At 41.1% G+C, this 60948-nt stretch overlaps 1 protein-coding gene and 1 long non-coding RNA gene across 4 annotated transcripts; one reads left to right on the forward strand and one right to left on the reverse strand.

The window, feature by feature from the left end:
• Positions 1-24281: 24281 nt before the first annotated feature.
• On the reverse strand, positions 24282-32442 carry LOC140708144 (uncharacterized). Its single transcript, XR_012088302.2, has 2 exons — positions 32383-32442; positions 24282-24569 (listed from the first exon to the last, which is right to left on the reverse strand). It is a non-coding gene; the product is annotated as an uncharacterized LOC140708144 (long non-coding RNA).
• On the forward strand, positions 32151-59102 carry SP4 (Sp4 transcription factor). 3 transcript variants are annotated; one of them, XM_020781264.3, is made up of 6 exons: positions 32151-32290; positions 32905-32993; positions 33365-34904; positions 50197-50428; positions 50581-50780; positions 55308-59102. In XM_020781264.3, exons 1-6 carry the CDS (start codon positions 32284-32286, stop codon positions 55553-55555), a joined length of 2316 nt encoding a protein of 771 aa, XP_020636923.1. In that variant the 5' UTR covers positions 32151-32283; the 3' UTR covers positions 55556-59102. The 3 variants fall into 3 exon arrangements, with proteins under 3 accessions (XP_020636923.1, XP_072859388.1, XP_020636916.1); XM_020781257.3 differs by lacking the exon at positions 32151-32290 and having other exon boundaries at positions 32773-32993; XM_073003287.2 differs by lacking the exons at positions 32151-32290; positions 50197-50428 and having other exon boundaries at positions 32771-32993.
• The last annotated feature ends 1846 nt before the right edge of the window (positions 59103-60948 follow it).

Below are 60948 nucleotides of genomic sequence, written 5' to 3' on the forward strand. Positions count from 1 at the left end.
AAGCTGCACAATATATACAAGTGGAACACAGAACTTGAGAAGTGTGAATCAAACAAAAAAGCAAGAAATTGAGCATATAAACTTTGCAGTGCCTGGTATTAGTGAACTAAAGTAGACTGGATCAGAATATTTTCCGTCAGTCAACTATAAAGTGTTATAATCTGGAAATGACAAATCTAGAAGAAATAGGGTGGCACTAATTCTAAGGCAAGATGTAACACAGGCAGCTAGGGGCTATAATGCGAGATCTGAATAAATAATATCAATCAGAATTTGTGGAAAACCTATCAATATAGCCATCATTCTAGTTTATGCTCCAACTACCAATGTTGAAAAAGATGAAATTGAAAGCTGTTATGCAAGCACCCAAGAGGAAATTGACCACACACCGAAACTGATTTCTTTGAAATATAGTGCTAGAGGAGAGCTTTATGGATACCCTGAACTGCCAGAAAGACAGAAAAGTGGGTCCTAGATCAAATCAAGCCTGAACTATCTCTGAAGGCAAAAATGATGAAACTGAAGTTGTCCTTCTTTGGGCATATAATGAGAAGGTCATATTCTCTGGAAAAGACCGAGAAAGGTTGAAGACAGCAGCAAAAGAGGATGACCAAATATGAGATGGATTGACTCCCCTAAAGGCAGTCACATGCCTGAGTTTTGAAGAGTGGGGCTTTTGAGGACAGGGCATCCTGCAGATCTGTCACTCATAGGGCCACCATTAGCCTGAGGTGACTTTGTGGCATTTAACAACAGCAGCAACAAGAACAGCAAGGTTCGTTTCCAAAAAATGTTTTGTACAGCAGCATCATTTAGAAAGACTGATACTGGCAGGCATATAGGAAAATACAGAAAACGAGACTTCAGGGAGAGCAGAAAAGAATATTCAGAAATTAATCATGTTTTCCTGTGGCAAGGATTCAATGGTGTGCTTCCACTAGATCCTGCTTCTTTGGTTGGAAACGGTAACCCTCTCTCCTTCTCGTGCCCTATCCACACACACACACACCACCTGTGCACCTAGAATCCTGGTGGGGAACTCTCCCAGTGCCACTAGCTAGATTACCAAGCAGAAATAAATGTAGCCCAAAAACATTATTTTAAAAATTAAAGTATGAGATTATATTCACATGTAATCGTATCTGGAGTAGATCCGTTAAAGTCACCAAATGTTATTCATGGGTACTATAAGAATTATTACATCTGGATCCAGCTACCTTCTGTTAAAAAGTTAAAAAATAAAAGGGGGATTTATATAGCTAGGTGCTTCACCCAAAGAACGCTTTATTAAAACTTGGACATGGTTTTCAACAAAGGCTAGTTCTTGTGGCTCACCAACCCCAAGGATAGTTACTTTCAGTAGCCCTGGCTCAGTCTTGGTTTGCTCCACATCCCAAGATAACTGCACTGGGGGATGTGAAGCTCTAGACTAGCTTAATGGTAGGTACAATGCAGTGCAAAAGCTGGAGGCCTGGAGAATTGTCCAGTGAGGGCACAGACTGTGGAGTCCCTGAGGCCCTGACTGCGTTCAGGCTGCTTCTGCTGTTCCTGGAGTCAATGCTAGTGCTTCTTCTCCCACTTTCTTCCCCAGCATCATAGCTGTGTTGGAGTTGACTCCTCCAGACCTGACCCAGGCGGTTGCCATTGACTGTGCCTCTGGCAATGTTCCCCCCCAGTAGTGTGGGCATGGCGGTGACCTTGGTTATTTGGGGTTTTGTTTGTTTGTTTTGAATACTTTTATACTGCCAGATTTCATGACATGCACTACTTTGAGTACTTTACAATAAATATAAGAAAATCAACCCTCTCAAACTCACACACACACTCCACAATAAATTACCAGCAACAATAGAAATTAACCAATGACAAGAAACCCAAATTATGGTGGAATAGGTGACTCAAACCCGTAACTACTTTAAATCCTTAAACACTTTTAAAAATGTTGGTGCTTCTCTTCCTCTCCCTTAGGCACTTACAGTTGTCGCAAGATCCCTATCCAGGGGTCCTCTTCTATAACCTAGTCCAGTGATGGCGAACCTATGGCATGCGTGCCACATCTGGCACGCGAATGAGTGGCCTGCCCACCCACCCTCGTGGAAACAAACCTTTTGAAGTGGCTGCAGCTGGGATTCCCCCTTTCTCTTCCTGTTCTAGGTCCTTTAACTTCCTGTCCGTCCCCATGATTCCCCCTTTAACTTCCTGTCCATCCCCATGATTCCCCCTGAAACTGCCACTTCCTGTTCCGGTTCTGGTCTTCTGGGCGGCATGGCAGCCACTGGTTTTTTCCCCACCACCTCATTTTGGGCACTCAAGCTGAAAAAGGTTTGCCTCCACTGATCCTAGTTCCATTCACTCTCCAACTCATCCTCCTTCATATTATAGACTTCGCCTAAGTTCTCCTGGACATTTCCTCAGGCTCCCTCTTCCCTTTCCAAGAACATGTCCATACTCTTCTCTTTCTCTCCCTTTGGCTTCCATCTCCTTTATATAGGCCACCTCTCATTATTTTCCTTCAGGGGTCTCTCCCCACCACCTACATTTGCTGGTAATTTCTCCTTGGTCTTATCTGGTAACGCCTCTGTCTGAGCCTGGTTATCCCTGGCCTTTGCATGTCCAGCCTCCATATCCCTTTCTGTCACTACTTTCCCCAGGGCCTGGGCTGGGGCTAGATGGCCCATTGTGGGCGCCCTCACTGGCATAACCCCCCACAACTTTAAAACACATAAGTAGGACGTAATAAATAAAAGGACAATAAAAGTTTTGTTTGAGAAAAGATAGACCCATGATTTAATGAAAAGTAAAGTGTGGAAAACGTCATATTAAAGTATAAGGTGAAATAGCTCTCACATACAGAGAGCTATTTCCAAACACAAAATTAACTACTATTTGTAAAGCAATACATTTGTTCCCATTTTTCTACATTATTTTAGCAGCTAAAGCATCCCATGAGTACTGTATTTTTCGCACCATAAGACGCACTTTTTCACCCGAAAAAAGTGGGAGGAAAGTGTGTGTGTCTTATGGAGCGAATATTGTCCCCTCCACGCCACCATCGCTGGCTTCTGAGGCCTCAGGAGGCCTCAGAAGGTCCCGTGGGGGTCCTCCCCGCCACCATCACTGGCTTCTGAGGCCTCCGAAGGCCCCGTGGGGGTCTCCCCCACCACCATCGCTGGCTTCTGTGGTCCTCCGGAGGCCTCAGAAGGCCCCGTGGAGGCCCCCCAGGCCACCATCGCTGGCTTCTGAGGACCTCTGGAGGCCTCAGAAGCCCCCATGGGGGCCCACCCCATGCCACCATTGCTGGCTTCTGAGGACCTCCGGGAGGGTTTGGACCGGTAAGGTGCTGCTTTTTACTTTTTTAAAAAATGTTCTGGGTGGGTTTTGGAGGGTAGATTTGGGCTGGGGGTTATGTTTCTATGTTGTTTTGTTTTTTGGTGATTTTTTTTTTGCAGTCCCAGCGTGGGACTTGCTCTGTTTATTTATTTTTATTTTATTTTTTGGTATTTAAAAATTAGGTGCTGCTTTTTACTTTTTAAAAAATGTTCTGGGTGGGTTTTGGAGGATAGGTTTGGGCTGGGGCGTATGTTTCTATGTTGCTTTGTTTTTTGGTGATTTTTTTGCAGTCCCAGTGTGGGACTTGCTCTGTTTCTTTCTTTATTTTTAATTTTTAATTTTGGTATTTAAAAATTAGGTGCGTCTTATGGAGAGGTGCGTCTTATGGAGCGAAAAATACGGTAAGTGTGATCTTCCTGTCTAGTCAGCTCATGCAATCTTAGGTAGAAATTGCAGGGCCAATGGAATTCAAACAGAAAGTAAATAAAGGCAAAACATAGAGAAAATGTTTCAAAATAAAGTAATGATGTCTGGGTCTGTTCAGCAAATAATGGAATTAAAAGCTGGAGAAAGGAAATAAAATCTAGGAGCTCTATACATGGTCAAACCTGTTCACAAGCAAAAATATTTGGTCAGGAGAAGCGCTCTCTCTGTGTATTATTAAAAAGCAACAAAGGGCCTGTTCACACAGACCATTTGATTAATTTCCTTTCCCTCTTTTTTAATATCAATATATTTGTATGTATAGTTATGTGATATATATATACCACTGGGCCCGTTCACATGGCTGTCATTTAAAACGGTACATTTCTTGCTATTTTAACACTTCTGTAGGCTACAAGTGCCATTTCTTATAAATCGATTCATTTTATGTTCTGTTTCTGGGTCCCTGCTGCCCTACAATTTATAAAAATCTTAAGGACGATTACTGCTGTAAGAGGAATAAAAGCTCTGAAAAGTTATGGCAAAGATTAATCAGACATGTGCAAAGAATGTTCATACTGGTCTACTGTCTCCTAGCTTGGCCTAAGCCAGGTCACCACAGCAACCATTTATCTGCCTTTTCCCCACAGTCCAGACTCCAGAGTTCCAGATTGAGAAAAAAAATGGTGATAGGAGCAAACATTCATGCTGTTCATGAGCCAAATCTGCTTGTTCTACAGGTTTGTGTATCATTCTCAGAACCTAAATAACACTGTAGCTGTGTATTCACAATTCCACTAAATAGTTGCATGGTTTCAGTTCTGCTGTATGCCATAAAATCATGGAATTTAACACAAGCCAATATTAAAAAATTAAAAGCACTTGAAATGGCATTTACCACAGGCCGCAAAGAATTCGCTGTTTTGGTAAGGTGACTGACCAAGATGCAGGACAGCAAATGGATTAAGGCCAAGAAATCATAAAACACATGAAATATAGAAACTAGAATATTTCAGTCATGTAATCATGTAATCCTGTGGTCAAACAGGAGATGGCAAGAATAAACATTGACATCCTGGGTGCCAGTGAACTAAAATGGACAGGAATGGGCGAATTCAATTCAGATGATTATCATATCTACTATTGTGGGCAAGAATCCCATAGAAGAAATGGAGTAGCCCTCATAGTCAACAAAAGACTGGGGAAAGCTGTAATGGGATATACAGCAATCTCAAAAATGATAAAATGATTTCAATACAAATTCAAGGCAGACCTTTCAACATCACAATAATCCAAGTTTATGCACCAACCACCACTGCTGAGGAGACTGAAATTCTACGAAGACTTACAACACCTTCTAGAACTGACACCAAAGAAATATGTTCTTCTCATTCTAGGGGATTGGAATGCTAAAGTAGGGAGTCAAGAGATAAAAGGAACAACAGGAAAATTTGTCCTTGGAGTTCAAAACGAAGCAGGGCAAGGGCTAATAGAGTTTTGTCAAGAGAACAAGCTGGTCATCACAAACACTCTTTTCCAACAAGACAAGAGGCGACTCTACACATAGAAATCACCAGATGGGCAATACCGAAATCAGATTGATTATATTCTCTGCAGCCAAAGATGGAGAAGCTCTATACAGTCAGCAAAAACAAGACTTGGAACTGATTGTGGCTCTGATCATCAGCTTCTCATAGCAAAATTCAAGCTTAAACTGAAGAGAGTAGGAAAAACCACTGGGCTACTCAGGTATAATCTAAACCAAATCCCTTATGAATACACAGTGGAAGTGAAGAACAGATTTAAGGAACTGGATTTGGTGGACAGAGTGGCTGAAGAACTTAGAATAGAGGCTCGTAACATTGTGCAGGAGGCAGCAACAAAAACCATCCCAAAGAAAAGGAAAAGGCAAGAAAGCAAAGTGGCTGTCCAATGAGTCCAATAGCAGACAAGAGAAGGGAAACAAAATGCAAGGGAGATAGGGAAAGTTACAGAAAACTGAATGCAGACTTCCAGAGAACAGCAAGGAGAGACAAGAGGGCCTTCCTAAATAAACAATGCAAAGAAATAGAGGAAAATAAAGAAAAGGAAAAACTAGAGATCTGTTCAAGAAAATCAGAGATATTAAAGGAATATTTTGTGCAAAGATGAACATGATAAAGGGCAAAAATGGCAGGGACCTCACAGAAGCAGAAGACATCAAGAAGAGGTGGCAAGAATACACAGGGGAATTATACCAGAAAGATTTGGATATCCTGGACAACCCAGATAGTGTGGTTGCTGTCCTTGAGCCAGACATTCTGGAGAGTGAAGTCAAGTGGGCCTTAGAAAGCTTGTCTAACAACAAGGCCTGTGGAGGTGATGGCATTCCAGTAGAACTATTCAAAATCTTAAAAGATCTGTTAAAGATGCTACATTCAATATGCTAGCAAATTTGGAAAATTTAACAGTGGCCAGAGGACTGGAAAAGGTCAGTCTACATCTCAATCCCAAAGAAGGGCAGTGCCAAAGAATGCTCCAGCTACCATACAATTGCACTAATTTCCCATGCTAGCAAGGTTATGCTCAAAATCCTCCAAGGTAGGCTTCAGCAGTATGTGGACCGGAAACTCCCAGAAGTACAACCTGGATTTCGAAGGGGCAGAGGAACTCAAGACCAAATTGGTAACATGCGCTGGATTATGGAGAAAGCCAGAGAGTTCCAGAAAAACATTTACTTCTGCTTCATTGACTACGCAAAAGGCTTTCACTGTGTGGACCACAGGAAACTATGGCAAGTCCTTAAAGAAATGGGAGTGCCTACCCACCTTATCTATCTCCTGAGAAACCTATACGTGGGACAGGAAGCAACAGTTAGAACTGGATATGGAAGTACTGATTGGTTCAAAATTGGGAAAGGTGTATGTCAAGGCTGTATATTGTCCCCCTGCTTATTTAACTTATATGCAGAATACATCGTGCAAAAGGCCGGACTGGATGAATCTCAAGCCGGAATTAAGATTGCCGGAAGAAATATCAACAACCTCGATTATGTAGATGATACCACTCTGTCATTTTCCCAGGGGTTACAATAGCAGAGTCCGATAAGTCAGTCCTATGTCAGAAGTTCAGAGAATGCAGAGCCAATATCCAAAGCCAACTCACACAACGTAGTCCAGGGTCAGAGTCCAAAGCCAAATCGCACAACATAGTCCAGGGTCAGAGTTCAAAGCCAAGGGTCCAAAGAACAAGGTTCAAGGTAGTCAGGAGCATGGATGGAAGCCAGAGGTTTGACTTGTTGCTTCCACAAACTTCCAGCCATCAGGGAGCTGCTTATATAGTAAAAACAGTCATTGAACTGCTGGAAGCCTTTTCATCCCGTCAGAACTCAGGGCTAGTTGACCAGATGTTTCTGCGGGCAGCCTTCAGATGATCCTTTGCGTCATAAGTCTTTGCCAAAGCCTGGCCCTCACCCTGTCTATTGGGGGAGGAGAATCTGGGGCGATTCAGCTGTTTGTGTTTCTAATCGCTCAGCATTCTCCTCAGCTACAATTAACCCCTCAGGTTCCAGATCTTCGGCTGAACTCAAGACACTCTGATGGCAGAAAGCGAGGAGGAATTAAGGAACCATGTAATGAGAGTGAAAGAGGAGAGTGCAAAAAAAAAACTGTCTGAAGCTCAACATAAAAAAAAAACTAAGATCACGGCCACTGGTCCCATCACCTCCTGGCAAATAGAAGGGGGGGATATGGAGGTAGTGACAGATTTTACTTTCTTGGGCTCCATGATAACTGCAGATGGTGACAGTAGCCCCAAAATTAAAAGACACCTGCTTCTTGGGAGGAAAGTGATGATAAACCTCGACAGCATCTTAAAAAGCAGAGACATCATCTTGCCGACAAAAGCCCGAATAGTCAAAGCTATGTTTTTTCCTGTAGTGATGTACGGAAATGAGAGCTGGACCATAAAGAAAGCTGACCGCCGAAGAATTGATGCTTTTGAATTGTGGTGCTGGAGGATGCTCTTGAGAGTCCCCTGGACTGCAAGGAGAACAAACCAATCCATTCCAAAGGAAATCAAGCCTGAGTGCTTACTGGAAGGACAGATCCTGAAGCTGAGGCTCCAACACCAGTATAATAGACAAAATAATAGACTTGGAAGTGAAGTAGGAAGATCAAAGAATAATCAAGTAAAATGGGTCTACTTGGATACAGCACAATTTTTCTGTGACTATGGGGAAATTCAATCAATGTAGCAGTTATGTGCATGCAATTTATGTCCCATCATGTGTAGAAAATAATATCTAGCAAATGTCTGAGGTAACACTTTTGAAGCAGCCCACTTCTGGTCAAAAATAATCTTATCTTAATATTTTAACTTGTTTTTAAATTTACGTATATTTCATATACATTCAAAGCATGTACCTGTGCCGTTTACAGGAAATTACTAAAGGAAAGGTTTCACAGGAAGTCCCTAACCATCCACAAAAATGTGCCGAGGGGGGAAATCACACAAAGTTATACCTCAAAATCAAAGGAAAATACGAGTTATGAAGATTCTTCTTGATCATTTGCAGCAACAAACCTTTTGCTGGGCTATACTGGCTGCACAAATCAAGCCCTTTTTATTCTCAAGAAAATCTCTGAGGACCTGATCTAACTATAAAGGACTAGATTAAATGAGACTGAGAGCGGAAGCTGATCCTTAACAGGATTTCCTTTAAATAGAAAATGTTATTTAATATTATTGATGTGGGCGTTGCAGTTCTCCACAGCATGTCACCTAGCTGGAGAGCCCTGTAATTCCTTTAGTAAGAAAACTGTAAAGAACTCTGGCAGTTCTTTGATAACTGACCCAAAGGGTATTTTACTGAATTCAAAGAAATGGAAAAGATATGAATTTCCCCTCAATAAAAGTAAACTCCATATGGGAAAAAAAATACAATAAAGAATATTTTTTCTTTTTTTGGAAAAATGTTTGGGTGATTGATCCCATACCGTTTCTAAGAGGCTGTTTTAAAAGGGTGCAAAGATTATGGAATTAAACACTTAAAAAAGGAAATGCAGGAGCAAATTAATTCTATCTTAGCCCTTCCTAATATGTACAGACACTTAGTTTTAGGTATATTTAGCATTGCAGCATTAGAAATCAAGAAACTGAGTATGTTTACAGCAACCCTATATTCGGTTACCACTAGCTAAAAAGCTATAGGAGTGGAGGGAAATACATGGGGTGCATCCAAGTGGTTTTGAATTCCAATTTAAATTAATACACAGCATAATTGATAATCATATTAAGTCTCATGCGTAGTTCAGTCTTAATTGCTCTTTTATCCAACTGTATCCCTACCTGGTTTCATGCTTTCAGGGTATTTAATCTTATTTTTCGGTCTTATCATTTTTGGCAATAACCTCTTCAGACTTTTTTCTGCCCCTTATTATCTGCTTGCATTTCTTTTGCCAACATTTATGTTCCTGTTTCTTGGTGAAGATGTTCTCCTTGCAGTCCAGGGGACTCTCAAGAGCCTCCTCCAGCACCACAATTCAAAAGCATCAATTCTTCAGCGATCAGCTTTCTTTATGGTTCAGCTCTCACTTCCGTACATTATTATAGGAAAAACAATAGCTTTGACTATTCGGACTTTTGTCGGCAAGGTGATGTCTCTGCTTTTTAAGATGCTGTCTGGGTTTGTGATCGCTTTCCTTCCAAGAAGCAGCCGTCCTTTAATTTCATGGCTGCTGTCACCATCTGCAGTGATCAGGGAGCCCAAGAAAGTAAAATCTGTCACTGCCTCCATCTCTTCCCCTTCTATTTGCCAGGAGGTGATGGGACCAGTGGCCATGATCATAATTTTTTTGATGTTGAGCTTCAGACCGTTTTTTCCAATCTCCTCTTTCACCCTCCTTAATTCCTCCACACTTTCTGCCATCAGAGTGGTATCATCTACATATCAGAGGTTGTTGATATTTCTTCCGGCAATCTTAATTCCGGCTTGAGATTCATCCTGTCCGGCCTTTTGCATGATGTATTCTGCATATAAGTTAAATAAGCAGGGGGACAATATACAGCCTTGACACACACCTTTCCCAATTTTGAACCAATCAGTACTTCCATATCCAGTTCTAACTGTTGCTTCCTGTCCCACGTATAGGTTTCTCAGGAGATAGATAAGGTGGGTAGGCACTCCCATTTCTTTAAGGACTTGCCATAGTTTCCTGTGGTCCACACAGTGAAAGCCTTTTGCGTAGTCAATGAAGCAGAAGTAAATGTTTTTCTGGAACTCTCTGGCTTTCTCCATAATCCAGCGCATGTTACCAATTTGGTCTCGAGTTCTTCTGCCCCTTCGAAATCCAGCTTGTACTTCTGGGAGTTCTCGGTCCACCGATTGCTGAAGCTTACCTTGGAGGATTTTGAGCATTACCTTGCTGGTGTGGGAAATGAATGTGATTGTACGGTAGTTGGAGCATTCTGTGGCACTGCCTTTCTTTGGGATTGGGATATAGACTGATCTCTTCCAGTCCTCTGGCCGCTGTTGAGTTTTCCAAATTTGCTGGCATATTGAATGTAGCATCTTTAACAGCGTCATCTTTTAAGATTTTGAATAGTTCCACTAGAATGCCATCACCTCCACTGGCCTTGTTTTTAGACAAGCTTTCTAAGGCCCACTTGACTTCACTCTTCAAGATGTCTGGCTCAAGGTCAGCAACCACACTATCTGGGTTGTCCAGGATATTCAAATTTTTCTGGTATAATTCCTCTGTGTATTCTTGCCACCTCTTCTTGATGTCTTCTGCTTCTGTGAGGTCTCTCCCATTTTTGTCCTTTATCATGTCCATCTTTGCACAAAATTTTCCTCTAATATCTCCAATTTTCCTGAACAGATCTCTGGTTTTTCCTTTTCTATTATTTTCCTCTATTTCTTTGCATTGTTCATTTAAGAAGGCCCCTTGTCCCTCCTTGCTATTCTTTGGAAGTCTGCATTCATTTTTCTGTAACTTTCCCTATATCCCTTGCATTTTGTTTCATTTCTCTTCTCTGCTATTATAAGCTATAGGTTTCCTGTAACTTTCTTGTAAACTGAAAAACTATTTCACAAGAATACACACTCCAGCCAATTGTTAATTAATAAAATACAAGACTTTGACTTAGATTGTATAGAAAGCAGGACTCTGGTTATCTTTTTTCTGTTCTTCAGGTGAATTTTAAGGGACAGAGAAAGGATTGTAGTAACAAGTACTTTATGCTACTGGCTTGAATTTAAGCCTTGGTGCTTTAGTCAAAGAGAGCCATAACGGGTATACTATGGAAAGTATCAAGGAACAAAAAATACAGCAGGATTTTCACTCCCATTTTAGTACAGTATAAGCAGAGGAAGGGAGACTACCAACAAGAAAAGTCAAGTGGTTGACCTCACAAATTGTGAGTACCATTTTCTTATGTCCCACTGAAAACCATTCATGTGTGTGCTATTTGTGCATGCTGTCAATAGTGAATTCATACTGGAGGATTAAGTGCTCTTCCTCATTCATTTCTCATAACCAACATTTTTCATTTGTAAATAAACATACATCTACAGTGCTCTCCACTCCAAAGAACACAAGACCCTGTAAAGGCTGCCTGGAACTTTCTGCCACTCAGTGAAAAGGAATGCAAAATAAGAACACTCTATCAGAGAGCAGTATATCAGAGACAGGTAAATCTTCACATAGCCTTCAATTTTTATTTTTACTTGTAAGAGAAACATCGCCTCTGACTGCTTCCTCTTGCACTTTTGAAGAACAACCAGTGGGAGCTGCTAAGCAATGTATTTGTCGTGTTTTTGTCAGGCACTAACAATGTGTCTAGTAATGCACAGGGAAAAGCAAACACAATTTTTCAAAACATGGGGGCAATTGAAAAACCCCAGAGCTGAGCAGGATAATATTTTCCCTCTTACATCCCTCTTATTGTTTTGTCAAAAGACTCCCCTTCATCAGAATGCCAGCTGTATTTAGGTATCTTGTATTTCAAATAAAGAAAGCAGGGCTGGAAATGATTCCTCTATTACTGAAATAATTGAATGTGTAGGATGAGCATGTTTACGGCTACACGCAGAAATAAAAACTGTAGGTGCTGATTCTGTGGTTAAATATCTAGTCTACAGCAAGGAAATAAAATTGGTAAGAATCTTTGTATTCCAAGCTGTACAAATCCTGCCATATTATTTGATTTGTTATGCTACTAAAAGTCTCCATTTGAAGCTGGCATGGTTATCTGTATAATTTCCACTGGAGATGACATCAGTACAGCAGTTTTGTAACCTTGGAAAGGCCACTCCTAACTTTACCGAATCTCTTCATGAGCCATCTGTTAATTGCAACCTATAGGCAGCTCCTCCCTGTTTCTAACCCCCAATGCAGGAAATAGCACAAAGTAGGTAAAAACAAAAATAAAGACATGTGGTTACTTCTTGTCATGAAAGAACAGACCATTTCCTGCCAGTTGGAACTGAACATGTTTACCAGTGTTTGCTAGAAAAGATCAGTGTACTAAATCTATATGTTAATAGGCCCAAGTTAGATGAATTTATATTAGAAGATACTAAAAACAGTTTTATCTGGTGTTTGGAAAAAGGTTAACCTATGGCTTCCTGTGAGTAAAGCCAGCCTGTGCAGCCTTGAGCAAGCTGCAGAGTCTCAGGGCACCCCCAGAAGAAGGGAATAGTAAACCACTTCTTAAATGGAATAGTAGGGAATAGTAAACCACATATTATCTATGCATAAAACCCAGAAAAAAAGTCACCTTAAGTCTGAATTGACTTGACAGCACATTATTATTATTATTATTATTATTATTATTATTATTATTATTATTATTATTATTATTATTATTATTATTATTATTATTATTATCTCATTTGTAAATAAAAGAAAAACAAAATATTTTAAAGATACATATCTACCAACATTGCAGGATATAAGAACTTCTGGAGCAACATAAATGTATAATGTTTTAGATATAGAGAAGGGGAAAATAGGGTATCTGGGCTATTTTTTAAAAACCCTCAAATATACCTACAGCTTGAGAATGCTGGTAACTTGGGATCAATAATTTACATCTAGCTCCAACAAAAATCTGGAATTAGAGGGTTCACATAGACCTGTAGCATTATCGAACATAAATTGCAGAACATAATTTGGGCTGCTTGAAAACACCCCATAATCTAATAAAAACCAGTTAAGTTTGGTTTGGATTGACTATTGTTTTTGCAAGATGTTAAATGTGGTAATATCTGTCAGGACAACAAGAGAGCTACAATCCTTTTCAAATGGATTGTTTCCTCTTCAGGAATATAAAAATTTAATACGGGCAGATAATTTCTGAAATACTGTAGATGTGTACAACATATCAGCTGAAATCCTGCTGTTTAGCCTAGCAAGTCACAACTAGAGTAAGCTCGTTGAATTAGTCAGGATTTGCAAGTTCCACTGATTCAATGGGCCAAGTCAACTTGCAACTTGCTATGTTAATGTAAAAGACAGGAGGACAAGAGTGCGCTGTCTACTCCAGAAAACAAAGACTCTGAAGGGAGAAAGGAGGAGAAAGGGGTGGCAGTAAGAAAGAAAGAGCAGGAAAGGGTTAAGATAGAAGTGTGTCTAACGGAGGAGGGTAAGGAGAAAGGGGAGGAGCAAAGGTTGGATGTAAGGGAGGAGGACATAAAAGAGAGTACTGGACCGTGGGATTTTCGTATTGAGACTGGGAAAGGAGAGAAAGAGAGGAAAAGGCAGGAGAATATCAATGACCTGCTGAGAGACTTTCCCAGTCTGAAAGTCGGCGGTTTGCTGCCTAACCCGATACCAGGACAAGAAGGAATTACCAGTGGTGATGTATTAAAATTGTAAACCGCCCGGAGAGTGCTTGTAGCGCTATGGGGCGGTATATAAGTCCAATAAATAAATAAATAAATAAATACCCGAGGGGACGCGGTCCCTGGAAGAAGGTGGTGTGACCGGACTCCACCTACAACAAGCCACCCCTGGAGGGGGATTGGGCCCGTCACCCGTGCTGTGGCACTATATGTGCGGTCAGGAGCACCCCATTGAGAAGACCCAGAGACAGAGAGAGGTTTGGGCTGGCACCCCAATATTGAACCGAGACTTTGTTTATGGCAATAGTGACAGAGTTGATAGACAGTTGATTAGTGGGAATCTGTTTGTCCCTACTGAAGTTATTGTTGACACCCCGTTGGTGAATAAAATTTGTTATGGTTTAAACACGCCTGCTTCGTCTATTCCCGCGCCAAATTCGGGACCGCCTAAGACTCCTAACGAACCCTTTGACAGCTATGCTGCAGGATTCTGGTCTATGTCTTGAGTCCCAGCACCAGTGGTGGGATTCAGCAGGTTCGCACCAGTTCTACAGAACCGGTAGCTAATGTATTATTGGTTCTGCAGAACCGTTTGTTGGCCTGCTGAATCCCACCACTGATCCTAGCCAGTGGTGGGATTCAGCAGGTTCGCACCAGTTCTACAGAACCGGTAGCTAATTTATTATTGATTCTGCAGAACCGTTTGTTGGCCTGCTGAATCCCACCACTGCCCAGCACCAAATATTACTCTTTGATTTTAGCAGTAGATATCAAGTAAAATATACAATCAAAGCACACTTTATTACAATACAAATTGTAGTAACAGGCCTCAACACTGCTGTGGTTTAAGTGTGTACTGAAAACATATATTTTTATCTTGACTCTTCTCCATCTGTGAACTGTTTGAAAATCTCTCACATCTCAAATACTGTACTGTAATAGTTTTTGTTGGATAGATATCTTGTTTTATGGTGGTGTAAACTGCTTTAAGATTTGCATAGATGAAAAACTGTATAGAATTTTTTCTAACAAAAACATGAATAAATACAAGCTGCATTTAACTATCTTTAGACATTAAATCTTTTCCAGCAACTAAGATGCCAGTTCTTTCATTGCTTCATGTATTGTTTCAGTCTGTGTCAGTGACAAGTTGACATGTTAATTCATTTCTGATAGCCATGTCCAAAAGCAGAGTAGTGCTTGAAATACATTTACTGTAATCTCAAATGGATTGTGTATCAACAGGTGGTGTTCATTCAGTTCCCTTACTGTTTATGCAATACAAAATTCACAATAGAAAGAAATAGCAGTTCACGTAACTAAAAGAACCATAATATTATATACTTATTGAAACAAGGGAAAGTATCAGTCAAATGAATGGTTGAACAAACTATGGAATTATGTCATAAAAGAAACATATTTATGTGAATGAAGGAAAAGAAAAGCTGCATATCCTATAATGAAAGTGGGCATACATATGTTAAATGGTTGTCTACCAGTCAACTATAAGTGTTGTTATATCTTGATCCCAACCATCAACTAAATATTTAGGTAGGTAGGATTTTTTTTAAATAAAAAACTGAAGATAAAACTGATGTCTATTTTTAAAATGTTCTATACTTCTAATTAACAAATATTTCACAAAGAATTAGAAAAGAAAATTTCATTAGAAATCACATGAGGACCACATACTGTAGTATTATCTGATCTAGTATCATGTTATGCTACAGATTAGTACATGAGATCTAAGGTAATTCCCTATATGAACAGAGTGTTGACTTGCTGTGCGTAAAACTTTTTTAAAACTAATGTAATGAAAAACATTCAAAACAGAACAGTCAGAAATGCATGTTTCTGCAACACTGCCACACTATCCAAAATTCTTTTGTCAATCATAGCACCAAGTTGCTGTTAATTACTAAGATATCATTCGCATTCTTAGTCATGGGAGAAGTCTTGTGACTGGCATCTGATTGGGAATTGTTACAATTAAGCTAGTGTGAATCTATAAATCTACAACAAAGAAGTTTGTTCTGATTTGACTCAGACTTCTCTATAACACACCTTAGTGTTTAAATCGCTATCCCTGTTCATACATAGATGTTTAATTATTCTGAGAAGATGCCTTTCAAGTGTCCACACATCACACAACCTTGATTCTTTGTCATTATCTCTAAACTCTTATTCATTCCTTTTGCCAGCATTCTAATCCCTTCTTCTTTTTTAATGTTTAGCAAGTGAAATGGCACTGAACACAAGGTACGGTAGGCATTTACATTTCTTTAATGTTGTAGTGCTAAACAAAGACGAAAATTTTAAAATAAACTGCATACTCATGCCAAAAGACTGAATCTACTTGTGATCAGTGCTAATACCATGTACTTGATGCAACAAATGTCAAGAGGTTTCTCCCTGCTAAACTTCAGAAGGACTCTTGTGAGTAGGGGCGACAATGGCAACACATAAAAACTGTTGTTTTACCAGAAGACGAATATTTCTCCCAGAAAGCCGATATTGGTGCCTGCCTGGATAAATGGCTGTGTGGAAATATGCATCTTTCAGATTGATTGTGGCAAGCCAATCATCTTCCTTTAGAAGAACAAAAAGATCAGACACAGTCATAATCCAAAATCATTTATGGTGATGAATTTGCTGACAAACTGTAGAGCAGTTATCAAAGGTCTCCTTCTCTTAGACACTGTGCAGTACTGCGAAAAGTACTGAGAAGAGCATCCAATATGATGCTGATCTGGTGGCACACCATACAGCTGCTTTTGTTTAATTAGGTAGTAATTCCTTCCAGTACAGTGGCTGATAGAGGGGTTCGAAAAAACATTTCATCTGGGGCAAGTTGATTGATCTTTATATGATAATCCTACTGGATCTCTGAATAGACCTAGAGATTTGAAGTAATACATCATTGGGTTTCAAGATGTCACAAGACCCTGGCTGAAGCTGAAGAAAGGAGAATGACAGTTTGAGGGAGTGTTAATGAGGAGAGGCTAGTCAAAAGCAGTGTTTTTATATGGAAGACCTGCATCCATGAGAACAGTACTTTGAAGGTTGCAAAGTAGGAGCAGTTTTTTAATGTAATGTAAACTCCTGTCAAGCCTTATTGGTGGTAGAAAGTTAACAGAAACAATAGGATTGTGACTGGAGGTGTTGGGAAGAATGGTGTTGTGATGAACCCGAAATGATGCTAATTCAGTATATTGGAGAACTAATGGTCGCTATCCAGTTTTTCATTGGACATTTCTAAAAAAGGACCTATGAAAGGATATCTCTTCTACTTTTGTTTTGTAATCTTGGAAGAAGGCCACAGACCTAGGCCAAAAATGAGACAAGAAGGCATGGCACCTATGAGTAACTTTGTGCATGTTCAGAGGCATATTGTGCTGAGTTCATATTATGTGAGACACTCCATGCCATTTTTAAATCTGGCAAGCAATCCATTAAGCTTTCAACTTTGTCTCAGAGCAAAGTTGGTATCCACTGGCTCTTCAAAGAGCCAAGGAAGCAACAGAGGATGTCACTAGTCTCAATACATCCAGATGCTGTCCTTCATGCTCAGATGTGGGCAACAGGGGCTTCCCCTCCCCCCCCACGCACAGAAGATGCCTCAGTGACTAAATTGGCCAGTGGATGCTTTGACAGGAAATCACAAGAAGATTCCTAAACTCTATATACAGAGTTTCTCCATGCAGTGGGTTGTTGTTGGTGTCTATGAGGTTGAAGCCAGTACTGAACTGGAGATTTTTCATCAATGTTGATAACAGTCACTTGATAGTAAATGGAACTGATGTGAGGAGGCCATGAAAATTCCTGGAGATTTACCAATCTACTGCTCATTTACTACTATGTCATCTAAAGCAACAATGGCTTTCTTGAAAAAAAATGTGATTTTCATTGATTGCTAAAATTTCAACAAGTTTGGTTAGAAAAAGACTTGTGATTTTTATGCACAGAGATTTTGTTTTCTTCTCAAAAGCAGGAAGGACACTTGCAGTGTGAGTATGTGAAAAGATTTTTTTTCCTTACTGAAAACACAGTATTTAAAGGCAGCTTCTGGGATCCTAGGTCAAATGAAAATTCCTATTCGGTTTAAATTTTTTTAAAATACTTATCTGCCCAATATCTCCATCTTAGGTTCCAAACCATGGGTCTTAACAATCATGATAGCATCCCTGAATGTCTTTTTAAAGTTAAGACAGTTTTTAATGTTTACTTGCTTTTAATTATTGAATTTAATTTTAATTAGCATATAGTTTAATTTCTTTTTAATGTTTAATTTATTATGTTTTTAATTCTGTTCTTTTAAATATTGTGAGTCATCTTGGCTCCCCTTATCGTGAGAAAAGTGGCCTATAAATAAAACTAACTAACTAACTAACTAACTAACTAACTAACTAACTAACTAACTAACTAACTAACTAACTAACTAGATAGATAGATAGATAGACAGACAGACAGACAGACAGACAGATAGATAGATAGATAGATAGATAGATAGATAGATAGATAGATAGATAGATAGATAGATAGATAGATAGATAGATAGATAGATAGATAGATAGATAGATAGATAGATAGATAGTGTTTATATACAATAATACCTCCAAAAAACTCAGGTCTAATTAATCCAGAAACATTTTTAGTTGATTAAAATTTTTACAAATACATTAATCTCGTCAATTAGTTGATGAAATACAAACATCCTGCTGTCAGTGTATATGTCTGTCTCTTATATTCTTGCTGTCCACTTAATACACCTAATAACATATATTCTTGCTTACAGAATCTCAAGCTATAATAGATTTATCACTATTTATTGTGTCACATGACTGTTTCTAATTAGAAAAGAGAGTTCATTTGTGTCCAAAAGAGACACAAAGACAGGAACAGCCTACTATTTAACTGTGTCAGCATTAAAGTTATGGTTACATCAACAAGGAATTGTGTGGCATCTTAAATATTACGTTTTATGTAGCATTGGCTTTTATGGACTACAGTCTACAAAGATACAGTTTTGACAAGTAATAACAGGAGGAAAAGCCTGCCTAAAGAGCCAGGTCTTAAGTTTGCTCTTAAAAACACCCAGCGAGGGAGCCAGACAGATCTCTGGTGGCAGACTGTTCCAAAGCATAACTTTATATTACACGAAGATGAGCAAGATTTCAGCCAACTGATTGTTCAATAAACAGTTTAAGTTTTCCCACCCACCCCCACATTGCTAGGTGTATGGTAACATTCTCCCATCCACTTTCCTACAATTGCTTCCAGAGAGTCATAGACTAGAAACACTACAATGAATCTCCAAATTCCCACTGATTTTAACAAAATTGGAATCTAAACAATACAGTGCAAGCCTGTACATGTCTATTCAGACATAAGCCCCATTTAATTAAACTGTTCACAAGTAAGCATGTAAAGAATTGTAGCTTAATCTTTGTTTCATAAATACTCAGTGGAGCTTCATCATGTACATTTTGTATGTCCTTGTTTGTAAATACTGGAATATATCATTGCACAGAAAGTTAGTTGGATATTAATATTCCTACTTGTGGCTAATGTTCTTTTTGTTTAAGTGAAACTGGAACAATAACTTTTGTACGCTCTTTCTTCATTTGTCATCAGAAACATGCATTTCAGCAGAAAACCACATCAGTAGAATTAGGATTTCCTATTGAGCTTTCACAGCAGTCAAAAGCTATTGAAGTGTCTAGGTAGTTTACAGTTGTTATCTGCCATTACACGAGATACAACTTTGACATAAAAACACTTTAGTAGTTCTTCGTTGGTAGACTAAAGTGTCTGGGTTACATGGTGTCAAATTAGTTCTGTCCACCTTTGTGGATTGCTTGTAGCAATGTACAGCTTCTGGTGTTGGCAATGTACAATAAATTGCAGCCTACGAGAGCTGTCTTTGATGTCAGACAACTGTGCTTGTGCTCCAGGATAAAAAATATGTACACACAACCATAAATCAAGGTGTTCTTCCTAGGTAGATGGAGATCTGTTCATGGCCGTGCTCTTTTCCCACCTCCAAGTAAAAGAGGCTGAACTCTTTTATCCCTTAGCAACCACAGTTTCAAGCATCACATAATCCCAAGGAGTATCAGAAAGCAATTTTCATTTCTCTCGCACATAATAACTAAACCTTGAAGAAAAAGGAAGAATTTTGATCTGATTTATAATTTGGTTTTCTTAACACTGTGTTTTGCTCTAACAGAAAGAGCTTTTCTATGTGTTTGTCGTAATTCAATCAAAGGAAGAACAAGTATGATCACTACGAGAGAGCTAGGATGTTTTCTTCCCAGATTATGTTTTCAATTTTCCCTTGAAACAGAAAGGGGGAAAAACAGCAGGTGACTCACCACTGTCTTGTGGATTAATGACTATCTGTCTAAATGTTAGTAGACACAAGTTGCAATATGTTCAAGATGGAAATTTGGTTGATCTTGGTTAGTGAAAACTGAAACCACGCTTACTACACTGATTCTTAATAATTATTGGCAGAAAAACAGCTGAATCTGTAGCATTCACCCACTGAATCTAAGGTATATCATAATTATACCACTGCTTGCAACCCTTCAAATTTATCCATTCTTCAAATTCTGAAATAGCTATTAGATGAGGCAGGGAACCACCATCACAAGGAATGTGAAGATACTACAAGACCAGTACTATATAAAATTCAAAGACAAACTAAGGTAAAATATGTGAATTGGACTTGGCTTTAAAAGGCTGAACTGCAAATCAATGTGCATTTTAAATCACTTCCAAGAGCCAGGTAGCTGCCTCCGCCCACACATGTGCCAGTCAACGGATAGGCTGCTGCCTGCACAGAGGCAGGGGAAGGGATGTTGGCCCACTGTATCTATGCATATGCCAGTTTATCAGCTGGCCAGCACATGCATGAGTGGAGGCAGCATGGGTCCTGGAAAAGCTGGGCCTGCTGCCTTTGAAGGTGGCAGTGGCAGCAGGTAGGCCGATGGTGGGGTGGGAGTGGGCAGTGGGGATGGTCAGCAGGGATGGACGCATAGGGACTCCACAACACAACTTGGACAAATGGGTCCAAATTGCAAGCCGAGTCATGAGTTCTCCACCCCCCGAATTGAGTCTGAATGAAGTCGCCAGTGCAACTTAAGTCAGACACAACCTCAGCGCATGACTTATGAGTAGATATGGGCCCAAGCCTCAGTTTGGAGGTACGCACCAGTTTATACGCATAGCACCACAGGTGTTGCACATTTCCTTCCCCTGCCTTTCCATCTAGATCCCCCACTCATCAGCCAATGTTCCACTCACCAGCCACCACACTCCTCTGTCCTCCTCCTCTCTGGCTGTTCAACCAGTCTCCGGCAGGAGCAGGAGCTTCCCTGCCCCTGCCTCCTTGGCTGATCACCCACTCAGACAAGGAGTCAAGACGGACAAACCCATGCTCCTTCCGTGAACTGGTGGAACAGCCAAAGAGGAGGAAGAGAGGAGGGAATGCTGGCTGGTGAGTGAGACATTAGCCAGGGAGGCAGGGGAAGGGAACAGATGGCACCACATGTATACAGACTGGCACGAACCTCCAAACTAAGGTTCGTGCCCATCTCTACTTGTGAGTCCCCATCCCTGATTATAATAGGGGAGAGATTAACATACAATAACTCAACTTCCTTCTGCCTAGTCCCTTTCACTGGGGTTGTGTCATTATAAACAATCTGTGATTCCTCAGTTCTCTTCACCAAGGGATATAGAATATCTCTCCTGATCTCAATTCTATTCACTGAAGTTGGGGTAGGTATTGGAGCCAAAGTCCCTAGTCCAAATGGATCTGGTAATCATCCTGCCCTCAACAGTGAGTGGCAGTATGCTCACAGTGAGCCCAGTGAGATTGGGATGCTTTTCCGGGTAATCCCAAGTGGGTAGTTGTCTTTGCCTCCTCCTTCTCCCAGTACTGTCTCTTTCTCCACCAGTATTGGAGCTGAGTGATAGTAGGTACCCTAGGCTTCAGATTACACTGCTGCTCCTTCCAAACCTTCCTCTTCTGTCCCCCCAAATAGGGAGGTTTGCAGGGTAGCTGAGATTCTCATAATTCTGCCCTTTTCCCTTAGGGACTCTCCACTGGACATGGACCATTTATATTTATGTAGTCCTACTCTCTAGGTGGTTCAGGGCCTTCTCTGGATGAGTCTTCTGCCCAGTAAGCCCCTGAGAAACTCTCTGGAGCATCTCCCCAGATGTCTTCCTCCAGGGCTTCTCCTTCAGGGTTACAAATGAGTCCCCGGCTCCCCTATTTGGCAAGTCTGCTCCTTGCAGGTTCTCTGTAATGGTGAGGCCCCTTTTATATCCCCCATCTGCCAGGGAGACACCTGCCTGCTCCTGGGGTTTCTTGGGCCATAAACAGGGGCAGGAACTCAGTTTGAGCCTCGGCATCCTTGCCTCCTGCATTCACTGATGATTCAGGCTCCAGGGTCACCAAAACCTCTGTTGTATCTGGTGGGAGGGCGAGGGCCCAAAGATAGGAAGGCCTGTGCTACTGTCCTCTCCACACAGTGCTGTTATTCATGGATTGCTTGAAAAGAAGAATGCATGCTAAATGGTTGCTACAATAATTGGAACATATAGGTTGAAGCCTATAAAGGACTTTCTACAACCTAGTTCAGTTAATGGTTGAAATTCTGTTGGCCATCATAGTAAGTCAGAGGTGCTCCTCCTGGTCAGTCAAAAAGCAGATCAAGGAATTGGATTGCAGCTTGTGCTGGATGAAGGTACACTCCCTCTGAAAACACAAGTGTGCAGCTTGGGAGTGCTCCTGGATTCACCTCTGACCCTGGATGCCCAAGTTTTGGCGGTCCCCAGGAGTGCCTTTTGTGACGCGCCCCTCACATGTTCCCAGGTTGTTTCACTAGCCTGAGGCCCACGACACGTTCTCTCCTTTCTGCTGCCACCAGTTGACCTCTGTCAACACCCTTTAATTAGAAAGACTGGGGTCCACGCTGAGTATAAAGTTGAACAACACAGGTTTATTGATTACAGTTTGCTTAAACAGGTTATTCACAGACTTTAATGTATTCATTAGATTATTAATAACTTGTTTCACTCCTAAATCTTTTAGCTCTCTATACGTTCCACACTCTTAACTCCTAACTACCACAGACTAACTACTACTTCAGATTCTCATCTCTGACTCTCACTCACTGAACTAACTCACTAAACTTCTCTTATCTGACTCACCCCTCCCTTCTGGTTTCTCTGGCTCCACCTCCCAACAGCTCCCATTGGTGCAGGCTAATACCATTAAGTATATGGGAAGGCAGGGTGTCCGCTACACCTTTGCACAGTTAAAAGAAGTGCACCAGCTGCGCCCATTTCTTGACAGGGATGATATGGCCACAGTGACATATGCCCCAGTTACATGTCAACTGGATTACTGTAACACACTCTACATGGGGCTGCCGAAATTATTCGGAAACTCAAGGGAGCTCAAAATGCAACAGCTAGACTGCTGTTTGGGGCTGGGTACAGAGGTCATGCGATGCTGACGCTGGCTGCTGATCCACTTCCAAGCACAATTCAAAGTGCTAGTCTCCAACTACAAAACCTTAAATGGCTTGGCTTCAAGCTATCTAAAACAGTGGTCCCCAACCTTTATGGAATCACGGAACAGTTGGGGGGGGCAGGGGCACCCCCGCTCACGCAGATGGGCATGGCATGCATGTGGGTAGCCCAAGGCATGCTCGTGTGCATGTGCGGGTGAGTGGGGCATGGTCACACGTATGTGCGGATGGGCATGGCACGCTCGTGGGTGAATGGGGCATGCATGCGCACAAGTTTGCAATGCCCACCCACAAACGCACCTGCTCACCCGCGTATGCGTGCAAACGCACCATGCCCTCCATGTGCGCATGTGGGGAGCGGGATATCTATCTCCGCGGCCCGGTCCTGCAAAGCCCACAAGCTGGCACTGGGTCGCAGATCAGGGGTTGGGGACCCCTGACCTAAAAGACCACATCTCTCACTATGAGCCTAGGCTTTAAGATCATTGGGGAGGCCTTTCTCTGAGTCCCACCACCCATACATGACTGTTTGGTAGGGGACATGGGAGACAGCCTTCTCTGTTGCTGTTCTCAGACTCTGGAACTCCCTCCCACAAGAAGCTAGGCTGGCCCCATCACTGCTGTCCTTCCACAAGTAGGCAAAGACCTTTCTGTTCAGGTAGGCTCTTCCTTAATGACTGGTCATCTGAGAGGGGTTTTAAATAGTCTGTTGTGCTCTGTTGTTTTTAATGTGTTTCAGTACTGATTTTATTAGTTTTAAATGCAATACTTATTCTTTTATAATATAACAGAGTATTCTTTTTAAATATACCTACTGTTTTTAGCTTCTATATATTGTCATTTTAATTATGTCAGCTGTTTTGTGTTGTTTTTAAAGAGAAAGGAGGGATAAAAATATTTTACATAAATAAATATATAAATAACTCACACTAAAGCAGAATCACTGGATCAGTGGAGCATTGGTGAGTCAACTCCTCTGTAAGTTCCACTGATTTAAATAGATCTACCCTAGTGGTGATTTTCCTATGCTAAAGTAAACAAGAATAGGCCCATTCGAAAAAAATGAAATTACGGAGGAATTGACTCACCAAATCTCCAATGATTCAATTGGCCTATTCTAGTATGACTTTCCACACCAAGTAACAGGATATCAGCCATTAACTGGAATAAGTTTAGAAAGTCCTTTATAATTATGTTTTTTTTCTGTCCAGACTAAAATTACATAATTCTTCTGTAATCATATTTTTTGTCTTCTTAATGTTCAGCTGTAATCCTCCTTTGGCTCTTTCTTCCTTAACCTTCATCAAGAAGTAAATCCAGATGATTGCTATTTTTGCCAATATGTAGAGCCATCTGTATATCTTCAATTATTTATGTTTTCTGTTATTTCTTTTTCTCCAGTTTCACTCCTTCTTCATCTGAATCTTTTTGTGTCCTACATCCTGCATATAAATGGGAGACACAGTGATAGCATACACTTTTGTCTTCTTTGCATATTTAAAAATATTGTTTCTCCATATTCTGTCCTAACTGTAGCTGTTGCGCACCCCCAGTGACCCCTGTGTGTTTTGCCCCTCGCCCAGGTTCAACTTCGGGCCCGACTTGTTCTTTACCCTTTTATTCGCTGCCACCAGAGGATATTATCCTCCCTATATCAATTATGAATATCACACTCTTGCTCCAAATAAAACAAGGTTTATTTAAGAATAAATAAATGAATCACAGAAGGAAAATCATGGATGTTCTATTACCATTCATTCATTAAACATGGATTTGATTACTTGTACGATTTATTCGCGAAGGCTTTCACGGCCGGGATCTAATAGTTGTTGTGGTTTTTTTGGGCTCTTTGGCCATGTTCTGAAGGTTGCTCTTCCTAACATTTCGCCGGTCTCTGTGGCCGGCATCTTCAGAGGACAACACTCTGCTGTCCTCTGAAGATGCCGGCCACAGAGACCAGCGAAACGTTAGGAAGAGCAACCTTCAGCACATGGCCAAAGAGCCTGAAAAACCCACAACAACCACTTGTACGATTGCTTGTATTCATTTGTTTTACTCAAGATCTCAATATATTCTGCCAGTCTTCCTTTTAACTCTTTAGTATTCTCTAACACACCAACTGTCTAATATCTTAACACTTCAGTCTTCTCTCTAACTGTCTAAACGCTTCACCATCTTTTTCCTAACTCCCTCTCTGTCACACTCTAACTGCCTTTCTGGCACTCCCAGTTCCCTTGACTCTGCCCCTCCTGTCCTGTCATAGGCTCCTGTACTAGAGCTCTAAAATGACTGACAGGAGTGACATGTGGGCTGTCCACCACAGTAGCCTCTTGTCAGGAGTATTGTCTTATGAGGCACTCTGCACAGTGCTAATAACATTTTGTTAAACAACCACTGCCACTCTGTATAAAAGATCATTTCCCAGTGACATCTTTCATTACTGCTGCTGAATTCCAGATTTTTTTCTACATCATCACTACTTGAACTATCAATTCTCTTCTGCTGATGTGGCTGCTAATTTTAGAAGAAAATAGATGCATCTTAGGGTGCTATCAGATGGGCATTTGTCCCACGGTTTGGTCCGGGTTGGAGAAAGGATGGTCTGCTCCTTTTTATATGCTCACATGACATACAGTACATACCATCACAAACCAGCCTGCTCCTGATTTATGCCTATCTGCATCTTTTATGATCTTTGTCAGATGCTGCTGGGAATGGACCAAAGCAGCAGCCTGATTTTGGTTTCAAACCCCTCACCACGTTAAAGTCTAAATTGGTATAAATGTCCATTTTGTAAACCTGATTTTCTCTGTTGGATACCATACACTATTACCAAACTAAAAACAATTCAAGAATGGGAAAAACCTCTTGTGGATGGCTAACCATTTCAAAGGTCCTTATTAGCAACATACTGTAGTTATACTACATTGACAAAATGAGTCAGCAACTTGCAGAGCACAGAATATGCTATGAAACTGAGGCAGCAACTTATAGAACATTCTACCCATAAAAAGTTAAGTCTTTATGTTCTTACCTTTCATGTTTTAAAGTTTAAATGTACAGTACTTTCATTTTGGCCTGGAAGATGTCAGATTACAGTATTTGTAGTGGATTGATAGTTATGAGTGGTTAGAATTTGGCATGACATATTTATTGTGTGTTATTTATTACTGTCAAAAAGTTTGTATGCAGTCATAGGCGGTTTGCCAGCGTAAGCAGGAATTAAAGGAGTCGGTTTTTCCAAAACAGAACGGTGTTTATTTGATTCTAACATGGGTGTATCTACTATAACTTCTGTAGGCACAAAAGAGTCCCAATCTTGTAACGTCCTTTCAACGTGTCCTAACAAATCAACTACATAGTCCTTCTTCAAAACTGGGGAGCCGGCCCAAACTGTTCCCTGTCTGTAGGTTTCCACAGGGGGGGCGCTTCTCACTGCACATATGGTCCCACAGCAGGGATGATGGCCCAATCTCCCTTGGCCAGTGGCTTGTTGAATGTCGAGTCGGGGCGTACCACCCTCTTCCAGGGACCGTGCCCCCACGGGAATACCACCACTGTCCATTCCGACATTTCTTGGATGGTGATCCCACCTCGGTCAGGCACAGGGTCACAGAGTGTGACGTCCACCCTCGTGCCCCTTGCTTGACAGTCAAGCCTCAGAGCACACAAAGGCAAAACAACTCTCTTCTTTTACACTTGCTGCCACCAGGTGATCTCTAAAGCACCATTTACTTCAGAAAGATTCAGGTCCACACTTCAAGTTCTTTTAAATAAAACTTTGGTTTAGTGATTACATAGATTGATTCATGAATATCTTCGGTAGTCAATCATTCCTCAGAATTTCCCCAAACTACACACACTATTACTCTGTCTGACTTTTCTCTCCTGCCTGACTCTTACATTTCTCTCTAACTGACTCCCTCTGTTTGACTCAGGCTCCGCCTCTTATAGCATCTCTCTCGGCTCCGCCTCTAAGCAACATTAATATGCATGAACCATTCCATTACATAATACACATGAACCATAGATCTAATAAATGGAGAACGCTACACGGAGTAGCCCTCCGACCTTGAGATTGGAGAAGTCCTCCAGTAGATTCTTTATCTCTTGTGACTTAAGTTCTTCCTTTGCACTATTTCTAACGTCTACCTTCACTTGAAAATCCCGTGCTCTGGTGGCCTCCTTTATATCCTCCTCCCACATATCAATCCATTGCTCCTCCCCTTTATTCTTCCCCTTTGCCGACAGGCAGACCTCCATCTTAACCCCTTCCAGTTTACTTTCCATTCCCAATTCACCCCTTTTTTCTCCCTTCTCTTTAATGTCCTTTTCATCTGGAGGAGATGGCTCACTTGCTGCCTCCTGACCTTCACAATTAGCTAAATGAACTTTGTCGGTTATGTACAGTGGTGCCTCCACTTATGACCATAATCCGTTCCAGAAGATGGACATAACTCAAAATGGTCGTAAGTTGAAGCACCATTTCCCATAGGAATGCATTGAAATGCAATTAATCTGTTCCAGCTGAAGAAAAACAATCACAAAAAAGTGCAAGACTCATTGGAAATGTGATTAATCCCTTCCAGCCAAAGGGGAGGGGAAGAAAACCAACCAAGTGTGCAAGACAATTGGAAATACACAGAAAACAAATGGAGCAGATTGGAAATGCACAGAGAACAAAGGGGCCAGGTCCGAAATGCAAAGAAAACAAAGGAAAAAGCAAGGGAAGCATGCAGGACCCACTGGAAATGGGGAGGGAAAAACCTCTAAAAGCAACCAAAGCCCCCAAGACCCATCAGAAATTGGGGGAAAGCTAAAAATCCAACAAACTGCCCAAGACCCATCGGAAATGGGGAACCCCCCCAAAAAGCAACCAAACCCACCAAGACCCATCAGAAATGAGGGAGGAAACAAAAAAAAACCAAGACCCATCGGAAATGGAGAAAAACTCCAAAAAGCAACAAAAAAACCCAAGACGCATCGGAAATGGGAAAAAAAGCCAAAAATTAAATCCCCAAGACCCATCACAGGACAGAAACATAACCCCCCAGCTCAAAACCACGATGCAAAAACACCCAGAAGTTTTTTAAAAAGCAAAAAACAGCACCTTACCTTACAAGGCAGCCCAAAGCCTCCCTGCAAACACACATACACACTCTCAGAAGCAGAAGGAGGCACTTCCAAGCCTCCTCCTCTGATGCACACTCTTTAACTGCTGGGGCAAAAGAGCTACAATGAAGCAGCCTTGTCGCCACCTACAGTTAGCAATTTAAATTTCCCACCTTTTCCCCCTGCCTTTTTCTGTTCGTAAGTGGAAACTCCGGTCGCATGTACTGTAGAAGCAAAATTATGCGGCCGGAGCTGATTGTAACTCGAAATAGTCGTAAGTAGGGATGTTCGTAAGTGGAAGCACCACTGTAATACCTTTTTAAAAATAAGTCTATGTGATATCACCAACATCAAAAAAACCTAAGATAATGGCCACTGGTCCCATCACCTACTGGAAAATAGAAGGGGAAGATATGGAGGTAGTGACAGATTTTACTCTCTTGGGCTTCATGATCAATGTAGATGGTGACAGCAGCCATAAAATTAAAAAACACCTGCTTCTTGGGAGGAAAGTGATGACAAACCTAGACAGCATCTTAAAAAGCAGAGACATCACATTGCCAACAAAGGTCCGCATAGTCAAAGCTATGGTTTTTCCAGTAGTGATGCAATGAAGTGAGAGCTGGACCATAAAGAAGGCTGACCACCGAAGAATTGATGCTTTTGAATTGTGGTGCTGGAGGAGACTCTTGAGAGTCCCCTGGACTGCAAAGAGAACAAACCTATTCATTTTGAAGGAAATCAACCCTGATTGCTCACTGGAAGGACAGATCCTTAAGCTGAGGCTCCAATACTTTGGCCATCTCATGAGAAGACTCTCTGGAAAAGACCCTGATATTGGGAAAGTGTGACGGCAAGAGGAGAAGGGGACGACAGAGAATGAGATGGTTGGACAGTGTCATTGAAGCTACCAATATGAATCTGACCTAACTCCGTGAGGCAGTGGAAGACCGAAGGGCCTGGTGCGCTCTGGTCCATGGGGTCACGAAGAGTCAACAAATGTGATCTCAAGATGTGCTTCAGTGATGGTACTTCTGTTGATGTGATTGTTGGTAGAGGAAGATATGGAATGGAGAGAGAAGGGGTCACTGTGGGAGTTGGGGATACAGATGTTCATACCGTCTCTGGTTCTTTCCCCAATCTTCATATACCAAATGCTGTTCTCTTGTGCCCTACAGTTTGTTAATCCTGTTGCCCCAGGATTAACCAACTCACTATGTCTTAGAGGCATGGGGGAAGACTCACTGAAATGAAAATAACTTAAATTTACTTTTCTGGGTACTCATTGTTATATCAGAACACTGGGAAGGCTATGTTCAGGGTGCTGTATTGCACAGGAGCCTCATTTCTGTCCACAGAACCTCTTGGTGTTGGCTTGGACTGTCTTCTTCTGGTGTACGGCTAAAAGATCGAAGGGCTATTGATCCTGGTGGCCAGGCCTTCCCTAATCAAGCCATATGAAGTGATGCCTTCTTTTGTTTCCTGTGGAAAGCTCTAGCTTATCAGTGGAAAAACTGTGACTATATTGATAATTAAAAGAACTCAGAACGGTCCTGGGGGAATTTCAGTATTCATCTAAGGCCACCTCTAGTGGATTGGCTTAGGACTTCATGATGCCAATGGAGCTGTTTGAAGTTGTCATCTTCACAACTTATTTTCAGTTTCATTTCTTCCAAGATGATAAATGGTCTGAAAATTGGGGGAAGAGGATTTTATTTTCAGGTTTGAACTAAGGGCACTCGTCTCACTTTGCAGGTTTTGAGGGCCATTTTGTTGATCTGAATGAATAAATGAATACTTTATTACGGTCAAAGACCAGTAAAACCAAATCAATATAAAATAGATACATATAGTTATAGTTTGGTAAAGTCAGACAGGGTAATAAAATTCCATTAAAATATAATAAAACAATCCATTCTTTCCAGTTAATAACATCATGTATCCTTAATATAAGTAAAACCTCAGAGTTATATTAAAAACATATTCATCTAAAATCACCTACTAAAAACATTTGATTACGAATAACCATTGCTGCCGCACAGAATTTGGCCACTTGTCTCGTAATATAAGGGGTAATGTCAGAGTGTAGCAGCAGCTGGACATAATCTTCCTCTGATCTCCTGGGAGATTTACAGATAATAGGTCATTTTGTTGATCTGTGAAAAAGACCAGAGGAATCCGATGGATTTCCCAATGCTTGGAGTGGGGGCTTCAGCAGGTAACAATTTAAGGCCTTCTCACTGTCAACATGTAAAATCTATTCACACAATTGTTTTTGAGTATTCTCTCTGTCATGATGGTGTCCATTCAGTTCCAGACTGCCGCAAGCACTGAAACAAACCACCCAGCTGACAAATGGCTTGCAAATAGTGCACTTCATGTGCTCTCTCAAGACTTCTCCCTTGTGGCTAATTGAAACTAGCCTTAGGGTATGACCAAAGGGTTTCAGGATCGTGACTATTTCCTTACACGTTTGGGGCAAGTAGATTTATTCTGAGGCTAAGACAGTGCCCAAATTACCCGCATCTGACTTTCAAGTGCCAAATGTTGGATAGCTCACTGGCTTAAGTATCTGACTGTGAAGCTGAAATTGAGTTTGGTTGCCCATCATACCTCCCTGAGAGGCTGGTCCATAGCGTCCTTTCCATCTCTGTAGTTTTATGATTATTATTACTACTAGTTGTAGTACTATTATTATTGTTGACCCTTCTCCACCTGATCAGCCCTTCAGACATCCTGAGAGGTGTGGTGTCGAGATGTGTTGGACTACACTTTAGCTCAGGAAAATGTAAAATCGACTCCAATGAAAAACTAATCAGGTTATAACATGGGTTAAGTAGTAGTGATGATGATAATACTGTACATGGTTTGGAAAAGCGGCATCCTGTTCTTGCGGTTTACCAAAGCAAAACTGGTTTCCCCCCCCCCCGAGTCGCCTTGCGCACGCGCAGCTCCGTTCAGCACTGCAACTCCCGGCATGCACCGCACTCCATCCGAGCCAATCGCGCTCCAGATTTAAGAAACTGCTGTGAATTCGGAGATGCGTATCTTGTTGGCGGGAGCAGCTGTCCCGCCTTTGAACCTCTCAGCGGTGAAGGGGGGAGGGTCCAAGCAGACTTAGCAAAGAACAGCTTGATCCGGCCGACTAGATACCAAGACCTTCCTACCTATGGAGGCGGCGGCAGCGCGTCTGAAGCGGCCAGCGCACCAAAGCATCCTTCCCGCGCTGTCAGTTACAGGGCCGCAAGTTGGTTGGCGCCTCTTCGACCCTCCCATTTCATTGGCTGCCTGCTTCCCTGGCGCTTGTCAATCAGCGGACTCACGCCTTTCGTGCTATGCTCGTAGTTACAGAAGGTGGGCGAGAAGGCTAAAATTCCCCTGCTTCGCCCCGCCCTTCGATTCCGCCTCTTTTCCTTTTGCTGTCAGAGGCCGGGGGGGGGGGGGAGAGAAAGACAGCAAAGCGGCGACCAACCCCCAAAAAGCGGCGGTTAGTTCTGGTCCTTCCCTCACGCGCCTCTTTGGCCACGCCCGCCTTCGCCCCCCTGCCCCCCTCCTGATTTTGCGCCAGCGTAGGGCCGGCCGTGACAGGCCTTGGCTCCGCCCTCGCCCCGCCCCCTCCTCGCCCTTTCCTTTCCTCCTCCATAGCAGCTGCCGCTGCTGGCTTCGGCCCTCCTCTCCTCAGTGGGTGTCAGCCTGGGCCTCGCCGGGCCCCGCCCCTCCTTCCTCCCCCCCACCCCACCCACCCCGGGTTCTCTCTCTTTCTCCCTCCTCCTACGCCACCCTTCCCTTCGTCCGGCTCCTAGTTGTCAATCAGGCGCCAGGGCTGAGGCAGGACGAGGAGGAGGAGGAGGAGGAGGCGGCAGCGGGCGGAGAGACAGGCAGCTACGCCACAGCCCAGCGGCGGCCATTCGTGGAAAAATAGGCCGACCTGCTCCTCCCAGCTCCGGCAGCGACCGGCCTTCTCCCTGCCGCTTACCCCCAGCACCCCGCCCTCTGTCCCTCCCCTCCTCCTCCGAGCCGCGCCTCAGCGGGCGTTAATGCGGGATGAGCGGTACGTAACCCCCTCCTCCTTTCGTGTCCCTCCCGCCCCCGCCGCCCTCCGGGAGCCCCCGGAGCGCGCCTTCGCGGCTTCCCGCCCCTTACCACCTGGGAGCCTCCATTCCTTGTGGGTCCCCCTTTTCCCTTCGCCTGCTTACCCCTCCCTCCGTCCCTCCTCCTTTCCTCCCTCTTCCATTCCCCCTTTTCTTTTCCAGCCCTCCCTCCCGTGCACTTCCATCCCTCCTTCGTTTCTGTTTCCTCCCATTTTCCCCTCCCTCGCGCCTCCCTCCTCCTGCCCCTAAAGCATCCTGGGCCACTCAGTAGCTGTGGACGCTTTAGGGGCAGGAGGAGGAGGAGGGTTGTGGGTGGATCTCCCCCTCCTTTTCCAGTCCGAGACCAGAAAAACCAATCAAACCCACCCCTTTCTGGGTGTTTACTCGCCGGCCCCCGTAGGCCGGGTTTCAGACCACGTTTCTTAGGACTCCTTACCTCCTCCTCCCCCCAAACACACACTAATGACGGGGACTGGACAGTGGCTTTCGACCCGAACGAGGATAATGTCCTGATAGATTCCTTTTTGAGCTAGTAAATACAAGTGACCGTGCTTAATGGGGTTTATTTTTGCAGATCAAATGAAAGAGGAAGCTATGCCCTCAGAAGGAGAGAAATCTCCTGAAGCTGAGAACAACAAGAAAAGCAAAAGTGGAGCTTCTCAGGTAAAATTTGTAGGAGATATGGAAGTTGCCAATTACAGAAACTGGCCGAATTACTTTCATTTTAAGAGACGTCTCTATACCGCTTTGTCAGTGGGTGACCACAAATCTTAACTGTCAGAACATATTTGGGGAGGGGTTGGGGTTTCATGTGTTCAGCAAACTTTGCTATGGAGGCCTGTGGAAAGTGCAGTGGAAAATGAAAGGCTTGGCTGCAGTAAATGGCTTTATGCCTTATTCATTGGATAGCTAATAGCTTCATAGATAGTAGGTTATTCATATCATGTGTTGAGCTGTCTGCTTCCTTGCAATTCTAATATTCATACTATGGTTTACCAATCCTAATCTCCTAATATGCACTGCATTTTTATTAGGATTCTCAACCTTCTCCCCTGGCTCTGCTGGCAGCAACTTGCAGCAAAATAGGAACTCCTGGTGAGAATCAAGCGACCGGACAACAGATTATAATAGATCCAAGTCAAGGTTTGGTGCAGCTTCAGAATCAACCACAACAATTAGAATTGGTAACAACTCAGCTTGCTGGTAATGCCTGGCAGCTTGTCGCAGCTGCTGCTGCTCCTGCTTCAAAAGAGAACAATGTCCAACAAGCATCTTCTTCTGTTGCTTCAAGTGCAGCAAGTCCCTCCAACAGCAACAACGGAAATGCATCTCCTTCAAAAACGAAACCAAGCAATTCTTCTGGAGTAACTCCAGGACAGTTTCAAGTTATACAAGTACAGAATCCAGGTGGTAGTGTTCAGTATCAAGTAATTCCACAGATTCAGACGACGGAAGGTCAACAAATTCAGATAAATCCTGCTAATACCACAGCTCTGCAAGATTTACAGGGTCAGATTCAGCTCATCCCTGCAGGAAATAATCAGGCTATCCTTACAACTACAAATAGGACAGCTTCGGGGAATATTATTGCTCAAAACTTGGCAAATCAAACAGTGCCAGTCCAAATTAGGCCTGGTGTTTCTATTCCATTGCAGCTGCCAATTGCTGGTGCTCAGGCACAAGTTGTAACATCATTGCCTATAAACATTGGAGGAGTGACTCTAGCGTTACCTGTAATAAATGTTGCTGCAGGTAGTAGTTCTGGGCAGGTTACTCAACCCGCTGATAGTGGAGTTTCCAATGGAAATCAGCTTTTGTCAACACCTGTCACAACATCTTCTGTTAGTACCATGCCAGATTCTCCTTCTTCCACATGTACAACCACTGCCACCACTTCACTAACAAGCAGTGAAACATTAGTAAGCACTGCAGAAACAGGCCAGTATGCAAGCACAGCAAACAGTTCCGAGTCTAGTACTGAAGAACCTCAGACAACTGCATCAGAAACAGAGGCTCAGAACTCCAGTCAGCTTCAGTCTAATGGATTGCAAAATGTGCAGGATCAGTCAAATTCACTGCAGCAGGTGCAAATAGTAGGTCAACCTATTTTACAGCAGATTCAAATTCAACAGCCACAGCAGCAGATCATTCAGGCTATTTCCCCACAGTCTTTTCAGCTTCAGTCAGGACAAACTATTCAGACTATTCAGCAGCAGTCTTTGCAAAATGTTCAACTACAAGCAATGAGTCCAACCCAAGTACTCATAAGAGCACCAACTTTAACCCCATCAGGGCAAATCAGCTGGCAGACAGTGCAGGTCCAGAATCTTCAAAGCCTTTCAAATCTCCAAGTTCAAAATGCAGGGTTGCCCCAGCAACTGACCATTACTCCTGTGTCTTCAAGTGGTGGTACCATAGCTCAGATTGCACCAGTAGCTGTTGCAGGTACACCGATAACTCTAAATGCTGCTCAGATTGCTTCAGTGCCTAATCTTCAGACAGTAAGTGTAGCCAATTTGGGGGCTGCTGGTGTTCAAGTACAAGGAGTTCCAGTCACCATTACAAGTGTTGCAGGTAAGTTGCCTATCAAGGCTTTTATTTATTTATTTTTACTAATGTGTATATAGGTATATGTACCTTTAGGTATGTCAACAAAATAGTATTTTCCACACTATATGCACAAAATGTTAATGCTCCTTAGTAATCACTGGCTCTTCCTGCCTTGGAATGCACTGAATGTGGGCCCAGAGGGGTCCTTGCCAGCAGAAGTGACAGTAGGGTAGTGTGAAGAGCCATGCTGTGAATGGCAATGCCTGGAAAGTCCCAATAGGTGTATGGAATGTCACCTGTGACTGTGGTTCCATGTCTTTAATAAATTAGACTTCACAGTTTGCATTGCTACAATTGCTGCAAGTTACCTGATAGTATAATGTCTGTCAAAAGGCCCCATTATGCCTTTTGACAGACTTTATCACTGGTAACTCCTAACACTTAACATTGTAGATGTTATTTGTGAATGAATTAACAAATAACCATGCAACTTCAGCCACTACATTAGTATTTATTATAATTCCTGAGTTAGATTATAAATTAATCATGCAGTGGTCTAATAGACTGTTGTTTGAATTAATACATGCACAGCATATGTTTTCATCTAATGCGGTTCTGATTCTAGGAGCCTGGAATTCAGTATGCAAACTAACTGCTTATTTGATTCTCCGTGGCAAAATTGCAAACTCTTTTTCTAAAGCTTGCAGAACAGAAACATGACATATCTTGAAAGATATTAATGCACATGAAAGAAAAAGTATTGTCAGAATTGTTTAGACTTGTACATGGCATAGCTTGTACATGGAAATATACTTACTTTAATTCTGTATATTTTTATTTCATTATTACGTTAAAAAGAACTATCATAATTAAGAATAATTCCACTATTTAACAAAATATTAATAAAATCAAATGAACTTATTTTAAAATGGGACATTTAAGATATTGGTTGAAATTCTCTTGCATAATTTTGCGAGTGCAATGGGAATAACAATTAGTGAGAAATTATCACTGATCAAAGGCTTCTTCTTTTTTAGCAGTTTTAAGGTGAATGGCTCATACATGACCAAAGTTGCATATACTGCAAAATGCCAAAAGAAATCCTTTAACCAATAGTAGTCTGTAATTGCCCATGACAACATTCCTGTTGAGCAGGTGGATCCCACCCAACAGAGTTTTAAATAATTGTTGGCTTCCTTTTCCTCTGACCAAAAATCAATACTTCGGGGGAATAGGCATTTTTCTTATCACCTGGAATGTAGACAACAAAGAGATGTTGGTAGAAAAATTGTTTCTTTCCTTTGATGAAGGAATACATCTGGTTGAGGCGGAACTAACAAGTCTTCCAGTGTGGGGGAGGTGCAGTGAACGTCATGTTTCTGTTTCTCTCTTAAGAATATTCTGAGGCAGTGTTTCCTCATCATCTTCCTCTTCACATGTGGTAATAAAGACTTGTGATTTAATAGCACAGATAATTTGTTTTGTCTGCATCAAGCATTCATAGTTCACTATCAAATTCACATCATAAGACAGAACCGAAGCAAGGATGAAGTATGTTAGCTGAAGCTGTGCCATGGTTTACTGTTTCAGAGTGATTGCTTCCTCCTTGTGCATCTTTCATATAGATGACATATTTTATTGACCTCAGGCCCAACATTTAACCAGTTAACTTTCTGAGATGTATATGTTGCAGTTCTTTAGCCTGTCAAAAGATATGACAATGGGCAATATTGGAGGTACTGAGGGCCTGTTTTGATTTTTGCCCACAGCACAGGGCACCGCTCACCTACTAGGCTTCTGGTGGGAGAAAGCTGAAAAAGAGAGAGAGATACGGACATTGTGATCCAGACTTTTCAGTGTGACCTTTTAATATTCTAATTTAATTAGCATTATTAAAAAAATTCTGTCTTTATTTTGGTTTAAAATTGCTTTTCTGCCATGCTACATTCCTGAAGCAGAAGGGTGAGGGGCGGTTGCTAACTTCTGTGCGTTCTGCCTAAAATGCCTCCTTCCCAGTTCCCCCCTCACATGGCTGGGACTCCAAGAGACAAGAAAATGAGGACAGCAGTTTTGTGGGGGAAATGTATGTGAACTTGCAATTGGACTTTTCATCAACTTCTGCACTAAATGTCATTGGTTGTGTTTCAATGCCTTTCATTCTGCCTTGTCACATCTTGCTTGGCCCAAGAGTTAGGGTTGGAAAAAAAATCTTTAAAAATGACCTCTCTCACTTTGCCCCCTCAGTTAAATCAGTAGTTAGTTGTATTTATCTGGTACTTCGCTGAACATGACATGTGCAAGTTATAGCAAATGTGTCTTCATTCAGTTATTCCTCCTTTCTGGAGCCTTCTCTCTGCTGTAATTATGCAAACAATAAACAGATGATAATAACTTGGATGTAGTGGCAATCATAAGTTTTACACACACAAAGTTATCAAATTCTTTTTAACTGTAAATAGGTGCCTTCTCATTTCACTAAACTTAAATAAAACATAACAAACTTTCTTCTATGTAAAGCATATTTGTTGACATAAGCTACTGTATAAATATTGTTTATTTTATTTATAGTATTTATATTTAGCAAAAAAAGCCTTTAGAATGGTGTACAACAGCGGTCCCCAACCTTTTTCAGTCCACATACTGGCTCCCGTGCGCATTTGCCAACGGCAGTGCGGCACTCTCACAGGGGGCGGTCTCTTGTGCGCATGTGCAAATGGCACATGGCACTCGCACAGGCGTCCTGGAGCGGACGCGCAGACACAAATGGGCTGTGCAGGAGTGAGTGCGTGCAGGGGTGGGGGGGAGGTCTGTCTCGGCAGCCTGGTCCGGCTCAGGCCATGGACTGGCACCGGGCCGTGGACTTGGGGTTGGGGATCTCTGGTCTACAAGATAAGCAGCATGGTAATTACCTACAAGAAGCCACTGCAGGTTGCACTGTAACTATGTAACAAGATTTTTACTATAGAATGTAGTGTAGAATATTAGTCATGTTTAGGATACTGATATCAAAGGGACAATTTATTTTATTTATTTAATTTATTTATTTATTTATTTATTTGATTTATACCCCGCCCATCTGGCCTAAAAAGCCACTCTAGGCGGCTTCCAGTGAATAAACAATAAAATAATACAAAAAGTTACATAAATCATATTATAGCATACGCAATACAAAAATAGAGCAGAAAATAAATAAAAAGAGAACAAGAGAGGATCAGATGTTAGCTGGAGGGAAGGCCTGAATATATAGCCATTTTTAAGTGACTTTTAAAAGTGCCCAAAGTGGGGACTGCGCGGATCTCAGGAGGGAGATTATTCCAGAGGCGAGGAGCCACCACCGAGAAGGCCCGGTTTCGTGTCTTTTCCTTTCGGGCCTCTCTCAGCGTCAGGCTCCTCAGCCTCACCTCCTGGCTTACACGGGTGATCGGGGTAGATCTTGGTGGGACCAGGCGTTCCGCCAAATATCAAGGTCCTAAACCGTGTAGGGCCTTATAAGTGAGCATTAAAACTTTAAAGTCGATGCGGAAACGAATGGGCATCCAGTGCAGCATGGCCAGCGTGGGAAAAATATGCTGGTATTTTCTCACTCCACTGAGGAGTCTGGCCGCTGCATTCTGCACCACTTGAAGTTTCCGCATCAGCCTCAAAGGCAGCCCCACGTAGAGCGTGTTACAGTGGTCTAATCTTGAGATTACGAGCGCGCGGACCAAGGTAGTGAGTGCCCCCGTGTCAAGATAGGGCCGCAGCTGGGCGATCCGCCAAAGGTGGAAAAAGGCGGTGCGGACTACCGACACCACCTGTGTTTCCATGGTGAGCGTCAGGTCCAAATGTACCCACAGGCTGCGGACCCCACTCTTCGCGGCCAGGGTCACCCCTCCCAAATGTGAGTCACCCATGCCGCTGACCACGGGGCCACCCACCCTCAGAACTTCTGTCTTGTCCGGGTTCAGCCTCAGCCCATTTTCCCGCATCCATTGCAGTACGGCCTCCAGGCAGCACTGAAGGGGCAGGACGGGATCACCTGCAGTTGGTGAAAAGGGGATGTAGAGCTGGGTGTCATCAGCATATTGATGACACGATGCTCCACACCCCCTGATGACCCCACCCAGCGGCCTCATATAGATGTTAAACAGCATTGGGGAGATAATCGACCCCTGTGAAACCCCACAATTGAGACTCCACAGGGCCGAAACATTGTCCCCAAGCTGCACTCTCTGGGGCCGGTCCCCCAAGAAGAAACGGAGCCAGGCAAGTGCCAAGCCACCAATTCCTAACTCAAATAACCTCCCCAGGAGGATACCGTGACTGACGGTATTGAAGGCCGCCGAGATGTCAAGGAGGACCAACAGAGACATTTTGCCCCTATCAGCCTCCCTCAACAAGTCATCATACAGAGCGACCAATGCCGTCTCTTTGCCGTGGCGCGGCCTGAAGCCCGACTGAAACGGATCCAGGGCATCTGTTTCATCCAAGTGGGCCTGAAGCTGGTCGGCCACCACCCTCTCCACCACTTTGTTCATGAAAGAAACATTGGCGATGGGCCTATAATTGCCAATTTCGTCCGCCGCCAAATTAGGTTTCTTTCTTAGGGGCCTAATGAGTGTCTCCTTGAGGGCAGAGGGAAACCTGCCCTCAAGGAAAGACTCATTTATTATTGCAGTGGCCCATTTTGTTGTTATCGGCCTGGCTGCTTTGATTAGCCAGGCTGGGCAAAGGTCCAAGGAGGAGGTGGTGGCTCTACAGCGGTCAAGCACTCTGGCCACAGAATCAGGCGTGACAGGCTGAAAGGAGTCAAGGGTTACCGGGCAAGACGGAGCGCTGGACATCTCTGCTCGACTCACTGTGTTCAAAAAAGGAGAGAGGTCCCGTCGAATGGCCTCCACTTTAGATTTTAAAAAGGCTGCAAACTGGTCAGGTGAAAAACTAGGGGGAGGCCTAGTTTTTAATAATATAATAATAATATAAACTAATAATATAACAATAATATGCCGTCAAGTCAATCTGACTTACGGTGACCATTTTCAGAGTTTTCTAGGAAGACAGTACTCAGAAGTGGTTTAGCATTCCCTTCTGGGGAATCCTGAGATTGTGCAGCTTGTCTAAGGCCACACAGGCTGGCTCTTCTCCCTGGAGGCATAATGTGGAATTGGACTCTGGCCCCACAACCAGATACCTAACTCACCAAACTATCCAGCCAGTTGTTGATGGTAAAACCACTCCTTAAATATTTTACATACCTTGACAACTCTGTTAGGATCATTGTAAGTTGGCTTCAACCTGATGGCACAGCACAAATTCATAGGAAGCATCAATCTATAGCTTTTCTTCCATGATAGTGAATAATGGTTAAGTATATCTGCTGGGAAACGTATGTGGAATGCATGTAATTTTAGAAGATTTATGTCAGTTCTGCTGACACCTAATGGCTTACGTTTAACACTTTTAAAGATAACTAAATTGATATTTTGCATGTAAGAGAGCCCTAAGGAAGGAGGAAAACATATTTGGGTTGATGGTAGATCACAATGGAGCAGGGAGGAGGAGTATGATTCTTTTTCTGTAATGGCAAGATGGATTTTTGAACATTATGAAGAAGTGGTACTGTGAAGCACCCTTTTCATTTCCCTTGAATGTCTCCCTTCTTTTACTTGATTTTCTTTTTTAAAAGAGAACTTGCTTACATACTTCTAACATACAACTGCACATAATGTGCAGTTAACTCCCACGGTTTCTTTTGTCATTGGTTCTATTCGGGCATTGTAGTCTGCTTGTATATAGCTCTGTCATACACTATTATAACAGTATTAGATCACATCACATTGATTGTCTTTCCTCAAAGGTTATGCATGTGGAACTACTTGGATTAACATCTACATCATGTTCTCTACATATTAAAAATGTTCCTGGATATTTTTCTTTGCACTGTGTGCACACATCTACAATACTCTTAAGTCTCCAGTGCAGCCAACCATAGAATGACTCTTTATTTCCTTTCTTTCTCACTTGGCTATTAAGGCCAGATCCTCAAAAACATTGTTTAGAGACGTTCCTTTGCATTTTGCTGTCCTTCCTACACTAGGGATAGGTTTAGCCCATATCAAAGAAGGGATTCTGATGCCCAGACAAAGAGCCCTGCAGAACTTTATAGACCTCTGGTGAAAAATTAGAAGCCTATATTTGCCACATGTCATTGGCAAACATAGGCTTTGTTTATCCCCAAAATGGGTTAATTCCAGAAGGAAATCAGGCAATCGTTTCCAAAATTATCAATATTCATCTGGCAACATCAGTCTGTCTAATTCTACAAGCTTTATTTATTTACATTGCCTCTGTGCTCCAAAAGCATAAAAATACTTCAGAGTTTGAAAAGTAACGTTAAAATGCATTGAAAGCATTCTTACAGTTATGAGAAACTGGGCACGAATGCTTAAAAATAAATGATAATTAAACTGAAGTTACAGGCAAATACTTAAGTCAGTATTGAATCCAGAAATATATTTAAGAGCAAAAAAAGAAGAATGAGAATATTTCAATTACATTCTAAAAATACAAGTGCTTATAGCCTAAAACAGCACATTTAAAAACATTGAATACAAGTCTAAGCTACCACAATTCTTAAGAATAAAAATATACTCAAGTAAATGGCTTTCTTAGCCTTTAAGCATATTTTGAACACACATAGAAAAATATTCTGTAATGTTCTCACCTAGCCAAGACAATTTGAATCTATGGAGGAAATTCCATGAAAATTATATTGCTGGCTTCTGGAAATGAGACGTGCTGCTGTGCTGCTACATGATTGTTGTCGACATCCAGTGTGTGGTGTGGCATGGAGTTGTGGTTATGAGTTGGATGTTGAATGTATGTACAGTGTGCCTCGCTTAGCGATTGCTTTGTTTAACGATGTAATCGCTTAACGATTAGTTTCCCGGAGCGATCTTGTGCTCCGTTTAATGATGTTTCCTATGGGCGCTTTTCGCATAGCGATGTTTGGGACCTTGCTTCGCATAGCGATGACAGTTTGGGTCCCCCTGTTTCGCTTAACAATGGTTTTGACAGCCTCGTGTTGGCTGTCTTTTAAATGTTTAAAAAAGGTTTAGAATGCTTGAAATCATAAGTGCACTTAATAAACCCTCTGTTAAACTAATTTGACTTTGTTCTGACTTTTTCAATTTGTTGTAATTTTTCCCCCATTGAAATGCATTGAATAGGTTTCAATGCATTTCAATTGGGGAACCGCGTTTCACTTAGCGATGTTTCCTATGGCGATTTTCGCTTAAGGACGGCAATCCGTTCTCAATGGAACGGATTATCTGGTTTTCAATGCTTCTCTATGGGAAAACACGTTTCGCTTAGCGATGTTTTCCCATAGCGATTTTTTTTGCACCAATTAAAATCGTTAAGTGAGGCACCACTGTATATATGTGTTCTGTCTTCCTGTATTAATAGGTCTTCCAGTTGTTTTCCTTTGTCTTCCAACTATAGACAGTCCTTTTTTCTAGAGGTCTGGAGCACTAAGAAAAAAATTAATAGGAAATTCTATTGTAACTATAACTCCTAAGAGCTTGTAACTCAGAATCGGGCAGACTGCCATTATGGTGGTAACATAGTTTTGACTAAAAATTCTGAAGTTTGGAGGACTAAGTTTCTGGCACTCCAAAGTACTTCTTAGGCATCCTTCAGTCTCGAGAGACTATGGTAACATGCTCTGTATCGAGGACTTGGAACAGCATCTAGTGTGGCTGAAAAGGCCAATTCAAGAGTGACAATCCCTTCCACACTGAAGACAAATACAATCTGTACCCTGTCCAGCTCCCTGATTTTGCTGCTTCCGGGACTGCCTCTGCCTCGGCCTGCTGGACAAGGGTCTCTTCAAATTTGGAGAGGCCATGGTGCACCGCCTGCCTCCAGGCTGAACGACCAGATGTCAAGGTTTCCCATCTGTTCAGGTCCATTCCTAAGGCCTTCAGACCCCGCTTGCTGATATCCTTGTGTCGCAGCTGTGGTCTCCCTCCCTGCATTCATTCTCCATATAGGAGACCTTTTGGAATCCAACCATTATCACAACATGCCCAACCCAATGTAGATGTCGTTGTTTCAGTAATGTATATATGCTGAAAATTCCAGCTCGATCTAGGACTACTCTGTTTGGAACTTTGTCCTGCCAGGTGATACCAAAAATGCGTCGGAGACAACGCATATGGAACGTGTTCAGCTTCCTCTCCTACCATGCACAAAGGGTCCAGGACTCACTGCAGTACAGGAGTGTGCTCAGGACACAGGCTCTGTAGACCTGGATCTTGGTATATGCCGTCAACTTCTTATTCAGCTATACTGTCTTTGTGAGTCTTGAGAACATGGTAGCTGATTTCCCAATGCGTTTATCCAGCTCGACATCTAGGGAGAGATTGTCAGAGATTCTTGAGCCAAGGTACACAAAGTCATGAACAATCTCCAAGTCTTGTGTGGAGATGGTAATAGAGGGAGGTGAGTCCACGCCCTAGCCCATGACTTGTGTTTTCTTCAGGCTGATTGTTAATCCAAAATCTTGGCAGGCCTTGCTAAAACGTTTCATGAGTTGTTGGAGGTCTTCAGCAGAGTGGGCAACAATGGTTGCATCATCGGCGAAGAGGAAGTCCCGCATGTATTTCAGTTGGACTTTGGTCTTTGCTCTCAGTCTAGAGAGATTAAAGAGCTTTCCATCTGATCTAGTTCAGAGATAGAAACCTTTTGTTGCAGTTCCAAAGGTGTGCTTCAGCACGACAGCAAAAAAGATCCCAAACAGGGTTGGTGCGAGGACACAGCCCTGTTTCATTCCGCTTTGGGTGTCAAAGGGAGCTGATATTGAGCCATCAAAAACTATGTTGTCCTTCATTCCCTCATGAAAGGACCTGATGATGTTAAGGACTCGAGGTGGACATCCAACTGTAACACTGGAACTGACCACACAGCTCGCCTGGTGGACTTGCCCGCAAAACCTCCTCATCGGCAGACCTTTCTCTCCCCTGCGACCGACGATACAGGTCACAACTGACGCCAGCCCCACGGGCTGAGGTGCCCACTGCTGTTAGCACACTGTCCACGGACTATGGTCAAAACAAGAGCTACCACTTCACATAAACCATCTGGAACTGTTAGCAATCATCAGAGCATTTCACGCCTTTGTCCCTCTCATCAAGGGACAAGGTGGTGCAGCTGGCAACAGACAACACCACTGCAGTCCACTATGTCAACAAGCAAGGTGGCACCCACTCCCCATCTCTCCTCTATCTAGCTGTTGACCTATAGGAGTGGTGGTGTTCCAACCATATCTTCCCTATTGCTGTCCACATCTCTACCGATGACAACTTCCTAGCCGATCGCCTCAGCCGGCTACCAACAAGATCCCACGAATGGTCCCTGAGCGATGTTGTATTCTGGCGGCTATGCCTACGGTGGGGCACGCCTTCTATAGACCTTTTTTCGTCCGATGCCAACAAAAAATGTGACCGGTTCTGCTCCGGAGCCGGGATGGACAGCACCTCTCTGGGAGATGCATTCATGATGGACTGGTCCCACGGCCTCCTTTACCTGTTCCCTCCCTTACCTCTCATCCAGAGGGTAATTATCTGTCTTTGTCAAGACAGAGCAAATGAGATTCTAATAGCCCCATATTGGTCCCGCCAACCATATTTCACTTACCTGGTCTCAATGTTAACGGACATATCCCACCTTCCTCTCCATCCAGATCTCCTCTCGCTCAACCACGAGTTCATCTATCACCCCAATGTCACCTCCCTCAGCCTTGCAGCCTAGGGGATACTCCCAAAGTGATGCAGGTTCTCCTTCGAGCCCGTAAACCTTCCACTACTCCCCTCTATGAAAACAAGTGGAAATCATTCCTCAAATATGCTTGAGACAATAACTTACCTGCTATACCTGTTTCTTTGAAGACCCTTCTTACTTACCTCCTTCACCTCTTCAGTTTCGGTCTCTCTCTCTCTCTCCACGCTGAAGGTCTACTTATCAGCCATTATGGCTCATCAACCAGATGACTCCCCCTCTTCCAAGTTGTTTTCACATCCAACTGTCAAAAAATTCCTCAAGGAAATTAACAACATTTGTCCCCCACAGCAACATATCACCCCCCAATGGTCATTGCAGGTGGTTTTTAATGCCCTGATGCGCCCTCCATTTGAACCAATGTCATCTATCAACCTAAAGCTACTCACTCTCAAATCAGCTTTCCTAGTAGCCATTACCTTGGCTAAAAGGGCAAGCGAGCTTGCAGCTCTTCGAGCTGATCTTCCCTTTATCCAGTTTCACCCCGATAAAGTGACTCTTTCCTTCGAGTGGTCCTCTGTGAATTCACACAACCCACCCATCCTCCCCTCAATCCATCACGGGTGAATCACATATTTAATTCTTTCCTTTATAAAATTCTGGAACTGGGGAAGATGATGGGTGGGAGGAGCATATACCTCGTGGGGGATCACACCATAAAATTGTTACTTTTAGCTCTAGAACCTTCCGAGAGAGTCAGCGCAGGCGCAGACAATACCCATATGTGTGAATTCACAGAGGACCACTCGAAGAACTATGGTTACAGGTAAGTAACTGGTTTATTCATATGATGGGAGTGGAGGTGAGAGGAATTGCTCTTACAATCCAATCCAATACGGTACATATCTTCTCAGAAGTACCATCAAGTTCAGTGGGGCTTCTCCTGGGAAATGGGGGATGTAGCTGAATGATACAGTCCTAATCATGAAAAGCAAGTTATGCATGATTTTTGAACAGAGAATACTGTATATTCAAGCTGATGTCCAATTTCCTCATTAGCTTTGTCAGCTCTGTGTCTTGCTCATCACAGAAATTACAGTCCAGTTATGTGGCTTGTTTTGTAAAAATAAACAATTCACAGCTTCAGGTACCATTATTGCTCAGTTCCACTGAACTGGTAATTAATTCCAGCCAAGGACTAGATACACTATTGTCTAGAAAAGTTCTGTTATATGAAAGTCTGTATCATCCCATAAATGTTTTAGCTGCCAGTTTTCTATTCAGTCCAAATTGAAGCCATCTGATTCCAGCCTAGTTTGCAATTGTAAAACTTGTTCCAGCTTCCTAAATTGATCTCTACCAACAAACCATGTATCTTTCCTTTAATCCCATAGTAAGCTTTGTGCTCAAGACATATTTCTTTGAACATGCCATGGCTTAAAGGATCATAAATACTCACTTGAAAGTAAAGTAATCTCTAGGTGATCCATTTTAAACCAAGGACTGTTTCATATATTTTTGATGCCTTACCTCTCCTGTCTTGTCTTCAAGGGAAAATGCTTCTCAATCTTACTAAAATTGATTTTTTTAAAAACAAAGCAGAGTGACATCTCATCCCTTCTTCAAATAACAGTAGTAACAATGACAAAAACTGAGACATACTCTTTCAGAGAAAGAATAATTGAATCTCTCTTTTAATGGTAAAAGGTTAAGCAAGCCCTTATTATTAGATTTATGCCATGCATTTCTTTAAAGGGAGAGGGCTGCTATTCAGGATAGTTTCAGACAATGCTCTCCATTTTAGATATGTTGTGTTTTAATATCCTGAAAAATCGTTCTCTGCTGGATTGACTTTTAAATTGCTAAACTATAACAACTCAACTGTAGTGCTGATAAACGTCCTGTTTATGTTGCCAACTAGAGTCTACAAAAGCTAGAATGTTGATAAGCATCTGGGTTATGTTCGGTTTGGAAGGTTATACAGTGGAAGGCTCATATTCTCCCACCTTGTTCTTATGGATTTTTAAAAAAATTAAAAATCCTGTCAGAATACCAGATAGCAAGAACTGAATATCAGGAGAAATACGCAATAGAGAAATGAAGTTGTCATTAGCCTTTCTTATTGATTGGAAAAGGAAGAAAATTTGAAGAAACATGTATATTAAATTAGCCATAACTTGAGCAAAGATGTCTGTCCACTGTGCGTTGTTTTCTGACTGATGAGAACATATGGTGATGGAATTTAAATACCACCAAAGACTCATGTGCTTGAAAAAGTTAGAGGATCTAAAAAATCCACTGTGACCAAAATTAAGTGTTACAGCAGCAGAATGAAAGTTTCTTCTTAGTTAGTTGTGCTGGATTAAACAGTTATGTAGATGGAAAAAAATGATACTATAAGGATACAATATAACAGAAATGGCATGCATCCCCTGTGATAATTCTAGTTGTACAAATGTATATCTGCTGGGGCAGCCTGCAATGGCACAGTGATACTGTACTGTTGGGTATAGGCCTATAAAATTCTTGAAGCTCAGATAATTGCTGTTTTCTTTTAAAATGAATTTGTACTGTAGATGGTAACTTTGCCTATAAGGGTTAATGTAACTAAGAATCATCAAGAACATGTCTAACATACATGGAGGTACTGCACATCTAAGGGAAGGATAATTTGCAATTTGTTACACATCAACCTATGAACAAAGAATGTGATGACTCTTATCACAAATATGAAGATGCAAAGGCCAATAGAGGGGGAGGGTTTATTTTTCCTCTCCAAGATCTGTTGTCCTAAGTAATTTCATCTCTTCCAGTGATGTGCAGTACTTTTATAAGCAACTTTTAAATATTCTTTTATCCTTCAAAATCCTTGCCAGTAACCATAAGAATATCTATAGTATTAGGCTGTTGGAACTTCTCTATACTGTAGACACATACAGTTCCTTCATCTCACTGCAGGGGGGGAAAGTAAGGAAACTGGTTTACAGTATGTTTAAAAAAAACATACTCACCAAATTGAGAAATGGACAAATGAAAAAAGAGAAGCATGTTCTGGTCTTAAGTTATTTGAATGACACAGAGATGACATTCTCTTCATAGAGACAATTGATGTCACAAATTAGAGAAACTTGGAATTGTAGTTTCACTTCCTTGGAGATTTGAATAAGAAATTGTAACCATTTATTTAAGTTCTTATTCATTTTTAGTGCAGGCAAAAGTCTATTTTGCCTAATGTGTAGCCTGTATAATTAAAAAATTGTAAACCGCCCGGAGAGTGCTTGTAGCGCTATGGGGCGGTATATAAGTCCAATAAATAAATAAATAAATAAATAAATAAATAAATAAATAAATAATATTTATGCAACAGAGTTTTGTCCAGTCTTTAGCAGTTTCTCCACTTGATCTCCATACCCCAACACAAATCTCTCTTGAGGGTCAGCAAATGATGGGAAAGGACTAGGATGGGATGTAGGGAGCTAGGGAGGCACTTGAAAATTTGGAACCCAGCTTGCACAAATGAATATTAAATATCCAGGATGACTCACAAGATCAAAGATACAATAATGTAAAAATGCAGTACAATTAAAATAGCAATATCAGATACTCTAAAAAGGGGAGCTAAAATAGTAACAAGAAAGATAGAATATCTAGTCAGATCACTAGTTAATGGCAGAAATACATAACCTACAAAGCTACAGTGCTATCAGAGAAAGAGTATGCTAACTCTAAATAACTCTTTAGGTTTAGCCTGCATACAGACACTGAGGAACCCGAGCACCAGTTACTTGGATGGATTCCCCAAACAATAAACCTCTCCATACATTTGAATAACTGTGCCTTGCCATTGGGGTTTTAATTAATATACAGTGGGGTCTTGACTTAAGAACGGCTCGAGTTAAGAACATTTTGACTTAAGAACCACTCTCATAGGAAAATATTGACTTGACTTACATACTTAGATTTGAGTTAAGAACTGAAAAAAAAAGCCACGTGGGAGGCAGGGAAAGTGCAAAATTTGAACTTTCAGTTAACTGTTGGCCAGTGAAAAGGGTGCCTGTCTGCTTCCTCACTCCTCCCAGCGTTTAGAGATTGGATTGGGAGTCTTCAGACTGCCTGGTACTGCCTGGACTGTATTTTCCCTGCCTTCCCTGAACCTTTCTTGACCTAAGAAAAAAAGAAACAAAATATCCCTCTCCAGTGGTCGAAGGCGGAATAGCAGCTTCCCATTAGTTTCTATGGACGGAAAAGAGCAGATACGGATCAAATGGTTTTCAATGCATTCCTATGGGAAATGCAGATTTGACCTGCAAACTTTTTGACTTGAGAACCGCCTTCCAATACGGATTAAGTTCTCAAGTCAAGACCCCACTGTAATCAGCTATGCAACTGAATGGTTAGACTTTCATAAACTGGTCAAGGGATTTGCTCTGTAAAAATATTTATGCTTCCAGAAATTGTTGTGACGTGAATCTTACGTTCTACTTAGAAAAGCATTCCCTTTATTTTCTTATTATTCATTACTAAAGGCAAATATATGATACAAAAGAGACACTGAGAAGAACAGCAAATTTTCCATTCACTTGCCTGCAAAAGTGGCCTCTTCAAAGCTGGTTCATCTGTATAATCACACATCCTGCTTTCCTGTCCCTATTGCAGGAGATGCTGACTTGTTACCTAAATCGTCATGGTGGCATATGGAAAACTGAGTGGAAGTCATTTGTCCCTCCTTTCAGAGTGTGCTCAGAAGCATAAAATACCTTTCCTGAAGGGAGAGGATTGGAGCACTCCAAGAGATCTTGGATTTTCCAGAAAGTTCTGATGTCTGGCCTTGCAAATGAGTAATCCCATATTATTATTAAATCATTGTATTACTAAAAATGTGTATCATGCCTTATTTGCAATATTTAAAGTGACTTGCCACATTGTTAAAATTCATACAGGCCAGCTGAAGAACAGATGCCAGAAAATATGAGTTTTATGTCCATATTTTTATTTGTTTTTCCCTATCCAATCATGTTACTTTTGGCAGCAAGTTCTTCCCACAGTGGTTTTACTATATAATGTGGGAACAAGTGCAGCCAAGAGAATAAGCCACCTCAGATAAGACATTCACCAATGTTGTAAATGCACATTTTTCTCTGTTACTAATTGCAGTTAGTGCAGTATATTTTTTGATGGTTCAGTTCCTTTTTAATGTAAAAGGATTTTAGGCTTAATAAGGTTGTTGAAGGAAACGGCTCTTCCAAATATACTGTACATATGAAAGAAATCCCTTATTTAATGTAGTAAATAATATAAAATTATGGCCAAAGTGCTGTTATTTATGACTGCCAGCATAACAGCATCAGTGTAACTTTCTGGGGCATACTAATGCAGGTTAAGAAATCAGCACAGACATTGCTAGTCACATGCCTTGGTGAGCAGTCAGAAATGCCTACACTGACATCTTAACTTGCAGCAATGTTATGCCAGCCAAAATATACAGTAGGATTCCTGGCTTATATTTTGGTTTTATTATGATAACATATAGTAGTTAAGGTTTTTCTTTATTTTACAGGTCAGCAACAAGGACAGGAAGGAGGCGTGAAAGTACAACAAGCCACAATAGCACCTGTAACTGTAGCAGTAGGAGGTATTGCTAACACAGCAATTGGTGCTGTTAGTCCTGATCAGATAACTCAGGTGCATTTGCAGCAAGCCCAGCAAGCTTCTGATCCAGATGTTCAGCCTGGCAAAAGGTTAAGGAGAGTTGCTTGCTCATGCCCTAATTGCAGAGAAGGAGAAGGAAGGTAATTGTCATAATAGCTGTAAAATACAAGACATTTGGGGATAGAAAATAACCCTTTTGCTCTTGCATACCTTGTTGCTTAATGTAACTATTCTTAATACTGAGTTTGTGTCTTAAATATTGCTAAGTTTATCATTGGTTTGTACTTGATAGAAGCAGTAATGAACCTGGAAAGAAGAAACAACATATCTGCCATATTGAAGGTTGTGGAAAAGTCTATGGGAAAACATCTCATCTCCGGGCACATCTTCGCTGGCATACTGGGGAAAGGCCATTTGTATGCAACTGGATCTTCTGTGGGAAAAGATTTACAAGAAGTGATGAATTGCAAAGACATAGGCGAACCCACACAGGTCTGTAGAAAGGTTTTAAAATAAAACTTATTTGATTTTATAAGATAATTAATTGGCGCAAATACACACTGAATGTCAGAAATAAGGAAACTACTGAGACCTTTCCCTTGTGCTCAAGCCTCTAGATAATTGTCACTTCTCTCAGCCTGTCTTCACGCATGTCTTAAGTTAAATGGAACATTCGTAAGTAAAGGGTTACTTGCATCTGTTCAGCAGCACATATTCAAACTACTATGCAAGCTAGCTGATAAATGCAGATGCTTATTGTGAGGAAGTCATATGTAACACTGCTTAGGTGGATTTTGAATTGGTTATAGCACAGAGAAATAAAGAATCCTGCATCTCTCAGGAACATGCTACATCAGTTACTACAGACAATGGCTGAAATCCTGTTGTTTATTGTAGTAACACTAGAGCAGTGATGGCGAATCTATGGCACGCATGCCACAGCTGGCACACAAGAGCCCTCTGTGGGCACACGAGCCATAAGTTGCCATAGAGAAATACTTACCCATTCTCCGATCCCAGATTTCAGCAGTCCCCTCTGCTGGTGCAGTGGTCCGGCGGAAGGGTGCAATGGCGACCATTACCGGTCTAGCCCAATGGGGGATTGGAGGACCGGGACGTATTTATTTGTTAATACCGCCTATTGGGGAGGGGGAGAAACACAAGCAATTAACCCTTGCAGTGCAGGAGCAGTTTTTTTTCTAAGCTAAAATCTCAGCATTCGGGTTTTAATTGCAGTATTGGCACTTTGAAATAAGTTGATTTTGTGTTGCAGTTTGGGCACTCAGGCTCAAGAAGGTTCACCATCACTGCACTAGAGTAAGGTTAGGTAAAGGTTCCCCTTGACATTTAGTCCAGTCATGTCCGACTCTAGGGTGCAGTACTCATCCCCGTCTCCAAGCCATAGAGCCAGTGTTTGTCCATAGACAGTTTCCGTGGTCACGTGGCCAGCGTGACTAGACACGGAACACCATTACCTTCCTACTGTGGTAGTACCTATTTCTCTACTTGCATTTACATGCTTTCGAACCGTTAGTTTGGCAGGAGCTGGGACAAGCGACGTTGCATGGATTCAATCTTACGACTGCTGGTCTTCTGACCTTGCAGCACAGAGGCTTCTGCGGTTTAACCCACAGCACCACCACATCCCTAACACTAGAGTAGGCCCGTTCAATTAGTGGGAATTTGGTGAATCAACTCTTTAAGCTCTGTTGATTCAAATGGGCCTACTCTAGTTGCAGCTTTTTGCGGTAAAGTTGCAACTAGAGTAGACCCATTTGAATCAACTCACCACATCTCTGCTCATTCACTGGGCCTGTTGTTGTTATTATGTGCTGTCAAGTTGTCTCCAACTTGTGACAACCCTATGAATGAGCAATCTCCATGTCCTATCCTCAGCTGCCTTGCTCAGCTCCTTTAAACTCAAGCTTGCAGGTTTTCTTTAGGGCAGTGTTGGCGAACCTTTTTGAGCTCAAGTGCCCAAACAGCAACACAAAACCAAATTATTTATTTCAAAGTGCCAACACTGCAATTAAACCTGAATACTGAGGTTTTAGTTTAGAAAAAAACAACTCACGTCATTTAAACATTTTGTCTGTCTGGTTCTTTATTGATTCCTTCAACTGACATCTCTTTCAGAAAAAAGTCATGTGCAGAATGCTACATTGAATTAAATGCATCCTATTTATAAAGCTTATTAAGTACATTGAAATCCTGAACTTGTTTCCTCCAAAGTAAGCTACCCTCAAAAAGCAGCTATATATAGGAGTGCAATTTTTAAAGTGTATACCTACATTTTATACACTACATAAAGTGCATACACACATTTCACTTATTTGAAATGTAGTGTTGGAAAAGAGATTTATAGATATCATGACTTGTCAGAAGGCAAAGCAAATTTACTGTGGACTCTCACTAGAAGCTAAAATAACCAAGCGAAGGGTATTGTACTTCAGTGGCATCATGAGAAGACAATCACACTGGAAAAGGCAGCAATGCAGGAAAAAATGCAGTGCAGTAGGAAAAGAGGAAGACTGCACATGAGATGGATTGACTCAATAAAGAAACCCACAGTCTTTTGTTTGTAAGACCTTTTGTTTGGTGTTGCAGTCAAAGCAGGACCAGGAGCAGAGAGAAGGATTCAGATTTGGGGAATAAACTATGATACTTTTGCCTGCTTTGGGGATGAGAAACAGGCAAAGCTAGTCCCAATTGTGTTGGTTGTCTTTTACTAGGTGTTTGCTGTTAGTGAGACTCTACTAAATATTCCAGTTCTGCCCAGTTCAATTTATAGTCTAAACAGAATCTTGAAATACTGTACTTGCTGTTCTCAGCAAAAATTGCAGAACTAAATGCAGTGGAGACGATCTTTGGAAGATTCCTTTTTTTCATGGTTTCATTTATACTTATTTATATTTAATTTATATACCACCCATTAGTCCCAAGGCACTATTCTGGGCGGGTTACAGACAATTACAAACCAGGACAAACAAACTATGGACACTAAAATGTAACAGAAACAGCTATGACTAATCAAAACCATAAAAGCCAATGGCACCAACAAATTTTCACAATAAAGAGGACCAGATGGGAGGCGCTCCGACAGGGTTGGATTGAAAAGTCTCCCTGAAGAGTAGTGTTTTTTAAAGCTCAACCCCCGTCTCTGTTGTATACTACTTTTGTTTTCACTTCACCAGTTTATTTTGCAGAGTATCCCATGACTGGTCACATCTATCATGGCAGTGTTTCTCAGTGTTCCCAGTTTGGGGACCCTGGGAATCAAAAACAGAGTCTGGGGACTTGGCTGAAGCCTCAGATGATCGGGGTGTAACCAGTATCTTAATGAAGATCACCTAAGGAAACTAATAAATGGCATAACTGAATTCAATTAAAGATAGGTGGAGGCATTCTGAATGTTATACTTAACCAATGAATGGATTAAATACTCATGCTGTTACTTCGTCCTTTAAAAATCCAGAAAGATTAATGAATAATCATTCATCAAGCCTGTCTTCCTATAAACACCCTGGGAATAAGCACCATTGACTACAAGGTACTTACACTTGTATAAACATGGATAGCATTGCATTTTAGGAGTGTTACATCACAGGATTGCAGAGCTCCATTCCATAATATATGGTGAAGTTCTAATGATATATTTCTGATATATTTCTAAAGTACTATAATTTTTCAAAGCTTGACCTATTGCTGCCAAGTTAAAACTTTCTTTCTTTCTTTCTTTCACTCACTCACTCACTCACTCACTCACTCACTCACTCACTCACTCACTCATCTAGCCAGGCTATTTTGGGTGGTTGACAACATAGTCAAACAAAAACATAATTACAAGTATAAAATACATTCAACATATAAAACATCATAAAATATAATGACAATTAAATAATCACGTAATAAAATATTAGATATTTAAATATTTCAAATGGTGCAGAGGGCAGAAAAATCTTTTCATCAAAGGCTGTTTTAAGACAAACATGTTTAGGCTTTTGTTAATTTCCCTGCTTACCAGAAAAAGACATTGCAGGGCCATATTTTGGATTAAAAATAGAACTATGTGGAAAATGCTTTAAAATTACTTCCACCTCCCACTCTGTCAAACAGAAAGCAATTTGTAAGGTTGGCCAGAAAAAAAAATGAAGTGTGTACCATAATACAATCTTACCAAAATCCTTTACTGGGTACTTTTGAATGCAATGCAATTCACCAATCGTGATTAGCTTTTGATGTCTTTTTAATTCTGGTTTTATGAGTCAAGTCTCTCTGTGTCTCTCTTTCTCTCATACAGACATACACAAACACTTTGGAAGGTTCCTTTTTTCATGGTTTTATGAAAGAGTCAGTTTCTCACACAGACAGCCAACCTCCCTTCCTCCTTCCCTGAATTTTCAGCAATCATTTGCATCAACTCAGTATGTCCCTGTTTCTTCTCATTACAGTTAAAGAAGCTGATGAATCCACCCGTCCCTCTCTCGCACCTTCCTGCCTGCCTTAATTGGAGCCTTCTGTCCTGCTTGCATCAGTTCCTTTTTTCATAGTTTTGAGTCAGTCTCTCTCTCTCATACACACACATGCACACACCCTCCCTCCCTCCCTAAATTTTCTACAATCTTACATTTAAAAAATGTTTTACAGCAGTAAACAATAAAGCAGCTTTATCGCCAATCTCTAAAAGAACTGATTTACAAGTGTCGCAACCAAGGAAGGTAGCAGGGATAGGTAGCTTACAATCATGCAGTTTGAGGTTTGGCTGCAGGGGTGTAGCGCTCCACTTGCGTGCTCAGAGAGAGGTCTCTGCATGCCAGCTGTGGCACGTGTGCCATAGGTTCACCATCACTGCTTTAGGGAGTCAATCCATCTTATATTTGTTCTTCCTTTTTTCACTGGTCGTATCCTAGTGAAACTTACTATGCTAAGCAACAGGATTTCAGCCAGTTGTTTGGATTCAGAGTTATGCTAGTTACACTTTAAGTTTTGTTAAACTTTTTATTTCTGGTTTTCTTTTAGGTGAGAAAAGATTTGAATGTCCAGAGTGTTCTAAAAGATTCATGCGAAGTGACCATCTCTCCAAGCATGTTAAAACACATCAGAACAAAAAGGGTGGGGGAACAGCTCTCGCAATTGTAACTACAGGTGAATTGGACTCTTCAGTTACTGAGGTTCTTGGATCACCAAGGATTGTCACAGTTGCAGCCATTTCTCAAGATTCAAATCCAGCAACTCCTAATGTTTCAACAAACATGGAGGAATTCTGAAGAAAAATTATACAAATGCCTAGAGCTGCACTTAAGTTTACATACCTTTCAAGATACAGAAGTGGGCTGGTAAAAGTGTATTACAGAGCAGGAAATCATGTATTCAGTCTTGGTTTCTGTAAGTATTCCAAGTTGGAGGATCAACATGGGAAGTGTACATTGTACAAGACATTTGCTTGTACAAAAAAATTTCAAAACAGAACCAACTAATGTAGATAAATTATGGATAAAGCAGATGAGGAAAATATTGCCTTGGCATTGTACTAATTTATGTAGCCCTATATCTAGTAAAGGATTTTATTGAAGTTCTTCTTCTCATGGAAATGTTTGTTCTAGCAACAAACAGTACAAATATGCAACAGGATAGCTGTTGACTAAGGATTTTTCCCCCAAAAATTTTCATCAGAAGTTCCTTTTTCAAAAGGCAGAACAAAAATGCAAAACAGCCTAGTGAAGAAGATTTTTTTTTCTTTTTGGTTTGTTAAACACTTATATTAAATTTGGCCATCTTTGCTTGTTTTTAAAAAATAATTCAGATGGCAGCATGTTAAATGGGTCTGAGATGCATCTCAGATAATTTTGGCCACTACATTATAGTAGTGTGTATAATGACAATCAGTAAACACAAATTATTCTCTTTCTAGGAGAGGCAAGAGATCTATAGAGCCAGTGTATACTGTAGCAATTATTGAATCTTAGAAATATATTGACATAAGATTTTAATTAATTCTATGTAAAAATTAACAATGGAACATATGTGACTAGCCCTATACCTTAACTCATCCCATTTCAATACATAGGCGATTTATTGCTTAGTTAACCTCAGTCACAAAGTCTGTAATTTAAATTAAATTTTATTACAATACTTGGAAACTGCGGGAAGCAAAATCTTGTAGAGCTTAGGCACCACTGTCAACCTTCTGTCAACATCAAATATTGTTAATATACTGAATTCTTTAGACCTTCACATAACAGCCAAAGAAAGAAAAAATAACTGTAACCAAAAGTTTCTCAACTCTAAATTTTTCTTATCTTTATTTTCTTAAGAAAAATAATGGTCAGGATCCAAAGAGCTGCTTTTGGCTTGCCTGAAGTTTTCAGCTTTTTACTTGTTTAAAAAAACTCAAGCAGCCCTTCTGCCATATGAAAAAAATCTTCTGAACTTCCCCAGATAGCAAAAATAGCTAGCTATGCAGCACTGGAAATGTTTATTGGAGGAATGAAAACCAAAATTCCAGTGCAAAGGTTTCAGTTCTGGCAGTGTGTATGTGTGTATGTGTATGAGAGTGAGTGACTCTGACTTGCATGTGTATATGTACATTCACACCTAGCCAGCAAGAAAAAAATTCATATTTAAATAGATAGCAAGGAATACTTTTATTGTTTCTTTTTGGCAAGCATTTTTGGTTCTTGAAAAACAACACAAGAAAAATGCAATTGCTTTACCTTGGTAGAAGATAAGTGATTATGTTCTCAGTATGAAGTTGTTTAATACAGTACTCCTCAAAAAGTAACAGCTTAGATAATGTTGTTCATCCAGTTCTAGTCACCGACAACTAGATAGTTACTATGGCTGTCTCCTAGGCAGGGATGCATGTCCTTATTTCATGAAGAGAGACCGAATTCAGTCGAACAGTGGGCCCCAGATAAGGTTTGCAATTGCATGGATAGTAATGTGAATCCATATCAGCCACACTTTGGAGTTGTTTCTATGTTCAGTTTTACATTACTGGATTGAGAGACCGCTGTGTGCAAATTTTACTATATAGCAGAAAAATGACCAAATAATCTTTGGATTTTTTACAGTATTTTCTGTAGATATTAACTTAGCATTTTACAGATCTTCCCCAGTTGTAAAATATCTCATGACTGACTGATTTTTACATTTTACACCAAAACCTTTCAGTGATTTACTGTATCTTAAAAGTGCAGTGCAAGAAGTTGACACTTTTCCTTTAGAAACTATGGTTTCCATTGACAATTGTTTGAAACTCTGAACAAAAATATTTTTATACCCTTATACAAATCCCAGTTTTGTGGCATTGCATGTATTTTTAAAAATAACTTTAGGGGCGTCTGTAAAGCAACATACAAAACTGGAAGTCTTTTATATCCTCAGCTTACATGAATAGGAAAGAAGAGAATTTTACACTGTGGTTATCAATTTCAAATTTCTTAAGCCTTTTTTAGACAATAAACTTTTAGTTGGGTTTTTGTATATTACTCCATATATTTTTATTTAAAATATTCTCATCTGATATATGACTTTAAAACATCAGAATTGAATTGGCAATGCCTTCAATACAGATGACCATTTGATAACACAAATAAATTTTTAAGGCAAATAAAATGCAAAATTGAAGATGTATTCTGTCATTCCGCTTCACAATCAGTGCTATAAAAACTCAGTTAAGCAAGTAAAATTTCCTAATAGAATCATGTGAAATGATTTTTTGTAACCTGAAGGCATATATACACTGCACACCTGTTAAATATTTTTTGCATACTTATGTATGCAGATGTGAAATGGTCATTATTTTTAACTTGCAGATAATCCCTATTATAAATGTATGAAAATCTAGTTGGTACCGTGAAATCTAATGTAAACCAATCTTTTATAGCAGGTACACTTACTAGTATTGGACTTAAAGATATTTTGATAGTCTGTTCTGCATACCATTCTGAGTCCACTTTTCAGTCTTAGAAGGATCGTAAATTTCAGTGTCCTTTATTTGACTCAGTGGGATATAACTGTTGTACGTAATAGGGCACAGATATGCAGTAGTAGCTTGTTTAATGGCATATCACGATTCATTCCTTTTACCACCATTACAGAATTTTGCTTTATTGTACTTATCAGTGCAAAGTGTATTTATCATGATAGAACTCCAGTGTTGGAATAGCTTTATTTTATTTTCAGTATACTTTCTTGGGATAGGGTTGTGTATGTGTTTCCTGATTACATTAGAAATTGGTGTTACATCATTATTTATCACACTGTTTCATGAGAGAAGTAATAAATGTGTGTAATTTAGGAGAAAAAGTTTTTGTTAAACTTAGTTCAGCATGATATTTGGGTCCTATTTTTCAATTTTATAACTGTTTTATTGCAACAATGTTTGTATTTAAGTCTCCATTTCTAATGCCTTGTGATTTTTTTTAAATGCATGTCACTAAATTGTCATCCCACAAAAATTGATGTGCAGCATCGGGTGTTAAATCTACATACTGATTTTGAAACAGAGAAATAGTTGGTGGTGAAACTGTAAATGTTTGGAGAAAACCTTATAAAAAGTTTTGTAGTAATATTTCACTTGTAAATTTTTTGTAAGAAAAGGGAAAAAGAAAAAAAATGCAAAAACCCACCCATTCTAGAATCTACAAATTAATTCTGCCAGCAAAGCCTCTAAGGCATTAATTTTTACTATGCTAATTTGTAAAAATTTTGTGTGTTTTTGTGGATTTGGAAATAAAACTGTGTAGACGTTGTTGCCTGCAATAACACTTTGCAAGTAACCTATTAAAATTCTCAAGTTTAAATGTACAATTATTTGAAAAGTGTATTTCTTTGTCAGTCACATTCATGTTTTCAAGCATATTACAGTGGTGCCTCGCTTAACAACGATAATCCATTCCAGGAGAATTGCCGTTAAGCGAAAACATCGTAAAATGAAAATAAAAACCCCATTGAAACCCCATTGAAACGCACTGAAACCTGTTCAATGCATTCCAATGGGGTAAAAACTCACCGTCCAGCAAAGATCCTCCATATAGCGGCCATTTTCGCTGCCTGTATAGCGAGGAGTCCGTGCCTAAACACAGTGGGGAGCCATTTTAGTTACCTGGTGGCCATTTTGAAACCGCCAATCAGCTGTTTAAAAATCATAGTTTTGCGAAGAATTGGTTCTCGAAGCAGGGAACCGATCATCGCAAAGCGAAATTCCCCCATTCAGACCATCATTTTGCAATCGCAATTGTGCTTGCAAAAAGATTGTCGTTAAGTGGTTTCGTCGTAATGCGGGGCAATTGTAAAGCGAGGCACCACTGTATTAATATTAAATATTATCGTACAGTATATTTAAAAGAGAACAAAATAGAGAGGAATGCTAGAGATGGGAGAATCAATATTATATACATGTTTTCCCACAAATCTGAGACATCAGAGCTGCTACTATGTGAATCATTGGGTCCTCTTTCAAAGCACATTGCAGCACCTAGATAGCAATCCCTGACAGAGTGGGATTTCACTTACCATTGTTGCCATTGCTGAGGTAACTTGCACTTTTAACTTCTGGTGCAGACTGAAGAGGTCCTGAATGTATTTTAAAGAAGAAAGTGTTCACAACCATCTCTATACCTCAGATATTGCAACTGCCATCAAGTTTCTGAACCTTGGTCTTAGCACCCATCAAAGGAAATAACTGGAGGCTACTGATGGTGGCTGCAGTAACTAGTATCTTATAGGCTATAGTTCTAATGCTGATGCTTTTGTTTCTGGTGACAAATGGAAGAGATGTAGGAGCAAAGTTGTCTGCATCCACATAGCTGTGGCGTGAATTTGATAAATAAATGCCTTAAGACCAAATGTTCCATATTGCCAGCATCAGAGATCTCACAATGTAGACAAAGGAATGTGAAATGAAGTGATTATTTCCGTGAATGTAGAACATAATGGATTAAGTGCTGCCTGACAACTGGAGAAAACAAATCTGCTGGACTCAGGATCATCAACTCAGTTTTGCTTCCCCAAGAAACTAATGAAAATACAAGTCTCCAAAACAGTAAGAAGACTCAAGCAAGGAGTTTAAACTGGCTTAAGTAAATTTTCAACTTTCTTTGAACAGCAGACACTTCACCTCTGTTCAATATCACAAACCACTTTTGGAACTCCATTCTCTTTCACAAGTAACAATGGCAAACTACTCGTAAGGCTTCCTAAATCCAAGTAATTAAGACATAAGGTTGGTGGTCAGATTTTCAGCTGGCAGTATGCCAACAGAAAATACTGTATATGCATCGGGTTCTACCTCTGTAAGACTTTTTTTTATTAACAGAATTTGAATATTTAAAAAACACTTTGTAGCATTCAGCCCTGCCCTCACCTGTCCGTCACAGCTGGGCAGTGGAACATCAGCCAATGGGGACAGAAGTTGGTGCAGAAGGGGGAGGAGCTGGAATATATAAAGGGGGTATGATGTAAAGATTAGGGAGAGATTTTGTGAGAGTTAGTGATGAGTGTGTCTGTGGGCCTGTGAGCCAAATAGTCAGTGAGGGAAGAGTCTGTGTGTGTCAGTGAGTGAGAGACCTTGATTAACATCTTGTGATTTACTTACTTGATTTTGTTAAGCCAATAAACAAGTTTTTTGTTTTGAAACAACATTGTTTTTTTTTTT

Source organism: Pogona vitticeps, chromosome 6 (genome assembly GCF_051106095.1).
Source record: "Pogona vitticeps strain Pit_001003342236 chromosome 6, PviZW2.1, whole genome shotgun sequence".
NCBI classification, from domain to species: Eukaryota; Metazoa; Chordata; class Lepidosauria; order Squamata; family Agamidae; genus Pogona; species Pogona vitticeps.

Bases quoted from the DNA above. Each gene is read 5' to 3' on its own strand.
- SP4 (XM_020781257.3), top strand. From the start codon at position 32,886: ATGGGGTTTATTTTTGCAGATCAAATGAAAGAGGAAGCTATGCCCTCA. The intron at 34,905-50,196 runs GTAAGTTGCCTA...TTTATTTTACAG, and splicing joins CACCATTACAAGTGTTGCAG to GTCAGCAACAAGGACAGGAA. The intron at 50,781-55,307 runs GTCTGTAGAAAG...GTTTTCTTTTAG, and splicing joins ACATAGGCGAACCCACACAG to GTGAGAAAAGATTTGAATGT.